The sequence below is a fragment of the Bidens hawaiensis genome, unplaced genomic scaffold, assembly GCF_021521415.1.
Source record: "Bidens hawaiensis isolate Kalapana, Puna unplaced genomic scaffold, B.hawaiensis_p1.1 tig00027074_1, whole genome shotgun sequence".
Taxonomy (NCBI): Eukaryota; Viridiplantae; Streptophyta; class Magnoliopsida; order Asterales; family Asteraceae; genus Bidens; species Bidens hawaiensis.
This window is the reverse complement of record NW_027494365.1, coordinates 232,080-293,398: the sequence shown is the minus strand read 5'-3', so window position 1 is coordinate 293,398 and position 61,319 is coordinate 232,080. Positions and strand designations below refer to the sequence as shown.

At 34.7% G+C, this 61,319-nt stretch overlaps 6 protein-coding genes across 7 annotated transcripts; 1 reads left to right on the top strand and 5 right to left on the bottom strand.

Annotated features, from left to right (window-relative positions):
* Positions 1-3,805: 3,805 nt before the first annotated feature.
* On the top strand, positions 3,806-5,100 carry LOC143574669 (uncharacterized). Its single transcript, XM_077059240.1, has one exon. It carries the CDS (start codon positions 3,959-3,961, stop codon positions 5,033-5,035), a length of 1,077 nt encoding a protein of 358 aa, XP_076915355.1. The 5' UTR covers positions 3,806-3,958; the 3' UTR covers positions 5,036-5,100.
* Positions 5,101-7,800: 2,700 nt separating this feature from the next.
* Positions 7,801-15,247, bottom strand: LOC143574660 (uncharacterized). Its single transcript, XM_077059232.1, has 4 exons — positions 15,220-15,247; positions 9,161-9,385; positions 7,915-9,076; positions 7,801-7,841 (listed from the first exon to the last, which is right to left on the bottom strand). The coding sequence occupies exons 2-4, from the start codon at positions 9,380-9,382 to the stop codon at positions 7,828-7,830; spliced, it is 1,398 nt and encodes a 465-aa protein (XP_076915347.1). The 5' UTR covers positions 9,383-9,385; positions 15,220-15,247; the 3' UTR covers positions 7,801-7,827.
* On the bottom strand, positions 13,182-15,295 carry LOC143574658 (uncharacterized). Of its 2 annotated transcripts, XM_077059231.1 has the most exons (4): positions 15,220-15,295; positions 14,724-14,948; positions 13,466-14,639; positions 13,182-13,283 (listed from the first exon to the last, which is right to left on the bottom strand). In XM_077059231.1, the coding sequence occupies exons 2-4, from the start codon at positions 14,943-14,945 to the stop codon at positions 13,270-13,272; spliced, it is 1,410 nt and encodes a 469-aa protein (XP_076915346.1). In that variant the 5' UTR covers positions 14,946-14,948; positions 15,220-15,295; the 3' UTR covers positions 13,182-13,269. The 2 variants fall into 2 exon arrangements, with proteins under 2 accessions (XP_076915346.1, XP_076915345.1); XM_077059230.1 differs by lacking the exon at positions 13,182-13,283 and having other exon boundaries at positions 13,449-14,639.
* A 6,426-nt stretch (positions 15,296-21,721) lies between these two features.
* LOC143574667 (putative serine/threonine-protein kinase WNK11) lies at positions 21,722-22,896 on the bottom strand. The gene is made up of 2 exons (XM_077059239.1): positions 22,393-22,896; positions 21,722-22,320 (listed from the first exon to the last, which is right to left on the bottom strand). The coding sequence occupies exons 1-2, from the start codon at positions 22,894-22,896 to the stop codon at positions 21,943-21,945; spliced, it is 882 nt and encodes a 293-aa protein (XP_076915354.1). The 3' UTR covers positions 21,722-21,942.
* Positions 22,897-24,272: 1,376 nt separating this feature from the next.
* LOC143574666 (uncharacterized) lies at positions 24,273-27,199 on the bottom strand. Its single transcript, XM_077059238.1, has 3 exons — positions 27,143-27,199; positions 25,644-25,836; positions 24,273-24,694 (listed from the first exon to the last, which is right to left on the bottom strand). The coding sequence occupies exons 1-3, from the start codon at positions 27,197-27,199 to the stop codon at positions 24,564-24,566; spliced, it is 381 nt and encodes a 126-aa protein (XP_076915353.1). The 3' UTR covers positions 24,273-24,563.
* An 8,190-nt stretch (positions 27,200-35,389) lies between these two features.
* Positions 35,390-39,933, bottom strand: LOC143574657 (vacuolar protein-sorting-associated protein 11 homolog). Its single transcript, XM_077059229.1, has 5 exons — positions 39,712-39,933; positions 39,006-39,179; positions 38,603-38,926; positions 36,818-38,527; positions 35,390-35,985 (listed from the first exon to the last, which is right to left on the bottom strand). The coding sequence occupies exons 1-5, from the start codon at positions 39,931-39,933 to the stop codon at positions 35,608-35,610; spliced, it is 2,808 nt and encodes a 935-aa protein (XP_076915344.1). The 3' UTR covers positions 35,390-35,607.
* Positions 39,934-61,319: the final 21,386 nt, after the last annotated feature.

The following is a 61,319-nucleotide window of genomic DNA, read 5'->3' as shown; positions in this document are numbered from 1 at the left end:
ACGACCATTATTTCCTGTGGCAGCCTTTTTCTCTGCCCACAATCATATGTTGAATAGGATCTAATATTTAAGGTTCCATATGATAAAAGACAAACTTTGTAAAACACAACGAAAAAAAAAGTGAAACACAAAACACAATGAAAATGGAAGAAACAACATAAAACACAATGAAAAAGTTATGATTTGTAAAACATAATGAAAAATTTAAAGTAAAAAAAATAATTTGTAAAACACAATGGAAAAACACAATTTGTTAAAGCACAGTGATCCGGGCTACACTTGGAAAAAAAACAATTTTATAAAACATAATGGTCATACCTATAACACAACGTATAAAAAAACCCCACTAACTTTTTTTTTAATTTTTATATAACAATGTGGTCTTCAAATTAAAGATAAAAAAACACTCGTTATTAAGGTGCTTTTTTATTAAAAAAAGATGTCGTATAAAAAAGTTATGAACGTTTTAAAATGATAGGGGAAATTGACATGTGTCTTGTATGTGAGGAGAGAAAGTCAACATTTATGTGTTCTTTCTTTTTTGCCCTTCCCCTTGTTTTATACCTAATTTTTCCCCAAATTAATCTCAACCCTTCTAGTTCAAAATTAATTATCTAGATTGCTTCTTAACCTTCCTACTTAATGATTTTTATTTTAACTTAACCCATAATAATAATCAAAATAAATACGTTTTGGAAAAAAAAGAAAGAAAAGTTGTGTATGCCACCGATTAGATTGGGCCGTGTTTGAGGCCCATAAAATGTAAAACATTGAGGCGATTGGCAAAGTGTGTACTCCACCTTTCTTTTGTTGAGTGGATGAAATATTTCGAAACTAATTGTACGGCTTTTCGCTCCGTGGCTCAGTGCTATTAACGAGTTAGATAAAACTTTGCTTTTCTAACGAGTTAGATAAGAGTTTGCTCTTTCAAAATGAGAGTTTAAGTTCTCATAAGAGAAATATGTAATTAGAAGTAGAGTAAAATTTACACGTGTTAATTATGTAAATAGTTAATTCTTAAAACTAATTACAAAATTTAAATATTATCTGTATATGTCTTTAGGAATGTTTTGATAACATTATCGCTTATTTGCATGTTTGATGAACTCGGAATAAAAGCATTTTTAACAACACGTCCTCATCTAGTTATAAATGTGTTAAATAAAAGAAATATTAAATAGTCGATAGTAAAATTTATGTTTTATAAAATGATGATTTGAAATATGACATGTAACAAAAAATACTAAACAATTACTGCATTTAATCTATTATGGTTTTATTAATATTGTTTTTTCAATTAACTTTTTCGAATTAAGAAATAAAATACGATTGAGTGAAATAAGAGAAGTCAGGAAAATAATCTTAGACTCCCATAAAGGTAACATGTGAGCAAGCACTTTGTTATTAGTATAGATCAAGATCAGGAAAGTGGAGTGGCTTCCTAACCTTCCTGGTCGCGCGTCGGTTTGCAGTGGGCCGATTTTAGGAGAGCATAGAGCTCTTGCGCATGTCGGACGAAGACATGTGGCTCCAAACGGTATCATAAGCCCAAAGAAGTAGTCAAGGGACAGAAGCGCTCTTTTTTCCCTTCCCAAAGGAAAAGGGGGGGGGGTATTCAGTTAACTTTTAACGCAAATAGTTATAATCATGTTCAATATATAGCATGCGGGCTTTCGATCATTTTGTTGTGGGATGTGGATGTTTATACTAGGAAGTTGGTGAACAAACAATAGAATAGTTTATAAAAAATGATCTAATGCTTATGGCAACTTCTGTCCATGCGCAGGGAGTGCAGAACTTGGCCAAGGTGGCTTACAACTTTCAACTTTATAATAAACTAAAGCGATATGTCGACACATATCGCAATGTGAAGATGTGATAAAACGTTATAAAGTCAATATAAACATTTACTATACTCGTAATATCAACGTCCTACCATGCGTGGTAAGGTCTCTTGGTGCAATCGGCAAATGGAACATCATCTCGCATGTCTACTGTGACTAACAAGTGGCAAAGTATAGTGAGGCCACCCCCCCCCCCCGGTTTTTTGCACAGCAATATAAATTTACCCGTTTTTCGCCTGTAAATTTTTATATGTAGTGTAAATTTACTCATTTTCGACCGAAAAGTTGAGCCCCCCCCCCGGGCGGGTTTGTGCATTTTTTTGTTACATTTTGAAACCAAGCCATATACCCCAACGTTTTCGTTCAAACTTTGCCACTAAGTAGCTAAACACATATGGGTAGAATCAGCCAACGATTCAGACTCCCACATGTGGTAACTTGTCGTTATTGATACTCTAGCATTAGTTTGACACAAACATTTATGTGTTGTGAACAATAAACAAACATATTGTCAAATATTTGTATTATTTAAATTAAGTTTATATAAACATATATCCTTTAAAGTTTAAACACCTACAACTACACAACAAATCAACGTTCGATTTCTCCCGAGCATTACACCCCAAAATTTCCTTGTACGCTCAAAACAAAATACGTGTACAATATGACAAAACGTAGCATCCTCGCAAAGGTTCCCATTAGAGTAAGAGTCCCCAACGCTTCGAGCCCAGCCTTTATCAGTTTATCATCCACGAATATTAATCATTGAGTTATGTTACAAGGATTCTGGAAGATGAAGCCAACATCCCCTTAATCTTGAATGTAGTAAAGGCATATGTGCCTCTTGTTTCCTCTTCTCAAATGTTTCCTCCTTAACACCACATGCTATGGACGGTGAAGCTCGCGTCCTACGAAATGGATAAAACTAATTATTCAAGATCCCATCTAATGGAGGAACCAAATTATCCAATAAAGATTAAAGATATCCATAATTCATCATAATCCTGATGTAAATGGTTGATATATTATTTTGACATTGATAGTTATCTCTTTCTTCTTTTAGCCACAGACGAAATAAAAGAAACAAAACCTTAATACGTATGAACTAGATACATGAATATATTACAAAGTTAATTAATGCATAAATACTGATTACATATAACATATTAATAAGTATAGAATGTTATAGCAATGTTAGAACCACTTGTCACATAACTGCAAGCAAAGACAATTATTCTTCAAAATAATTATAAAAACAACACACAAAAATAATACTTGCATAATTTACTTTTTAAATAAACTCAATTATCATAAAGGTAAAGTGAAGATTTGAATTGAAGACTGCAAGATCTCAATTTCAAATTTGATCTCAACTGAATTTTACTACAATGGGCTTCAGGCAATAAAAGATCATGTGCTTTGACTACTTTGCATTGTCTGTGATCGTGAGGATATAAGATTGCTTTTTACTATCGGGTTACCCTGAGTAGCCAGACTTTAATCATTTGTCATTAAAAATTATATATAATAATACTAAATAGAACTTAGTTCACCAACATTTAATATTATTTTAAATACTATTTCCATACATGTGACCAGCAAGTAGTAGCCTAGTATTGACATTTGACTTTGGTTGTGGAAAAGAACAAAACTCAATCCATATGAAAGTCACAAAACAGTTTCATTGTCCTTCTAGGTTCATCTCAAAAGTCTCAAAAGTCTCTGTACTCATACCAACATCCTCCATTTAATAATCTTGCTGGACGCGTGTCATACTTATGAACCCAAAAGTTTGTTACTTTCTGGAACCTCGTGATTGACTCTCTTGATTTATGCTCCAAGTCTTAGTCTTTTGTTCAAAGTTGAAACCTTTCCAAGATTTCTTGAACAAAAAGTTTCTTTTTTTGGGAATTTGTGATCATATAGTTTTGTTTTATCAAGATTTCATGAAGAAAAAGGTTTAAAGTCTTCATTTTTAACATGGGTATGTTGTAATTTAAGGTTTTCTTTAATTTGAGATATAAAGATCCTAACTTTTTCGCTATCTAGTGTTGATTTCTTGAGGGTTTTTGTTTCTTGATCTATTTTCTTGAATACCCATATCATTTTTCACTATGGGAACTCATCAAGATGTTATCTTGTCAAAGTCAAACCCCTCAGTTTTTGGTCAACAAGAGTTTAATTCTTTGGTTACAAATAATGGTTATAGAAAGAAGGATATGATGGAGAAGAAAGAGGGGTTTATTGGGGTTCTTGAGGTTTTTGTACACCAAGCTAGAGATTTACATAATATATGTATTTACCATAAACAAGATGTGTATGCCAAGATTTTCTTGACTAGTGATCCTGAGTCAACTGAGTCGACTCAGACGATTAACGGGGGCGGTCAGAATCCTGTTTTTAATGAAAAACTTAAGGTTAATGTCCGAACCGGTGATTGTTCGTTAAGATGTGAGATTTGGATGCTGAGTAGGATTAGGAATTATCTTGAAGATCAGCTTTTAGGGTTTGCATTAGTGCCACTATGTGAAATATTTGTTGAAGATGGAAAATTAGAAAAGGAATTTGAGCTTTCAGGTAGTGAACTTTTGCATACACCTTCCGGTTTTGTTAAATTAAGTATTATTTACACCGGATCGCCACCCGATGTGGTTGAAATCCCGAAAGCGTGTTTGGTTGAATCGAATCAAGTTCCTTGTGAACTTGAAAAGATTGAGTTTCCAGATCCGAAAGCAATGTGCGAAAACGAGGTCATGGTTTCTGAGTATTATGCTGCGCAGGGTGTGGTCAACGGTCGGTCAACCGAAACCGAGGATTTACTTGATTCAAGATTTCCACAAGAAAATCTTGAAAATAGTTCTCTAACAAGCATTGAAAGTAAACTCTCTCCAAGCATCAATGCAGAATCAATGGAAAAGAAGGATAAAAAAAGTCAAAGTTTTGTTGACTTGATTAAAGTTGAATCTGAGCAGAAAGTGCTGCAGCAAGATATTGTAGAGATGTATTTGAAAAGCATGAAGCAGTTTACTGAGGCTTTGGCAATGATGAAGCTTCCAATTGAGAAGGAAAGTGGAACACCTGATTCAGGGGGTCAAGATAGTACCGAGCCAAACGGTAAAAGGTCAAACAGGTCAAAGGGGGAGGAAGGTCCAAGCCCAAAAGTGTTCTATGGGAGCCGAGCGTTTTTCTGAACCGTGTTATTTGGTTGGTTTGGTAGACAATTATGAGGTATTTTTAAGTTTTCTGGTGCATTTGATGAGAAAAGTTAGATGCTTGAAACTTATTTCCTCTGTTTGTTTCAGAATTTTCATTATATATGTATGCTAATACGGTTAAATAGAGTTGGTTTCTTTTCAACAATATTTTGTATTATATTTAAACTTTCAAGAACTTTAATCAAAGTTAATCGGAACTGGTTTAGTTTAAATTGATTTGGGTCAGTTTTTCGGGTCAAACCAGCGAACAAGTTTTGCTAAATGGATTGTGTTAGAATGCCAAAATTCAAAAGATAAAAGAGAAATTAGAAGAGGTTTTATAGCTTACATTTAACTATTTCATATATAATTTAGTGTAAGTATGTCAAATAATAAAATAAAATATTTATATTGGGTTAAATGGGTTTTTATTATTATTATTATTATTATTATTATTATTATTATTATTATTATTATTTTGAAATCACAATAATTTATGTATACAACCTTTGAGTTCGACCTGCCAACCCGTAACAAGGCCCATTTAACACACCTAGGAAAACAAGCAACCTGCAAGCATGACTCAGTTAGCATACATAGAAAAAAACACGGTACCTGATAACAGACACATTCTATACCGAATGAGTGTGTGTGTGTGTGTGCCAACCGATCATGTTTGTGGTCACTCCTTGTTTAAGCAAAGGACCAACTACTTACCCAAAACAGCTTCTTGGCGAATGTTTGATTAGAGGTCATATGCAGGGATTATATGATGAATGGTAACAAGGTTTAGAAAGTAGGGTGACAAACATGAAGATATGTTTAGGATAAGGCATTACAACGCGACATACATGATCAAAACTCATGATTCACTTCCAAACACCGATCGAAATGATGGATGTTTTTCTGTTACCAAAAATATCAATGTCTGGACATAAACTTGCAAACAAGATTCAAGAACACCCTTTTGATGGGCAGTCATGATGTCAAAGATGCAAGTCCACTTTCATGTGCTTTCTTGTCTCTGACCTCCCACCATTTTTGCTATCTTTTTTTGGTCAAAAAAAGCAAAATCTTGAAAATCAAATCCTTTACATCCTGTCAAAAGATTGATTGTGGTCAAGAAAGCAGCTTTTTTCATAAAGGTGATGATGGGAATGTTGTTGTTAAGCCATTTTTTGTTTCCTTTTAAATGCTAAATAACATATATTGAGAATGTTTGAAGGCAAAGTGAGCATGTTAGGAGGTTTGGTCCCTCATTTAGGTATCCAAAACTGAATCATGCATGTTCCAATGCAACTGAAATAGTAAGATAGAATGGTTTTATGGACAAGGATTTTCACTTTTACTCCTTTTGCGAGTTTTTTAATGGCATGTGTTTCTTAGAAAGTAAAAGTTATAAATGCACAAAAGGCCCTGCTTTGTTTTTATTGTCTTACAAAATCAGTCTTATTTAAGAACTAACTCAAGTTTTGTTTCATAATTTAATCAAGTTTTTGTTTGAATTGGTTGATGGGTAATACTTAAATATAAGCAAGATTGGTTTGAGCTAGATATGGTGTATATGAGTTGGTTTAATTCGGGTTGAACTGATAGCTACAGTTTTAAAAAATATCAACCGGCTAGTTTTTTATAGTCAGCAACTTAAGACTTCATAGTCTTTAATCTTTGAGGGTATCCCATATTGATGTGGCTAGACTCTACAAATGTATAAGTTGAAGCTTGAGGTCCCCATATTTAAGGAGGGCCCGTTTTTTAAGGTTTGACTACGTTTGATTAACATTCAATTCTTGTTCTCTTATCACAACGACTAACTCTCAATATCTCAATTCTTTTGTTAAAATTGTGTGCCATTTGGAAATCGTATACAACAAATGTGTGTTATTATATTCTTACTTGTTAGGATCTTAAGGGGAAAAAAAAAATATATATATATATATATATATACACGAAAAGGACCCGAAAATGGTTGAATCAGACATGGTCCCGAATTCTAATCCCTTGATCATGAGGGTAACCCTAACAAGATTCTAGTTACTGGTTCATCACGTTAGGAACATTAGGATTTAGCCATTTAGGCATAATGTTGACTATTTGGTTGACAAAGCTTAATATTTCTAAATAATACATTAGCAAAGGGAAATTTGACCCACCTAATAATACTGCATAAATTTGCCCCCCTTTTTTATATTTATATAACTTTAGATTGATATTAAGTTTTATTTTATGTTTATATAATTTGGCCCACATTATTATATTTATGTAATTTGACCCACCTTTTTATATTTACTAACACCCTTTGTTAATTTGTTAAATTGATAATTATAGCCAACACCTTGTGTCATCAATGAAAAGAAATTACCATAACTAATTTCAAATTAAGCCAAATCTGATCCAACATGACGACTCAACAAAGAGACAAAATAGTTCAGGGCATCCTCCAAATGTGTAAACATAACAATAATCTTGATTCAATTCTGACAACTTAAATCTAAAAATGAATACATGAGACAGATGAACTACAAGTTTTTGCAGGTGTTTTTTTTTTTTTTTTAATCTAAAAAGAAACAAATCATCATCAATTGATCATCTATCCTGTTCTATGCATCATCAGCAGAGATACACATATCTTGACTACAAGCCTCAAAACTCATATTACATCTCACTCAAAAACCCAAAAATGTAAATCAAAATCAGTCCTTAAAAAACACAAATATAACTCACTTATAATCCTATTCTCTCTCTCTCTCTGAGGAATTAACCAATTGTATTCAACTTTCAACTCCAAACTATTCAAGAACTCCTGTAAAAAAACAAATGCACAAATCAGTAAACATTACAAGACACGTTAACACGCGTTTAAGAAACGATCATACCTCTGTTTGTTTGTCGTTTGGCTACACTATAACCGTCAACATAACCAGGAGGACTTTTAGAATGTCCACCATCACTGCCGCCACCTATCCCATACTCGCTAAACGAACCCGACCTATCTTGCTCGTTATTTCTTGACCGCCAAGTCAGGTCTCCACCATACACCAAGCTGCCACCACCACCGCCACTTCCACCAACATAAAAGTCTGAAAAAGGTTCTTCATAGCCACCATTAGCAGCAGCATACGGTGAGGCCCGGACCTCATTAGTAGCAGCATTTCTACCAAGCCCGTACCCGTTATCACCTCCATAACCAAGATTCCCACTTTGAGAAGAACCATTCCCGCCTTGATTTGTAATCGGATTAGAACCCCAACCGAGGCCTGAATTCCCGAATATACCCCCACCGATAGCAGTCGACCCGGTTGAATTCGACCCGTAGTTAAACCCGCCCGTACCCCATAAATTCCGAGGATTCGAACTGAAAAACGAAGCATTCCCTCCATTACCACCACCACTCCCACCATCAAACCCAACAGGACCCGCAAACCGATTCGTATTCCCGACAAAATAAGGACTCGGGCCTGGGCTCGGGCTCATTCCCCGTCCATAGCTCAAACTCCTATTATAGTTTGAACTTGTCATTCCCGGCTCAAAGTTTAAACCCATCCCAAACGGGCCGAACCCACCTCTACCAGCCATCCTAACACCATAACCACCAACCGGGCCAGGAGAGTACGGTCCTTGAGTATATCCATTAAGAAAGCCACCGGTTCGACCCAACCCATAAGGATAACCACCAACCATTGTTCTGCTAGGACTCGGTGAAAGCTCCTTTGGGACCGCGCGTTTCACCTCAACCATTTTACCATTTAATTCATGAAAAGTCTTTAACAATACTTTATCCACCGCATCCTCCGAATCATAAGTTATGAACCCAAACCCTCTCGGTCTTTGCGTGTTGTGATCATACATAACCACAGCATCTGTAACTGTACCAAACTGTTCAAAATACCTTTTAAAATCGTTCTCAGTAACCGTTGACGCTAAACCGCCTACAAATATCTTCCTAGTCCGGTTCAGACCCGGAGAACTCTGAACACTACCACTGTTTCTACTAACTGTACTCTGCTCTTCTCTAGGAACAGCCTTCTTTGCCTCAACCTTACATATTAATAATCCGAAAATCAATCTTTAATCCAATAATTTAAAAAACTCAACTCAATAACCTATAATCAACAAAAGTACCATTCTGCCATCAATATGATGCTTCTCCTTGATAACTCTTTCAGCTACAGCAGGATCTGCAAACACCACAAACCCGAACCCGCGGGCCCGGCCCGTGGTGTGATCCTTCATGATCACAGCCTCCAAAACCTCTCCAAAACTGCTAAAATATTCTTGTAACCTTTCTTCATTTGTGTCCCATGATATCCCACCAATAAATAACTTGCCAAGATCCGATTGCATATTCTGTAAACCAAAATTAACCCATTAGCAAACCCTAATTTGAAAGAAACTCACATGAAAGAAAATGCAGATCAAATTATTATTATTGTACCTAAGTTTTATTAATGAATAATTATTAATATTATTAAATGGGTATTATTGGATTGACTCAAGAAAACATCGGATCCTTCAAAGACGACCAATTTAACGACAATTGAGGTTTTCCTGAAAAGGGTTCGCAAGAATTAAGGAAATCAATCAATTAAAGAAATACCCAAATCATATAAATAGAAAAAGTTTAATAATTTATAAATTATCAATACCCAATTTATGAATCTTGAAAAACCCAGTTTGATTTCAATTTCAATTTGGAAAAAGATTGAATTTTTTTATATAATTAATTAATTGGAATTGGTAAGATGAATGTGAATGTATGTGTTAGTGTGTGAGAGAGAGAGAGAGAGAAAGAGAAATAATTTTGGGTGTTTGAACTGATTAATGGAAGCAATGTTTGTAGTCCAACAAGATCCTTATATAGTTATTGGGAAAATCTTAGGTTGTTGTACCATGAGTCCTGTGTATGTATGTATCTATGTACATGGAACCATGTATGAGGTATTAGGATTACAGCTGGTAGATGATGGATCAACGGTTGAGATTAGTTGTTTTATTGGATTTTAATCATTTATTGATTTATCACATATTCATATGTTCTTGCATCACACCGGATGTGTAGGCTTTATTACCACTTGTGTTGGGTCAACAATTTTTATTTTTTTATTTTTAATTTATAAGATAGATTAAAGTTGGTAATTATTGTGACTTGTAGAAATTGTCGATACAAAAAATGTAATTTATTTATTTTTAGTTAAGTTATTTGTTTAGGATATTTGTTTGTTAGAATAGTTTTAAATAGATATGTGTTGGAATCAAAGTCTATGGGGGGTAACGTGGGGCTCAAGAATAAAGCTTTGTGAAGTCCTAACTTGTTAGGCAGTCTTTGCATGTTTCTATGCACAAAGCTTCGATAATTTTGGTGTGGTTTTGTTTTGTTTTGATTTGTATTGTCATGCTATTGTGCTAAGTTATCAAATTGACATGGAGAGGTTTTTAACGTAACGTCAAGGTTTGGAAACCCTCCAATCGTCATATAAATTTTTTATATAAAATTTACGTTTTTAAAGAATATACATAATATGATATCCACCAAAAAGTTCTGGTTCCGTCCCTTTTTGAAAAATAGTCTTGATTAACATGTTAGGAAATTGGTATAGACAATGTCTGTATGTCATGATATCAGCCACATAGCAGGGTACCTAAAGTTAGTTGTAACAAAATGACATGATTTATAGTGTGGCCAAAAGGCCAAAAATACACCAAGTATGTTGTGCACAAGTTTGCTGTAACATGTTTATCTGATCAAGTTGGCAGTCACCAACCAACTCCATCCCTCCTCAATGTTGCCAACCACCACTGTCAACCGCGGCCTCTGTGGATATCTTACTCCACCTAACAGGCTAGCATAGCTGCACTTGGTATCTTAAGTTGAATCATGGTGATATACACAAATATATCACATCTTCAGCTAAATACATATCCTAGGTGTTTTTTGAAGTTGGTGTTTACCATTCTTAATTATAAAATTTATCTTATATTATTATTTGTGATTGTAACAATTAACCATTTAACTTTATAAGTTAGACGCATCCAAAAACTTCATTTTAAAAAGGGGAGGTCTTAGATTCAAATCCCACATGTGACAAAAAAGAATATGGGGTTTCAGGTTGGACAGTGGATTTTCTCACATATAATGGATTTCCTCATGAGGATGGAATAGAGATGATTGATGGGTTGGTGACCCGTAAATGTTCCAAATGGCCGTTCAATAATGAAAAACTGTTTTAAGTTGGAGGTATTAAATATGTAGAATAACAAATAGATAAGTGCAATACTAGACAAGGTATAAATAGGAGGACTTGAGATGTGGAGAAATCCATGGAGGCACAAAGAAACACAATGAGTAGAGAAATTATTTCAAGAAAATCACTCAAGAAGTTCTTTTGATTATAGAATTGGTCAAGAAGTGCATGAACTCTAGAACTTTGGTAAACCTCAATCTCAATCTTCCAGGATTTTTGCTTAGAAGTGGTATTTGATCCATTTTTTAATGATTAGCTTGCAATGATGTTATGATGTATAAATGTTGCTAACCATCTTTAATTGCTAAATGAAACAAGAAAACATGTTAGATGTTAGGATTATGGGGTGGATTCGGGGAAGAACATGTACAAATTCACATTATCGTCTAGCATATGTAGTATTTTATAAAAACATATAAAACCAAATCATCTTCGTCAGCGAAAAACAAGGTTAGCGCAAAACAATGTTTGATCGCATTTGAACGAATATATCTAGGATAGAATACTCACAGGTTTTCAAAAGGTTATATATATATATACACACACACATCCCGTAATCAATTAATCTATAGTATTCAACTTATTTCTACTTTAATCATCTACTAATATCATTCTAATATGGGAAGAACAACCTTTATCCCACACTTGTTCTTCTAACTATTACATGATCTCTCAAAAAACTTTTTTGATTGCTTCAAAACATTAATAATGGGATGTTTGGGTCAGTTTGAAGGTTTGTTTGTCCATAAAGGATACTGTCTTGACTTAAAATGGTCAAATTATTCATAGTTCAAATCAGACCCAAATAGGGGTGTTCATCGAATCGAATAACGAATTTTCAAGTAAAATCGAATCGAATAATCCGAATAACTGTTTTTTTCGCCAGTATTCGTATTCGATTAAGAGTTGAACTATTCGATTCGTATTCGTATTCGTATTCGTATTATATGTCCAATTCGAAATTCGATTCGAATCCGTATTTGAAACTCGAATTCGAATCGAATTCAAATAAGTTCGATTTTAATTCGAAGAAATACGACCTAATTCAAGTTAACCTATGCCAAAAATTTGAAAACCATAATCATAATTGCAAAACAAATATATAAATTTAAAGTAGTTACTATACTACATGATAATAAATTCAAAACTAGAGTACAAAAGTCTAAAATTCATAATATTCAAAACTAGAAGTAAATAACACCCATATTAGTATGGGCTAAAATACAATAATGTTGCCTACTAAGTTTAATTAATTTTTAATGGATATTTATTATTTATGCATTTGACACAAATAAAAATAAATAATTATATGTAATATATGTATATATAATTTGAATTCGAATTTCAAATCGAATCGAATAATAAATCATAAATTCGTATTCGATTAATATACTCGAATACGAATAGAATTCGAATTTTTTGAAACTGAATTCGAATCTTAATAATCGAATCGAATTTCGAATGTTTCAAATGCGAATCAAATTCTGACCCCCCTAGACCCAAACATGACCAGACACCACTCAAGTAACCAACTTTATAGTTCAGTTCAAGTAAGCTTACTAACCGGGAGCCCTAAATCAATACCCTTAAGAATGTTGCACAAAACCAACAAAAACGTCAATGCAATTCTAAAAACAATGCCCAATAACAGGATGAAAACAGAATCTAAAATATAAAAACAAGAGACAACGAACTACATGTTTTTGCCATCTAAAAGGTAACAGATAAAGAAAACCATCATCTATCATTTTGTATGCATCACCAATTCACCAGAGATGCACGATGACACATATTTTCACTATATGCCGCAGACTGATGTTACATCTCACTCAAAAACACCAAAACTCTAAGTCAAAATCAAACTGTCAATCCTTAAAAGACACAAATATAACTCACTTAAATCCTAATCATCTATAGGAAAGCACCTTACTTTATGTTTCTTCGCCTGATACACCAAGACTCATCTATTATAGCAATTTGAACTCCAAACTATTCAAGAACTCCTGCAACAAATAAAATGCACAAATTAGAAATTGGGATTGTTCTTTTTTACGAATCTGAGCAACGCATAGCTGATTCTCAGTGGGTCGTGGCACAAGGCCACTCTGCCACTTACTGCCACATACTTAAAGTCGTCTGCAAAGGTTTCAAGTTCATTTATAACGCGTTTAATGAGTAATCATACCTCTGCTTGTTTGTCGTTTGGCTACATTATAACCATCAGCATAACCAGGAGGACTTTTACTATGGCTACCATCACCGCCACCACCTATCCCATATCCGCCAAACGAGCCAGGCCCTTCTTGCTCACTATTTCCTGACCGCCAAGTCGAGTCTCCACCATATAAAGAGCCACCACTGCCACCGCCACCACTTCCACCACCATAAAAGTCTGAAAAAGGCCCGTCAAAGCCACCATTAGCAGCGGCATAAGATGATGTCTGGACCTCACTAGCAGCAACATTTCTACCAAACCCATAACCGTTATCACCTCCATAAACAAGATTCCCACTTTGAGAAGAAGCATTTGCGCCACCTTGATTTGTAATCGGATTAGAACCCCAACCGAGATCTGTATTTCCAAAAATACTCCCACCGATAGCACTCGACCCGGTTGAATTCGACCCATAGTTAAACCCGCCATTACCCCACAAGTTCCGAGGATTTGAACTAAAAAAAGAAGCACTCCCTCCATTCCCACCACCAATCACACCATCAAAACCAATAGGACCCGGAAACCGATTTGAATTCCCGACAAAATAAGGATTTGGGCCCGGGCCGGGACTCGGGCTCATTCCACGTCCATAGCTCAAATTCCTATTAAAGTTTGGGCTTGTCATTCCCGGGTCAAAGTTTAAACCCATCCCAAACGGGCCAAACCCACCTCTACCAGCCATCCTAACATCATAACCGCCAACCGGGCCAGGAGAATACGGGCCTTGAGTGTAGCCATTAAGAAAGCCACTGGCTCGACCCAAACCATAAGGATAAGCACCAACCATGGTTCGGCTAGGACTCGGTGATTGCTCTTTTGGGACCGCACGTTTCACCTCAACCATTTTCCCGTTCAGTTCATGAAAAGTTTTCAAAAGTACATTGTCTACCGCATCTTCCGAATCAAAAGTAATAAATCCAAATCCTCTTGGTCTTTGTGTGTTATGATCATACATAACCACAGCATCTGTAACTGTCCCAAATTGTTCAAAGTACCTTTTGAAATCAGTTTCAGTAACCGTTGATGCTAAACCGCCTACAAATATCTTTCTTGTTCGGTTTGGACCGGGTGAACTTTGAATGCTACCACTGTTTCTACTAATTGTACTCTGGTCTTCTCTAGGAACCGCTTTCTTCGCCTCAACCTAACATTTTAATAATCAAAAATTCAATCTTTAATTCAATTATTTCAAGAACTCAATTCAAAGACTTGTAATCAACAAACTTACCATCCTGCCATCGATATGATGCTTCTCCTTGATGACCCTCTCAGCTACAGCAGGATCTGCAAACACCACGAACCCGAACCCACGGGCCCGGCCCGTGGTGTGATCCTTCATGATCACAGCTTCCAAAACCTCACCAAAAGTGCTGAAATATTCTTGCAAGCGTTCTTCATTCGTGTCCCACGCAATCCCACCAACGAATAGCTTTCCAAGATCCGATTGCATTTTCTGCACACCAGATTCCCATTAATCAAAAACCTAAATTTTTCCCAATTTGCAAGATCACATAATATCTAAACACCCACAATTAACAAAACCCATCAAGTTCATAGCTTGAAAATGCAGATCAAATTAAAAAAAATAATAATATCAGATTCAAACAAGAAAGCATCGGATCCCACGATGATGATGACTTGGGATCTTGAATTGAATAAAGACACAAGCTTTTTATGAAATTGTGAATACCCAGATGAATTAAAGAGTTGAATGAATAATATACCCTAATTGTGAATCTTGAGAGAAAGATTTAAGATCTGAGAGGAGGAGATGCAATAAGAACTGAGGGCATGTTCATCTCATCCTCCTCGAAATAGCCCCCTTTCAATCGAATTGAATTGAATTGAATTGTGTTCAGATTTCAATTTGGATTTTGATTAGGATTTGGGAACAATAATAATATCTTGATGTGAATGTGAATGTGAATGTAAATGTAAAGAGGGGTGTCGAAAAAGATTGAATTTTTATAATCAATTGGAATGATGGATGGATGAATATATACGATTGTGTGTGTGAGAGAGAGAGAGAGAGAGAATGATGTGATAAATGGATGCAATCTTATATAGTTATTGGCAAAATGTTTGGCATTAGCATGTTTATGTATATGTATGGTCATGACTCATGAAGTCATGTTTGCGACGTTGTGGTTCTTTCGTGATTGATCAAGGATCCTAATCGTGTTCGTAGAGTGTTTGTCATAACATACGGATCGTATAAAGTTTTACGGGTTGTATGATTTGGTATATATATGTTAGAGATTGTTATATCATGTGTGTCAATGTATCTTATGGTAAAACAAAAATGGTCATATGGGTCATATGACTTTATCACTGGTCACATAGATCATATTTTTGTTAGTAAATATCATCATACGACCAGTATGATACATGAGTGATGTGTATAGTGTGTTGACGGTATTTCCATAACGACAACCTTAATGAACAGTTGTGACCACTTTTTGTGGGATCGTATAAGTCATGGCACGCCAAATGCATAGGATTTGTCATTAACGACTCGCCTGTTGTATACTTTTGTAATTTGTATACTAACATATTATTATTTTTTATTCGATATGTGCTTAGATGATATAAGTAGGTAACTTGTTATTTTTTTTTACGTATGGAATTGCTTGCTTGTGCGTTTTTCAATAATATATGTGACACATCATAATGAGTTAAACATATTATTGTAATATGTTAGATATATCATCGTAATGAAGGGATGATATGCATATGCAAAACTCATAACAATAGTGAATCGTACACGTAAATATGAGCACAACTGCAATGGGTTTGATATACCATTTTAATTAAGAGTTCACCAAAACTCAATATAATATACATCAACATTGAAAAGTCAAACAGCTACTGAGATAGGTTAACACATTATCAAGCCATCGAACCCATTATCAACACTCCTGAGTCAAACATCGCTCCATGAGTCATAAGAGGAGTGAACATTGAAAATTTAAACACACTATAGTCATGACTCATGAAGCGATGCTTGCGACGTTGTGGCTCTTTCATGATTGATGAAGGGTCCTATAAGAAAACTAGCTCTAATAGTGTACACGTTTATTAACGTCTCATATTATACATGCTATATAATGACATATGAGTTATATGATATCAAATCAACTACATCTGGGTCTGGTATATCATACGGGTCGTATGATAGAGCAAAAATTGGTCACAGGGACCATTTGACTTTGTCGGTGGTCACATCAATCATTAATTCGTTAATCAATTACATCATATAGGTTGAACAGGTCACACGACGTGCGTGGCACGTGAGTGGTGTTTGAATAACATGTATGCGATGTATCTATAGTGGCAACCTTAATGAACGGGTATGATCAGGTGCCAATGATCCCATTGTAAGTCAAGGTAGGCCAAATGTATGTGTTTATCATTGGGCTGTGAGTTGTATTTAGTCTAAAAATTGTATATTTAACTTAGTATTTAAAAAAAAAAATTGGAAAGGTATTTAGCTCATACAGTGCACGTAATTGGTTACTTGTGCGGTTACACTTATCATAGTAATGAAGGAATGATATATGCAAATATGAGCATAAAAGTAATGAGTTTGATATACCATTTCAACTAAGAGCTCATCAAGACTCATTACAAATCACATCAAAATTGAAAAATATTGTAATAGGTTTACATAACAAGGTCAATCCATTGAATGTATGTGATAGTTAGCTATAGAGTAATGAAAACCTTCTATAAGATATTATTTATTATTATTACTAGGTTAAGTACCCGTATACAACACGGGTTTAACAAATTTAATTTCATATGTCCAAAATATCAATAACAAAAAGCCATGATAAATAATTTTGCTTATTAGACTATATGGTATGGATGCATCCTTGCTTCCCATTTCAAAAAGTCATTTCATCATTATATCCACTCCACTCCACTCCACTCACTTTCACAATACGAAGAAAATGATCATTAATTCACCACTTCTCTCTCGTTTCAAATAAAATATTATTATTTATGTAACTAAAATTAAATTAAAATTTAGCATAACTAAACTAATACCACATAAAATATTACCGATTAATTAAAATTTGCATTGATTTATGTAAACATTTAATTAATAAAAAAAGGTGAATTGGCTTCAAATATTACCGGTTATTCTTCTTATTACTACTACTACTATGATTTGTAATTAATGACAACTCATTGTTCCCGTCAGTTGGTTAAAAGACACATCAGGGGCCACATCACTAAAAACGAACGGCTTGTTAAATTTTCGTTAACCTTGCACCCACATGCGTAGTTAGGATTATTTTTTGTCATTTCAATAGCTGAGACATATCTTTGCCAATCGAACATAGTTTGGATTATTTGAAACCAATTATAAAAAAAAGTTACAATTAACCTAGAAGTTCCAACACACAAAAAGAAAATAAAAATCATAGAGTATTGAAATTAAATGTTTTTTCCGTATGAGCATATAGGCTACCCAGTAACAGATTACCACTCAAAATAAATAAATATCTAAACATAGTATTTCATGTCTTACAATACCTTTCGAATATGGTATTCAGTTCAACATTAAGGGATGGCAATTTAAATAAAAACATTGATTATAATATAAGAGAAATTTAAATAAATAACATGTATATCAAAAAGATTAAGAAAATAATAATCAAATTTAAAAAAGCAAGAAAGTTGATTGAAATAGATTACTTGAATCTAGTCTCCATTATCCACGAATAATTTAGGTGTTGCAATAACATCTTCATATTCATCAATTGGAAGTGGATAAGGGACTAACACCTGCATATAATTTTTCATCTACTCATTAAAACCAACACCACATATTGAATCACAAAGATATAAATAGGCCAGTTTGTTTCTCATTATTTCCGAACTCCTTTTGTAAAGAAGAATCAAGAAGCTATCATGGCGAATCAATAAAACGCATTACAAATATTTGTTAATTTCATCTAAGAAATTAGGGAAATTACAATCTGTTTTACGTTCAGATTGATAAAAACTGAACAATATTATGAAACCACAGAAAATATTACTCAAATTTAAGCAATTTATTGATCATGTAAGAAAATCAATCAGAGGCATGGGCACGAACAGATTCATGGTTTATCATAATACAAATAATATTCAAATTTAAAATTAATAATCTTCCAGAATCTACATCTCTTCAGGGTATATAAACCAAGATATTCAAGTTTAAAATTATAACTATGGCTTATTAATTTAAAATTTTGAACTGATTTCACTCAAATCACAATCAAACGCCGTAAAACATACACTTAGGGTTCCACAACCCAAATTTCCAACTAATTTATTCTCCAATCATGAGTTATCACACACATCTCATAGTCATAATTCCAGAATCCGGATGTAACATCGATATTAAAAAACTAATTATTATTAGTAATGAAACTTGGGAGTGATGTTTTGGTTAAACAGTATGTTGAAATGGGTTGCAGTTTGACATTATGATATATGGTATGTTTTCTGAATCCTAATTATACTTTAATAACAATATATGTAATTTTACAATAACAGTCAATCTAGAAGTTGAACACAATAACTAATGAATTTGATAATTTCCTGTAAGCTTCAGAATATCAATTGTTTAGATTAGCAATTGCGTCATCAAGTTGAGCATCAATATTTAACTTCAAGAAACAAAAGTATATAAAACATCACTTCAAATTAAACCAGTACAATGATGTTTAGAAACAAAAATCACTAAAGCATGTACGATTACTAATGAATTTAATAATTTACCTGAACAATTTGACTTTTGAGGATACCAATTGTTTCATCAAGTTGACCTGCAATAATCATTTTCAACAAATAAAAATAATCAATCAAGAGCATAGAGATGAGAAAAATAACAAAAAACTTGACTGTTATGATTCAAGCACTATTCTATATAAAAAAATACATATTTGTATACACAGCTAAACCAATAATGATCATTACACAGTCCTTTAAGGTTTATACAATAGATTAAATTAACTAATTCAGAAATACAACGAATCAAATGATTTTTAGTTATAATGGTAGAAAAAAGGTCAAACGTGATCCAAAACACCATCCCGATGTCACCGCATAATCGTAAGTCCGTGCTTAGTAATTAAGTACCTCAATGTAGAACTGAGATTTACAAATTAGCAAGAGTAGTAAACAGATACTTATATTGCATAATTTTTTTAAATGATCAATAATTTTACAATTTGAGAATATGTTCCAAATACAATGCCAGATCACTACCCTTTCTCTAATTTCGTCCTTAACATCACAAGCCAAGCAATAAACCAAAAAAGAAACACTCAAAACATAATTTTCAGGAAGGTATTTAAAAGAATATTACCAATAAATCTGATGAGTATAAAGACTGATTGAATTTACTTAACTACACATAACACCAAACATCAATTCAATCTCCATCGAACAACTTCAAAACACAAAATCACTAAGCAAAATATCCAAAATTAATAACAAACTAACAAAAATTGAAAACACATATGTAAACAACCTTAGAACATAGAGGTAAATAACAAAAAAATTGATTGTTATAATTCAAGTACTATTATATATTGAAAAATACATATTGTGAACATACAGTAATCAAAATTGGCTAAACCAATAATGATTGTTACACAATCGTTTTAAGAGTTTATACAATGAATTAAATTATACAATTCAGAATTAATCGAAGACTCTGATTAGCAACATACCGTCTGAAATAAAAGATTTCGATTGAATAGTCACCGATGGCGAGGAGCATGTACTTCGACGGAGACGGAGATGAAACTGAAAAACTTGGTCGCCCGTGATTTTAGAGTTTAGGAATGAGGTTTGACAGATCTGAAACATTAGGAAAGAGGCACAATTGATTTAGGGTTTTGCAAACATTGATGAATCTAATTGTTTGGATAAGGGATCCGAACCGGCGCTGTGAAAGGAGAATTTTGGGAGGCGGGAATTAGAGAGCGAGGATAGGCTAGATACAGGACACGTGGCAAAAGCAAACTTTTATTTATTTAATAGTATAGATTACCAACTATTTATTAATCAAAACATCTTTTACTTTTGAAAAAAAATATAAATACAATGTCATGTCTAGTACTCTAACACAATTACAGCGAAAGGATCAAACATTCATACAGTCCTAGTGTGAGAACAATGAAGACATTGACCTAAAAGGAGTGAACAATTTGAAAAATTAAGACCCTACAATAACTTTGAGAAAACTCAACTATGGGAATTTGGAAAAGGTCCATAGATATGAAAGATATGCAATGGCAAGCGACACAACGGCCGTGCTACGACTACAAAAGTCACAATTGCAATGACAAGAGTTACGACTATGTTGATTGGCACCCAAACTATTCAATCTTTTCTTTCGGTCTCAATTCAAAAGGCATTAGAAGCAAGGCTTTTTATTACCATCGTGAATGGGTAACTAATTTTGATTCATGCTTTCTGTTTGGGTATGGGATTTTGACAATATTCAATTCATGTTTTCTTTATTATCGAAACTAAACGTTTTTAATTAATTGGTACCAATTCTGTTGGGCGTTAGGTTGTTCATAGAATATGATTCATATTAATGGTTTAATGATACATCCATAGTCAACCCACAAGCTCATGTGAAAGTGTTTCCAATATTTATCTAGAAATTGCTAACGCTTAGATTGTTGTTATTTTATTTATCAAGAAATTATTAACCCTTAGATTTTTTTTTCTTTTATTTTTTATTGTGGTTTAATACAATTCAAATGTTTGGCACGTTTTAAGTAATTCGTTCTTTGTTCCACTGACAAAAAGTCCTGGATCCATCACTATCTAGTGACAAAATAAGAGTTAAAAGAGTGGAGAGAAAATGATATTGCAATAGATCTTAATTAAACAATAAACTCTTCCGTATATATTTTAGATTTTTTTTTCCTAGAACGATTACCATTTAAATTCGCTCTTAAATCTACATTAACGTCCGCCAAAGAATTAGAGCCCTCAACCACTAACCTTTACTTACACACTTTGCTAGTTTGATACCTCTATAAGCTCTTTGATATGTATATATTTTATATAATAACTATATAATATAATTATATCTAGACCAATAATAACTTGGGCCTAAAAAGAGAAAATGCTTTGTTGGACTATGTTAATGTTTTGATGAGATCCATCATCCAAGACTCCAAGTATCAACAACTCACCCTAAAAACCAAAAGCCATTTCATAGCCTGCCTTACAATTCATTGCTTCAATGTCAACAAAACAATACCCGAGTAAACCTTCACCGTTCAATAAAACACTAAAAACCACTAATCGTTTGATCTATCCAAGTCAACGAACGAAAAAACAATTATATACGCAAAGGATAAAGAAAATGTTATAATAAAAAAGAGACCTCCATATGGGACCTCTTCATCTGCTAGCTACTAGCATCACACAGTTTCGTCATCATCAACCTCCAAAAGAAACGGATCCTTGAGAAGATCAGAAGCAGAAGGCCTTGCTCGTTTCTGACCGATACATCGTTCAATAAACGCTTTTAACTCGGGCTCTGCTACTTTATTTAAAGCTAGAGGCATCACGCCACTTGTAACCTTCTTATATATTTGAGCAACACAGTCACATTCAGTGTATGGTATCTCCATTGTAGTCATTTCTAGCAAACACATTCCAAACGAGTATATATCAACCAACTCGTTGTAATCCTCCTCGTACAGCTCTGGTGCCATGTATTCTGGTGTTCCCAACAATGAATGAGCCACGTGGCTCTTTCCTACCACTGCTGCTAAACCCAAGTCACCAATCTTCACCTGTCACATGTACATTGGACATTAGTACCAACCTGTTAGATAAAACAAAACGATAAGTATCAAATGATTTACCTTTCCAATATTGCCATTTATGAAGATGTTGCTACAATTGAGATCTCTATGAATGACACATGGCTCGTGCGTGTGTAAATACTCCAAGCCTTTAAGGATTTGTTTCGACCACTTCTTTAAGGCTTTGGTTGACACGCGCTTATGTTTCTTCCTGTAATCCCTCAAATTTCCTGATGCACATGCTTCGGTTATGAAGTTCAAGGTATTGTGTTCGGTGTCCCTCCAGAAACCATAAAGAACTATGAGGTTTTCGTTCTTTAAGGTTTTTAGAAGTTTCACTTCTGAGAATAACCTCTTTAGCACGGACGGATCACCACTGAAATTCCTTAGTTTGACTTGGTTCCAAGCCACGTCTCTGCCTTCGGCTTGGTCAAAACCCCTGTAGACCTTCTTAACCGCACCAGCACCCAACAGGTCGCTGTACCTACCAAATCTTCCTGACGGGTCAACCTCAACGAATGGCTCTCTGTCGTGCTCTGCTGGATCAGGACTTCTTACGTGCATCCTATGGATTTCTTCAGTAAATTGGTGATTATCCAACAGATTTGCCTGGTTACAGAAAGAAGATAAAATAATACATTAGACAAACATATCACACAACTAGACAAGGTTACATGATTCCACCTACTCTATAATCACTGCAACCAGTTAAGCTGATAATTCTAGCTAGGCCTCTAAACGAACCGAACGTTCATAAACTTTCGCTTATTTAATAAACGAACGAACGGACATTAACAAAACTTTTACTTCATTTAATTAAATGAACGAACATGAGCACATGTCTTGTTCGTTCATTTATGTTCAATTATGTCTGTTCGTCTTCAATTACGTTCGTGAACTATTCGTCCAGGTTTTAAACGAATGAACACAAACACGCCCATATTCTTAATTAACGAACACGAACAAAAAAATTTGTTCGGCCAATGTTAGTGTTCGTGTCCGGTTAAAGTTAAATGAATGAACACGAACAAGCCCCTTTTTCATGTTCGTTTACATGGCTAATACTAGCTATCCACTAAGAAACAAACGATGCACCTAGGGTTCATTCAAGATTTATAAATCTATTCATTAAAAAATATGATTTTAATACTGCTAAAAGCAAACTCATGGTTAATAATATGAACTAATAGACAAGGAATAAATTTCAGCTGCTCAAACTATTTACAGTACACATAATCGGAAATAAACAAATCCTGTTAATGCACAATAACCAAAATATAATCGTTCTAACCTAGCTTTTATGCTATTATTATTATTCTACCAATTTCAGTCTCTAATTAACAAATGTCCAGCAAAATCATCGAATTCGAAAACGATTCGATCTATTACGGCATTGAGCATTAGAAACCAGAACTGAAGCAAAAATTCCGATAGAAATATTAAAACTAGAGTTACGAAAGCATCGAATTACAGTTATCATTACACAAATTACTACAGTTATTAAGGCATTAAAAGGAAATTGATTGGTGGTGTTACCTCAGGCGAGAATTCGTTGTCTGCTACTTGTGGATGCCAGACCAAAGGCTAATGCTTGAGGAGTCGTGGGGTGGGTATATATAGGACGAGAATGGTTCCGTACTCCAAAATGCTATTAATTATGATTTAATAGCATTTTAGGGCTTTGACTTTTTGCTTTTTTATTTTTATTTTGACTTTAACGTGGTGTTCAAGTATTAAATACTTAGTCAGCAAGGTGCTGCCAACTTGTCATGACAACTCAGTTTAGCATGATAACATTGACAATTTATTTTATTTTGTTTTATTTGGTTAAATGTAAAATCACATTTTTTAATATAAAACCTTTTATTTATTTATTTATTTATTTATTTATTAATTTATTCATCAAAAGATGGTATAAAGAAACATATCTACACAATACACAATACAAACTTTAGCTTCGTATTATGCAAACTTTACACAAAAGCAAATAAATAAAATAAAATCGACACGTAACATACAATATGGCTTTTGCGAATCCTCGATCACACTGTTCACACACCCGTTTCGAAACACGTAAAGGTACTCTTTGCTAGTTTGATTTCTAAGAAGAGAAATGAAACAAAACAACATTCTGCAGATGGATACATTGGGTGGATTACACGGGATGCATCAAATATGATAAAAACAGGGGCTTAAACACGTTTGATACATCTTACACCTTCCATGTTCGGTCAAGGTTCTAGTTTCATGGAAACGACTCGTGATTGCCTGTTACGCTTCGCAACCCTTACAAAGACTATTGATAGGCAAGACGGGGCCCACCATGGCCGCCGAACCTTTTGCTCCCCCTTCAAGCAAGCAACTGTAAAACACAAATATATTAAGCAAAAAAGACTTAAAACAAACATACCTATTAAAATCTCACATATAACAAGCTACTAATAGTATCTAGGGAGGGTAAGATGGGAAAAGCATTTCATCTATCCCTGAAGATAGAGAGGTTGCTCCCACTAACTCGCCCGACTATCAAGATATTACAAAGTTTGGCGTAGGGAATCACAAACAACAAACTATAAAGTACAGAAAACAATAGCAGTAAACTAGTAATAGCACAAAATGATGAGAAAACTATATTTATAACTAGATAAAAGAGTAGGGAGACATGATTATTGCAACTCAACTACTTGTTCTTGCTAATTAACTAATGGTGTTGGGACACTAGTTGGAGCATCAAATGTAAGAAAAACAGCTGTTTAGGAGACAATCAAGAATTACTACACAGGAATAAAGAAAATACAGTTTTCGTAAAGAGTTTAGTAGAAGTCATCTGAGTTTCAAAATTAGATGATGATTGAACTTTTCACTTGTCATACCATATTCTATCATGCTTTCTCATGTAAATCAAATGAATACTTATCCATATTCCATAGATCAAAAATGCTTTGTAATCCACAAAAGCCGTAGACGTTCTTGCTAGGAAAAGAAGGGAACAGAGGGAAGGCAAGGGATTTGGCGTTATTTTATTAATCAAAAGGGCAAAACGGACATTTGACATTGACTTAACATACACTTCTAATGTCCATAAGTGTTAGGTATCAAACATGTTACAGTGTGGCAAAAGGTTGGGACAAAATCCCATTAACAACAATAATAAAGCAAAATGATAAGAGAAATATCCGTCCTAACACCATAAAAAATGGACATTATGCCCAATCATATGGCATAACCACTAACATAGGAGTTTGTAAGAGACAAAGATTAACTACCAATATATAAAAATTAAAATCACATCAGAGTTTGAGAGACACTACCTTTAATCCTTCTAAGTTCCTTGCATAATGTTATGAAATCCCCCCACTTCATGTGACAACGCCGAATAAACCGAAGAATTTGTTCAGTTGTAAACATGGACATACCTTCTAGATACTCCCCATTAACACCATTTTCTTTAAAGGTTTGGCGATACCCGCCCAAATTTATTTCCTCCAACCAAAGGCCAACATCCTGGAAAACAATATTTGACCAAACATGGTCAAACCACGCTGCAATATTCTTCCATATACATAAAGACTGCAAATAAAACGAAATAATGGTTCACACATAAACGCACATCCTGATGTGCCATTTGCTCTTCGTTCTTCTATAGAAGTCATCATGGTATGCTCATTGCAGCTAACTGATGCTACAAGCATCCATGATTTATTGGTTTATTACTTCGTTTCTGCTCTATTATTTTAACATTTTCAATCAGACAACCCTATTTCTTTGTATAGCAGGGCCGATCAAAATACAATATCTATAGATATGTAGGCTGTAAACGAACCGGACTGGATGAGACCTTGTTCATGTTTGTTCGTTAAGCTTTTATCGGACCAACAGACAGTTCATGAACACTTTACCTAACGAAATTTCGTGTCCGTGTTCGTTCGTTAAGGCATTGAGTACGTTCGTGTTCTCCGTGTCCGTTCATTAAATTCGTGAACGGATGCAAACGATCACTAATGGACACTAACAAACACAAATGAACGTAACCAGACACTAAAGGACACAAATGAACATAAACGAGAGTATATTAATTTGAGAATAACAAACACTATCACCCAAAAAACCGGAGGTACACCACATAATATCCAATAAAAGCTTAGCATAGTAATCATAAACATAACCTTATCAAAATAGTAATAGTAAAAAAGTTAATTAATTAATTAAAATAGTAAAAGTAAAATTTTTATAAATGAACATATATATAAGTAAATGAGCGTAACCTGGCGAACGTAAACAGACGTATAAATGAACGTTCACGAACACAATTGGATGAATGCGACCTATGCTCGTGTTCGTTTGTTAAGCTTACCGAACAAAATTCTTTGTTCATGTTTACATAAATGACTTCCCACCGAACAAAGGGTTCGTTTACAGCCCTAAGCCAAAGATTCTAGATTCAACCGATAAAATATCTGTCTTTCTACTGTAAATGATCCTGATGACGCCCGAGACACATGTTGCGCATGAAAAGAATGCATTGATCACAAACGAATGGGTAAAAGTAGAAATTGAGTCCAAATGGAAGCACAAGAATAGTGATTGATACATGTACTAAAATTGGGATAATCAAGTAATCATAAGATTAAGAGATAATTTGGTTGGTTTGTTATGAAAATGAAGCTAAATCTGAGAGAAAACTAGAAACAAATATCATCAGTAGTGCTGCAATTGTGTCGTGTAAATTAAAAGACTTTGTATCCCTAAAATAGAAGATGAAAACCCCCAATTGTAAATGGAAAGAGAATTGAGGCAAGAGATGTAATACCTCAACGGTCCAGATGAAGAAATCAAGCGGCTCCGGTGGCCGTTGTAATTTGGTCATCTCACAAAAGAAAGAAACCCTAGAAAGAAAAAGCCCAATTCAATCAAACAAGAATTAATTAGAGTAGAGTTAGTTACTTGCCAACCGGAAGAGATTAGATTATATTAGATTAGTCAGGATATTATTGATTGATTCAGTGCATATGAAAGCGAGAGAGAGAGAGAGAGAGAGCCTTTTTTTTATTTATTTATTTATTTTTAAGTGTGTGTTTGTATGTGAGAGAGAGAGAGAGTTGTTTTGTTTGGTTTGATTTGATTTGCAGTTGGTTGGAGTGTGTGTTAATGTGTGTGAGGAAGAGTGTTGTAGTGTTTGTCACCATTGACATGTGGACCTTCCATCCCATCCCATCCCATCCCATCCCATCCCATCCCATCCCATCCTTCACTTTGCTTTTAGTATTTTCCATATTTGTCCCTCCTATTTGTCTCTCTTTCTGTGTAGTAACATAAAATGATGTCACTTTAGTGAAAATCAAGTAAGTAAATACTTTATTCTCGTTAGCGTGGACGCGCTCTTGTTCCAACTTGGGAAGCGTTGGTCAAAAGAAACATTCAAGGTGTGAGTAGAAGGTTATGCCCCTTGTGTGAAGAAGGGCTGGATATGATCGATCATATTAAGACAGGATGTTTGGTGGCGGCAGTAGTGTGGGAAGTCATTGGTGTAACGTCCCGGTTATCTTTGGGTTCTCAGTTAGGGATGTTTTGAAGCTGCATAAGACTGTGGGGCTTCCGGATAAGAAAAAGGAAGTTTTTTATGGGATTATGATTATAGCATGTTGGAGCTTTTGGAAAGCGAGGAACGAAAGAGTTTTCGAAATGAGAGATATCAAGATAGATTCAATTATAGGCGAGATTAAAGCGTTAGGATTACTTTGGTACAATTATAGATCCAAAAAAGGTCCTATAAATTGGACAAATTGGCGTAAGTTTAGTCTCATGTTATATGTTATAGTTGGTTTGTGATGTTTTGGTTGTCCTCCGGCTTGTGGAGGGAGCTTGTTTCGGCTTTTTTGCCGATTGTTTATAAAAGTTTACGTTTCGGAAAAAAAAAGGTGGACGCACTCATTTACTCGGTTGGTCTGAGTAGTGGAACCGATTATCCTGGGGAAACCGCCACCCTCTTATTGAGTAGTTTGGGTTGGGTACATGAACTCGGTCTGAGTAGTGGATTATAGTTGGGATGGTTTTAATTGACTTCAGTTGTCTTAAGGTGACATTATTGTATATTTATATTAGTTAATTGTTGAGTGAGTACTTAGTAGGGGTGGCAAATGGGTTGGGTTGGGTCGAAATGGGTTTGGGTCGGAATGGGTCAACTAAAAAAGGGTTGTTTTGGTTCGGGTCGGAACGGGTTAGGGTCAAAAGGTTCGGGTCGAAATGGGTCAAGGTTGGAACGGGTCAAAACGGGTTTCAGGTCGGTTTTTTTTTTCCAATAACGAGGCCATATGCGGAAACATTTTAGTTTTTTTGCATTTTTCGTTTTTGATTTATATTTTGAGTTATGATTTTTTTATTAACTTTTTTGAATTTTTTTGGAGGGGTAAAAATTCAAAAAAATTAATAAAAATATCATAACTCAAAATATAAATCAAAAACGAAAAATGCAAAAAAACTAAAATGTTTCCGCATATGCCCTCTTTCTTCAAAAAAAAATCGAGAAATGAACTGAAACCGTAAGTCGACGAAAATGGAACATAAACCAAAACTGAACTGAATTGATCGAAACCGAAAAAATCAATCAAAAACGAAACTAAAAAACTAAAACCGGACAGAAATGAAACTAAAAAAACCAACCACAACGAAACAAAAGGCCGAAAACGAATCCGAAACAGACCAAAAACAAACAAAAGAAACCGAAACCAAACCCGTCCAGTGCTCCGAAACCGACCAAGAAGAAATAAAGGAAACCAAAACCCAACTCGTCCGGTGCAAAAACTCGTGTCGGTTCGAAACCTAAACCGAACTCGTTCCAATCCAAAACCAGTTTCAACTCGAGCTTGCCACTTTTCCTTAAGACACTAACCCACATCGACCCATTTTTTTAAATTTGTCGACTCATTTTGACCCAAAAATAAGAAGGTAGAATTTCAAGTGACCCATTTTAACTCATCTTATTAAAATCTATGACCCAAACCAACCCATATGATTTTTAAAACAACCCAAATTGACCCATTTGAAATGGTTTGGGTCAAGTGCCACCTCTAGTACTTAGACTACTTTTATTCATAACCCAAGCCAACTCAACTTTTTAATAAAAAAATTAATTTATCCCTCTTCCACCTACACAACCCAACCTAACCCAGCTTTTCACTTTTATTCATAACCCAACTTAACCCAAACCAATTAGTTTAATACATATATTTTATTAGCTTTTTAATTTATTCTGTAAAATTTAGTAAAATTAATAAAAATATTTATTTTTTAAACAATATTATTTGAAGTATAAAAATTATTAAAAAAGATAATATCGTAATTCTATTAAAAAAACCTTGAATTTTTACAACTATTAAAAAAACACAATTTTATATATAATAATATTAAAAAAATACATATTTTTAAAAGTCATCCGTTTCTAATAAAATTGATATCGAAATATTTATAAAAATAAACTAAACACGACTATGTTTTTAGATTTATGAAATAAAATAATATAAATTATTAAATAAAACTCAAATTATATAAACAACAAATTGTATGAAAGAAAAAAAAACAAAAGAATACCTAATTAAAAAGTGGGTTGTGACCTAGGTTGGGGTTGCAACCCGGGTTGTAGTGTGAAAAGGATTTAATCTTTTTATTTATTTTTTAAATAGTGTCATGACCTCCTAAGAGGTCACCAATAAAAGTAGTCTTAGGTACGTCATCTCTTTGAATTTTATAGTTTTCGTTATTTTGAGCTGACATAACCCTATTAATTGGTTAACTAAGGGGGCGTTTGTTTTTTCACATAAGATTTTCTTGACCTATTTTGTCTGCGCCACGCAGACATTGCCCTTTGCAGACTTTTTTTTTTTAAGACGTTTTATTAAAAAAAGCGTCTGTGTGCCCTCTTCTTGGTGCAGACTTGGACCTTCCACTTCTCACTTTTTCTAACATCTTCTCAACATACCCAACATATCAGTATTATCTCCCACATCCACTCTTCTTTTCTCTTCAAACCCTAACATTTCCCACCTCCACTCTTCCCTCTCCTTCAGCCACACCTCCTCCACCACCTCCCCATAGCCGCCACAACTATTTCTCTACAGCCGCGCTGCCGCCGCCGGTGCCCTAGCCACCATCTCCAGCCCTTTCGCCACTGCCTCTACCGCCATCTACCTTGTTATGTCCATTTCTTCCAGATTTGATTTTTTTTTTCATTTTTTTTTCAAGCTTTTTTTTCAATAGAGTGTAATTTTCAGAGTTGATAATTTTTTTTAACTTACATCCAACCTTATTATTAGTTTAGGTATATGATTAATTCACCATTCTTGTCATTGTTCAATTATTATTACTTTTTTTGTTGAAGAAAGTTTGTAGAAAAGTTAAGGTATAATGAAAGTTTGTAGTAATGATTGATATAACGAATGTTATTGTTGCTTGTTTATTGTTCTATGTGCTTGATTATTATTAATTTTTGGTTGAATAAAGTTTGTAGAAAAGTTAGGTATAATGAATCGGTTTATTTAAATTTATGTTTATTATAGCATTCTGCAGACGTTAAAAAACAAAAAGTCTTCTTCTTGCATACCATAGATGTTTGGTCCACCTTTTCTTCCACAGATGTCCGCAGATGTGATTAACAGACTACAAATATTTTACCTATTAAAAACAAGCAGCACCTAAGTAGTTTTGGTCCCAAAAAATATACCCTTGGTAAGTTAGCGAATGCGTCATGTTGTACTAAGTAACTAATATTCAATAGACATACTTAGAGCATTCTCATTCAACCCCTCATATTATGTGAGGGATGTTTTTATAATTTAGAGAGTGATTTAAGGTGTTGTGAGTGAAAATTTTTTATATTTTAGAAAAAGTAGTGATTTTTCTGTATATTTGAAAAGTTACTGTTCATCCTTTATAATTTTTTAATATATTTTGAAAGTGGTTGTGAGTGAAAGAAAGAGAAAAAGGTAATGATAAAAGGTATAAAAAGTATTATTTAATTGAAATGGAGAGAGAACATAAAGTAAGTTTTAATGTAATTTTTTGTTTGAAGATAGAGATGGGATGAGAATGCTCTTACATTTTGAATTAGTTATCTTGTATCAACTTACTTTTCAAGCCTTCCATGTTAAATAATTATTTATGTGCTAGAATGATGTTAGCTCGTATTTTTAAATTCTGGCACGTTATTCCCATGATGGATCTTAAAAAATCAGCCATAAGAATAACGATTAATCTTATGATCTAAAAGAACTTTGTTGTACTTGGACTACATTCATCGATAACATACCATATAGTAGTGACACTCATTGGCTAAACACTTAAGACATTGAATAGAAAAACTCTTATGCATTAAATAACCAAATACAAGAATAAAATGGAAATGCGGTTAGTGTCGCCTATATATTAAATTTTATTACAAACATGTATTTAGTTCATAAAACGTGAACAAAAAGATGATATGCGAGTGTACAATATTATTTTAGAAACAAAATAAACTAAATAAGGATTAAATAATCATAAAGTGGATCTAAACTTTATCAAACAACACTTTTACATGTAAGGGTAAAGTATCGACTATGAAGAGAAATGGAGAAACTTTTAATCATACAGTTTAGACTTTAACATGTGGATAGTGAAATGGCTTCCACGATCAATCGATAGCGATAGAGGTTACCTTAACATCTAGACGCTACAAACATATGAGATATTACAATGGCTATTTTGTCGTTATGGAATCTTTATGCCAATATTGATAATTACATGAAATCTATGTTTTCATATATTGCTTTAGAAAAGTGATTTTTAGATATTTTTTCTTGCCCCACTTATGAGATCGAAAGAAATGCCATCGTTTTCAACACAAAGTTAATATTACAACTATATATATATAATTTCCCAAACTTAAAACTAAAAATGTTTAAATTAGTTGTTATAAATATTAAATAAATAAATAAAGTGTAGATTAATATAAACGTGTGCTATTAGATCCACATGTTGCATCCTCGTGAATTTAGTCAGAATCAGTTTGATTCGTTATTTTACGGTAGGGATAAGTATTTGGTACCAAATACTGATACTTTTACTGTACCGATAAATTTGCTTATTTTTTCATAAAGTAGGTATCAGTATTTTCAGTACTGATACTATAAAATATCGTATTGTTGTAAGGAGTACTGGCACCCATATCACGCTAGTACTGTATCAATAAATTCAGCATGGTATTCGGTATCCACTTTTTTAGACATTTGGTACCGGTGCTAGTAACAACTTGATACCAGTACATTACTAATCTCATCCCTATTGTACGGTCAGTTACGTCAGTACGTAATAGCAATCACCAAAAGAAAGGAACAAGAAGAAGAAAAACTCAAAAAAAAAAACGTTTTAGTATGTGACATTCGTCAATTTTCAAACCCGAAATCCGGCCCGTTTTAAAATTTTGATATAATTCGATCCACATTTATTATTGAAAGTATTGAATTTCATGTCATTTACAATTCATGTTTATGATTTAATTGTTATGATTTTTTTTATGTTTGCGATGTTATGGACCCGATCGCAAACTTTTTTATCATGTATTCTCAAAACTTATTTTATCAAAGTTCATGGATTTAAACTTGTCAAAAATCAAACTTTCTTGTCATTTGACTCATTTTGAAGATATTTCATAAACCTAGATATCTCTTATTGAGTAGTTTGGGTTGGGTACTAATTTTCGACCTTTTATTTTCATATTGTATATTGTATAATTTATTCTATCATATATTATATCTTTAGATGTGTTAAATATATATATTTTTATTTTACGTTGTGTTATTATTTAAATAAATTTATTTATTCTAACCCGTGTTCTATATGGGTACCTAACCTAGTATTAAAATATAGTATTCATTTTAAAGATTTTATTTGAAAGAATTTGTCACATGAAAACATGGCCAACCACTACATGATGTCTGAAATTAGTACTAGTGTAGGTATGGATTCGGGCCTACACCTATTATTAGTGTTCTCTTTTTCTTGATAAACATCTCAAATGGTTGGTTACTTGACACTCGCATTTCATAAATTTCATTGGTTAATAATAATTTAAAACATCTCAAATGGTTAGTTGCCACTCACATTTCAATATTTCATACGAGTGTCTGTGTCTATAATTTACTACACTGTTACTAGATTTTAGATCTTGATAAACACCTCTTTTTTAATATACATACATAAAAGCTTTAATGTTTCTAAAATAATACTCCATCCGTCCTATTAAAAGTGTCAATAATTCCATTTTTAATTGTCCCATTGCAAATGTCTACTTTCAAAATTTATTAATCAATTTCCAAGTTTACCCTTAAACAAATATAACTAACATTAATAATTAATGTTGATTGACCCAATTTTCAAAGGCATTATTGTCATTTTGTAATTAAAAAAGGTAATTATTTAATCTTCCTTGAACTTTGTGTTTTTCAAACCATGACACTTTTAATGGGACGGAGGGAGTATTAGATTAATACGTTTTATGTTGCTTATAAGTCCATCATACTAACTAAAAATATTTTTCTGGAACTAGCAAATTAGAAGGCAAATACAAGCACTAATACCGAATAATTAATCAACATGTATAACTTATTGAGCATTTAAAGTAATGAACATGTAGGCATAGAGTGGGTGTTAAATGCATAGCCAACTATGCTAAGTCACAAGTAAACAAGCCAAGACCAATACTGAAAGGCTAATGGTTAAAGGAGTAGGGATGGTGAGTAACATGCTCATTATCGATGCATAGTTTAATCTTATTATGTATAGAAAGTCGATATAGCCAACTTTCTTTCCTCGAGTACGTCAACATCTAGAATGATCATCCTTGAACATATAGACATAGAGAGGACGTTCGATGCATAGCTAACCATGCATGGCATGCTAGCTCTAGACAAGTAAATAAGCCAAGACCAATACTGAAAGATCATAGGTCAAAAAGGAGTAAGAACGGTGCATAACATGTGCATGTCAATGCACAATTCGATATTGTCTTGCATAGAAAGGCAAACGTGACGTTTTTTATCCACAAGTTTTCATCAAGAATGATCGTCCTTAATACATTCAGGATCAATCAACAAAATGTATCTGGACTTTTCGATGATAAAACTTATTTTTAAGTTACACACATACCAACACAAGTTTAATTTTTATAAACTAAATAGACAATTGAAAATTTTGGATTTTATCAAGATAAGGAGAAAAAAAAATCTTCCTTAGGCTGTGTTGTGAGAAAAAAAATCTTCCTTATATGAAGATTATGTAAATATGATTGTGTTATAAAATAAAACTAAACCAATGAAAAATAAAACGTCTTCAGTTAATCAAGTTAACCACTAACGTGTCTCGTATATCATTTATCTTTTAGCAATACGAAAGAAACTCCACTTTTGTAGGGTTAAGAATTTAATAATCCATCTTTGTTAGGTTTCTTAAACAAACGTGTTAATAGATAAAATATGTTTTAAGATGTAGTTTGGATAAAGGTGCAAGAACTCTAATCTTTCTGTAACCAAACAAAATGCTTCATAAAGAATGATCATAGACAAGTGTACCATGTTGGGTTGCTCCTTGATTTTTCTTTCAGCTTTATAGAGACTCTTAGCGGGTTTAGTGCCCAAAAAGGTTTACATAACGTATAAGCATAGAAGCTAGCTTGGTTCACAGAATTTAGGGTGCGTTTGGTTCATGGATTGTATTGAAATTGGAATTGGAATTTGCATGAGAAATGGAATTGGAATTAATGAATTCCATTGAAAGCCCATATGGTTATTGGTTATACATTTGGAAATTTGAAGCCATAGACCACCACCGCCGGTCACAACCACCACTGTCCTCTCTTACCACCGCCTGTCAGAACCGGTTGTCCCAAACTTGACTCAAACTTGTAGGCTAGTAACTCAAATCTACCTTTTCACAAAAAACTACATCGTTTCGTTAAAAAATATAATAAATAATCCGGCTTCACCATTTCAGGCTGGGCTGAGAACCAGACCATACATAACCATCCTACTAAGTTTCACAAGCACAGTATGTAATATAGCCTCATAAAATTCATGTAAAAACAACTCAAAAACTTTTCAAATACCACAAACACAAACTCTTCAGAATCTGCAAAAGTAAAAATAAATAAATAAAAAACAAAAGCAGTGTATCACCTCATGGAATTACTCCTTTTTGGCCACTCTTCTTGTTTATAAAATAAAAGATATGAAATAAACAAATGAAAGCTCAGAAACCAGTAGTAGTTGAATCTGGTGATCCAGCTGCTCCTTTACTAGTTTTGCTAATAATCCCCTTTCCAAAATATTCAGCAATTACTGAAAATCCATCTTTCGAACTTTTAACTTGATTAAAAAACTGATCTTGATTCTTCGAGTTTTGTTCCAAGGTTCTTTTCATTTCTAGAACGGATCTGTACTCGGGGGCACATTCAGGGCATTCTTTCTCATTGTCACCGACACAACGTTGATGGAAGGAGTGCATACACATAAAGTGGACAGCTGGCAGGTCAAGTGTGAAAGTGCAAGCAGTGCACTTGCTTAGTTGGAAGATTCTGGCATTTGTCCTCAAATCCTGGATTTCTTTTCTCATTGTAGATGTTTCTTCCTGTCAAATTAAAAAAATATTTTATTTATATGTAGTGTTTAAACTCATGTTTTGATAAAAAAATTTTTTTTTAAAGATATGATGTGTAATCAAAAGTCAAAACCACATAAAAAGGCATTTGTTCTGAAATTTTTACAGCAGGTAATTAGTAAATCAAAACCGCATAGAAAGTCAGCATTCAAACGTACTGACACATCATCTGCCATGTCACCATTTTGATGGTTTGACCTGGTAACTTGATTCCACCAATGGCTAAATTTCAGCTCATTCACGTTCGCGATTATTTTATCTCAAACGGGTCAAATCAAGAATTTAACTACCGGTAGAAAGCAGCCCAAAGTCTTTCTAAATGCATGCAAGCTCCTATATTGTTTTCATTCTTAAAGGCAAATTATTTATTGTAATAATATTGTATTTGTAACCATAATTAAAACATTACTTGTTTATGTCAAATTAGAAAACTTAGAAAAATATTTGCGGGTTAACCTGATTCTTCCTTGATAGAAAACAACACATTTTAACAAGAATCTATCTTGACCTTTTAACAAGAATCTATTTTGACCCTTTTAACAAGAATGTATTTTGACCCACTAACCAAACCACCCGAGCCCACTCATGTTGCCACTTCTAGAATCAACCATATCAGGTCTCTACTTATTTTTGCAGGTAGGATAGCATCCTAAACTTGAAACAACTCATTTTCAAACCCAACAAGTATAAATATAAGCTTTTTTAAAGAAAGCCTCAGTTCACATAAACAAAATAAGCAAACAATAAAACCAATATAAAATTAGGTAGCATATTGAAATCTTCAGAGAACTTAAAAGCTAACCTGGTACTTATCAATCATCCGGCGATCCTCTTCGATAAGCTTTGACTCATGTTCCAGTTTTCTAGATATATAATCTTTAATAACAGAAAGACTTAAAAACGGATTTGAGGAAAGTGTTTGTAACACCATAATAGGCGGCAAAATATCATCTCTCTCAATAAAAGTCAAAACTTCCCTCACTTCTTTAGAGCAATCTTCACCAAGTTCACCAAAATACTTCAACAAATCTGCCCAAAGAGTCGGGTCGCCACCTGTCCCCGAGTTCCCTAACCTCTTACAACAAGCAATCAGCCCAACATGATCATGTGCACGCATGTAACAAGCAATCACTTCTTTGTAAAGTTTCAGTTTTTCATAAAGATATAAAAGCCCTCCTTTAAAAGCATTCATCTCACATAATATTATAGCCAGATCAACGTCATACAACGGTTGTTCTTGATCCGACGGCCACGCACGTTTCAGCAACTCGAGCCCCTTTTCAAGTCTGTCTTGATGATCATTCACGGTTTTTGAATCTTTATGTTCTTGGGGTAATTTCCCATTAGAGGTACCATTAGAAGTACCATTATTAGCTGGTGATTGTGACATTAATGGGAAGGTCAAGTCAGTTGACAAATATAGCTCCAGTAACGTGTTATGAATTTCCACTTGAGCGGGTGAGTCTTTGACTTTATTAATATACTTTTCGAGAAAAATCATAAGTGATCTCGGATGATGAATGAAAATATTGAGAAAGTCAACAGGAGATGGTAGCACATATGCGTTTGAACCTTCCTCAGTGCAAAGTTTCATTAAAATTTCAATTGTTTCAGTCGGTTTATGCTCGATTAACAATTTACCATACTCTTTTACCGTCACACCAGCTTGACCTTGGTCAAGACTAGAAATATACTGCAAAGCCTCATCATAATTTCCCAAATCTTCAAGCAAAATCTTTAAATACCACTCGTGTCTACCGGCTTTTTTAGCAACATACATTGCATGTTCATGATAATTAGCAGCTCGACAAACCCTAATTGCGGTTTCCACATCAAACTTATGCTCACCAACACCATCTTCACTTTTGATAAAAACATTCAACTTGTCTACATCTTTCAGTTTGGTATAACAGTTTAACAGAAGGGTAGTATGGTCTTTTGAACCGAGACCTTTCTCGTGTAGATTCTCCAAGTAGTTTGTAAGATTGTAGATCCTTTGTGTATCTAGAAACTTCTGGATCACATATGAAGGTTCTAGATGGCCAATCGTGTGAATGTATTGAGCCATTGCCTCATCAAAATCTTGTTTGCTGTATAAATGATCACCATATTTTCTTAAAACTTCAGCAGTTGCAGCTGCGTCAGCTTGTTGACTTTGAACAAGATTAATGGCTACGGTATAAAGATTCTTCTTAAAAAGCATATCCAATTTGCTTTCCATATCTTTCTCACCAATACATATAGCTGATTTATCCTTCATTATAAGCAGTATGCTTCCCCATTCACATAACATGTGAGAAACCTCTTTAACCACTATTGAATGTGCAATTAAACGGTTTTTCAAATCATAGATATTGAATGTGTTGTTTCCATTTCTTTGGTCCGCCATAACACATAATAAATATCCACGAAACCAACCAAGAAACTTTTTTTCTCCTTCAAAAGCCCAACATGGACCTCTACCATCAACTTCATAGAAATAAACAGCCTCGGGTCGACCAATAATAAGCTCCTGATTACAAAAAAACAATAAATAAAAAAATGTAAAACAATTTGAAAATAAAGAATTAAGGGAAGATGGTGATACCAAGCGGTCATTCATGGCAACACTATTGACATCAGATCCTATTTGATCCAGTGTTTGTCGGCTAGCTGGCTGAGTTTGCAAGTTAAACAAGGTTACAGAAGCTGGAGTGACTGCAAATAACTGAAAAGCTTTGCCATCAACACGAAAACCCATTCCTGTTATCGAACATTGTGTCTTATCTTGACGGTTTTCCACTTGAAGCATGAACCTTTTGATGCGTTCACGCGCAATATCCCCTTGAATGCAATAAATGCAACCATTGTCTAGTCCAATGGCTATTAGTAATATTGGTGGAGCTTCTTCGAGAACTAGAAATGATGTTATCTGCAGAGTTATAAATATTAAAACTTAAAACATGTATAATAAACATTTACAATAAAAAACTGAAAGTTTAAAAGAAAACCGTTGCTTCTGGAAACTGGTTTGTGAATATTCGTAATATCTGGATACAATCCGGAATAGATGTGCTTGGACCCTCCGGTTGAGTTTTATCAAGGTCAAAAACCTTGAGGCAAACAGAAGATAACTGTGGAGATATTTGTTCATCTTCTCCAACGGTCAGTAAAAAGTTTCTTTGCTGTTTATACATAAAACAGAAACTGAATCAAATCATACTCAAAACTCTCAGGAAAATTTAAAAAAAAAAACTTCATAACCTGCACAGAACAAAATTTCTAACTCTAACTACTCTACAGATTACTATTTCATACCTACGGCTGTAAACAGACCGAACGTTCAGAGTGAAGTTCGTTTATGTTCATTCGTTTAATAAATGAAAGAACATGAACAAGGAATATTGTTCGATTAACTAAATAAACAACCTGACCCGTTGACACCGACCATTCTCGGTTAGCCAAATCAAATAAAAAAACATTGTTTGCGTTAGAACGATTCACGAACAAGTTCATTCTCGTAATGAACGAACATGAACAAGGCCGTGTTGGGTTCATTTACAGCCCTATTAAATCATACCTACTGAATCAAATTACACTCAAAACAATCAAGAAACTTAAAAAAACTAGCCAGAACATAATAATAATAATAATAATAATAATAATAATAATAATAATTGGTAAATGGGTATACAAATTTGATAAAAAAAATGAAACCTTTAACTGTTGAAGAAAGAGAACAGAGGAAGTGTGAGCTTGAAAGCCGTAGCTGAACTTAAAGCCTCGATCCAGTAAGCTAACAGTTCCGTCTTCGCATCCAATGGCGATTTTACCCCTGCCGCTCGAACAACACTCGATTCGTCCGGCCACTTCGTCCGGAACCACACCTTTTCCGGCGTATTTCTCCTCGAAGAACTCGAATTTCCGCCATTGGTACATCTTCTAGGTTGTTGTCTATGCGATTGTTGTCATGTGGGTCGATACAGATATGCAATGATTGGAATTTATGTGATCGATCGATAAAGAGGACGGGTTTGTTTTGTTGGGTTGTTCTTGGACGTGGTTGATATCCGTTTTCAACTCCAGGACCGAATATCCCTAAATATATCGGGTATTTTAAGGATATGGGTCGGGGCATCCCTTTATTGGATCTTAAATTGTGGATGTTCAAAATGCTCGTTCGATAGAAGCTCGAATCCAAAAGAGCCGAGCTTGGCTCATTTAGATTAAATCACTCAATTTTAATATATAGTAGTAATAATAGCCTACTAAAGTAAGAAAAAATATATAAAAATTATACATACACAATGCCACTCAAGCTCTAAAACATTATAAAAAAAACAAAATAATAAAACATATAACGTTATGAGTTCTTATGAGTTCGCTAGTTATAAATTTTATATAAATCGTTGTTAAAAATTATATTTTGTCGTTTGTATGTTAATATATGTAAAAAAACTACTGTATAAAAATAAAATAAAAAAGCTAACGAGCTCGAGCTTGTTTTTTCGTCTCGATAAAGTTAACGAGACAAGCTCGAGTCCTAGCTCACCCTGGCTCGGCTCGGCTCAACTCAATTACAGCCTTATCTTGAATGTTCGTTGGTAACCCGATTTGCTGCTTGTATGCTGCTTTAGATCTTGCTTAAATCGTAATTACTGGATCAAACTTTCGTTAAAGATTATTAATCAAGTAACTATGAACCCTAATTGGATGTCAATTTGGGGATTTCATCGTGATAAATTTTGATTAATTATGCCAAACACATAATAACATTTATATTGGACAAATGTATTTCATTCTCACGAAGTAACAAAAAGAAAACAACAATCAAGAATATATAAAAGCACAAAAGCTCAAAGGAAAAAAATGAAATTAACTATTTGTAAGTTTATAAAATGTATACTTTTTGAAAACTTAAATAGTAAATAAAGTTTAAAGGAGATAGAAACTAAAAAAATTGAATTTATGTATTAAACTTCACTATAGATTGACAAAAGAGAATTAGTTATGGGACTAGAGTACTAACTACTAAGCATGGGTGTTGCATTATTTACGCTGGTGATTACAGTGTATCCAAACCCGTTGGAAACACCCAAAGCTTGACACATTGTGATTCATTTTTATTTAATAGTGTACAATCGGTAGAGACAAGGTGGCATGAAAATATATACTTTCTGGCCGGGTATACTAGACGAGCATTTTTAATAAACTAACGGGTTTGGATGGGATGTACTAATTGGGTATGGGTTTGGGAATGCCTATCCCGACCCCTTGCCAAATCAAGCATAAGGTCGTATCAAATCTCACATTCAGCATTGGATTCAACTTTGACCAAAGAAAGAGTTAATAGTTTTAAAACTCAACGCAGATTCGATGTGGTTTTAAACTGAATGGAGCACATGGAACTCAATTCCTTCACTAGCCAACCCAATAAACACAATTGCCAAGTAGCCTTATCACACACTGGACCTGTCACTCGCTCAGAAACTGCTCGGAAAATACTCGCTCGTTTTTTGTTGATTGTAAGCGAGCCGCTTTGCCCAGTTTAGTTTGTAAACGAGCCAATCAACGAGCAAAGGTCTGCTCGTATACACTTTAAACACTTTAAACTTTGCTCGGAAAACACAATAGAACATCAGTTTAAAGTGTTTTCTGTGTTCATCATTGATAGTGCACCTACTTCAAAACGAAATTACTCAACAAACCAATTCGTTTCAACTGCATAATTGTTAATTCAATCATGGTTGAGTTAAATCGATCCTGACAAAAAATGGAGGAAAGTAAGGTGAGCGGTACGTTCTTGGTGCTTCTGACTTCTTGTTTGCAAATTCGTGACAAGTGGTTAGTTATTTTAGTTGAAGACGCTTTTTTTACCTGTTCATTTAATTTTACTAACATTTTATTTTGTCTACAGGTTGTAAATTATAAAATTCGGCGGAAAGTCGGTTTCCTGCTTTGCACGGTCCAAAAGTGATTCGTAGGTGATGACAGTATTAAGAGGAAAGTTTTCTTTATTCAACTTGTTAGATTCCATCATCATTAATATTATATTAAAAGTCGGTTTTAATATGTTGATCAACTGTAACTTATCAATTAAATGTTATTAGGGACGTCCAAACCGCTCGCTGCTCGCTCGGAAATTGCTCGGAAAATGCTCTCTCGTTTTTTCTTTTGCTCGATTGTAAATGAGCTACTTTGCTCGGTTGGTTTGTAAGCGAGCCAAGCAACGAGCAAAGCTCTCCTCGTATACACTTTCAACACTTTATACTCTGCTCGGAAAACACTTTAAACTTATACTCATATATACAATAGAGCATAAGTTTAAAGTGTTTTATGTGTTCATTATTGTTAGTGCGCCCACTCAAAAACTAAATTACTCAACAAACCAATTCGTTTCAACTGCATAATTGTTAATTCAGTCATGATTGAGTTAAATCGATCCTGCCAACAAATGGAGGAAAGTAAGGTGGGGGGCACGTTCTTGGTGCTTCTGACTTCTTGTTTGCAAATTCGTTACAAGTAGTTAGTTATATTAGTTGAAGACGCTTTTTTTACCTGTTCATTGTAATTTTATTAAAATTTTATATTGTCTACAGGTTGTAAATTATAAATTTCGACGGAAACGCGGTTTTCTGCTTTGCACTGTCCAAAAGTGATTCGTAGGTGATGATAGGATTAGGGGGGAAGGTTTCTTTATTCAACATGCTAGATTGTATCATATCATTAATATTATATTAAAAGGCCGATTTTAAGATGTTGATCAACTGTAAATTATCAACTGAATGTTATTAGCTAAGTAGCACGGGAACGGGTACGGGGACGTTACGGGTACGGGAAATGGCAAAAATCAAAAATCCAAGATACAGGTACGGCTAGGGTACGACAAAAAAATATAAAAAAATACAAATATATTAAACAAAGTTCAAAATAGATTTATACTAATGTAAAGTGCAAACTACAAAAAAAACACTATATCAACCATAGGTAATTAACTATCAATAAAAATAAATAAATGTATAATTTTTATGTATATATATAGTCAATTTTAAACATTTTATGTATAAAATTATAAGTAGAGGACCAAATGTAAACTAGTCTAGATAGAGAGGGTTAAATTTTAAAATGCATAATCTAGTTTAACATTTTATGTAAAAGTTAATAAGTTTTAGGGGCTAAATGTAAACAAGTGAAAGATCAAGGGTTAATATTAAAACTAAATTTATTTAACCCTAAAAGAAACTAACGCAGCCGCCTACTTTCTTTCTTCTTCTTCCTTCTTCTTCATCGATTTTCCGGCGACAAAATTTTTCACCGGAATAGACCATATGGCCGCTCCGCATGCTATTGGCTATAAAAACGTCTTGGAATCGTTTGTTGACCGTCCCCATTTAACAGGTTTGTTTAGGAAATGTTTCCGACGCGTTTTCGTTGCGTTTCCGTCCCCATGCCATCCTTGGGACCGGTTCTCTACCCTCCAAGCCGTCCCCGTGCATCAGAGGTTATTAGGGCCGTCCAAACCGCTTGCCGCTCAAACTCGCTCTCGCTCACTCGAAAACTGCTCTCTTGTTTTTTTTGCTCGATTGTAAACGAGTCGATTTGCTCGGTTTGGTTTGTAAATGAGCCAAGCAACAGGAAAAGTGTCACACCCCAACCTAAGGCGGAAATGCAGGGGCGTGATCCGATTGCTCACAGCTCGAAGATACTATCATTGAATATAAGTGATAATATCTAATTAATTATTTTATTCAAATATACACACATTACTCAAATACAATAAACAATTTAAAATACACGAATATAAGTTCAAATAAAGTTTAACTTGATAATATCCTAAAGTCTTGTCTACATGTCCAACTTTAATCTCCAATACTAACAACCTGCATATGCGTAGAAAATAGAGTTTGTCAACAACAAATGTTGAGTGAGATGATCACCAATTATGAAACAACAAATAATACTATATATATATATATATATATATAGATAATTAAGAAATGATAAATGATAAATGTGCAAACCAATATCTATGGTAATAATCAATCAAACCTTAACAAACCAAAATCAAGTATATCCGTGTGCCAATGAATCGTTGCCAAGCGAATCGGGCATTGATTACAATGACTAAATTGTCGGTTTACCTTCGCCAAGCGAATCGGGTTCCGGTTAATAAGACGGTCGTATGATCATACTAATGAGAACCCTATACAAAAGGAGATATGTTGGACCTCTCCGAAACGTTATCAAATAAACAATTAAGCATATAGCAATTAGCAAATAGCATTCAACTGATATTCACACAATAATTATGTTTGCGATTTTGAGTATATATATAGAATAGAAAATATGAGTAAGTACGCATATGTCCCCAAAACATTAGAAAACAGTGTATAAAAAGGGGAATGATCAAACTCATCTTAGACGGAAGGCAAGTGATTAATAAATTCGACAAACGAACTAATGATTTAAGCGAGTCGTCCAATACACGTCCAACGAGATTAATGATCAGAATTTGAAACTTTGTGATATAAAACTATAAATAAAAACAAACTTAATGCCGCTGGAATCAATCCAAACGGATGAGTAGAACTCTAGTTATGTTGATTTTAATGTTTAAACGAGTCGAGTCTTACCAAAATCTGAACTTCGATCGGGAGTCGGGTTTTGGTCAGAACCCTTAAAATTTAATTACAAGAAGAAAAGTCTTCTGGACCGAACATTGAATCCGACCAGAAGTATGAGAAAACGAGAAGTCAAAATTGTTGATTGTTTTACCCTTTATCGGGTTTTAAAGCAATTGACCAGTCAATACCCTTCAATCTCAGAAATTAGGTTATTGACTAGGGAATATGTATGAATGATTTTACAGTTTACAACTTACCCGGAAAGTGAAAGGAATGATGAGAAACGGAAGTCAAAGGTCCTTGAGTTTGCAAAGTCAACGAACAAGTCTTGAATCTTTAACGAATATGCAAAACCGAAGGGTTGGAGGATGAACAGAGGTAAGGGACGGCTGGAGGATGTGTAGTAGGGTTAGGTTAAGGTTTACATCAGGGAATTATGATGTGTTTAGATAAGAATAGCCAAAATGAACCAAATTATGGGCTTTTGGCCCGTTTAGGTAAGTAAATCATACTTTTATGAATAAATCACTGAATATAATCAAAAAATTTGATCTTGGATGATAAGAAACGAGATTATACTTATGTTTCAGATATAGGATTGTTTCTTGACCCTTAATTCTCTCTAATATGCCTAAAATAAACGATTTTATACCTTAAACGAGTTAGAAAACGAACTAGAGCATAAACGATCTGTGCAGGTACCCCGTCGCGCCGCGGGGACACCTAGGGTGGTTCCCGTCACGCAACGCCCCAGGCCACAAAGGGGAAAGTTTCATTTTTTACATATTATTCCCTGTAGTTTGATATTTGGTCCATTATTGAGCTTTTTTATGTTTTAAATAAGGATTTAAACGTTATTTAAAGTACGAGGGCCTAAAGTGAACATTAGGAAACTTAAATATTTGATTCTTGACTACTTATAATGATCTAAAATATTTCATGTCGGGTTAAACTTAAACGAATGCAGTTTTGAAAAGTCCGAAATGTTACACAAAGGTTTCCTCGTATACAAATTAAACACTTTAAACTCTTCTCGGAAAACACTTTAAACTTATGCTCATATAATAGAGCATAGGTTTAAAGTGCTTTATGTGTTCATTATTGATAGTGCACCTACTAAAAAACTAAATTACTCAACAAACCAATTCATTTCAACTGCATAATTGTTAATTCAGTCATGGTTGAGCTAAATCGATCCTGACGAAAAATGGAGGAAAGTAAGGTGAGCGGCATGTTCTTGGTGCTTCTGACTTCCTATTTGCAAATTCGTTATAAGTAGTTAGTTATTGTAGCTGAAGACGCTTTTTTATGTGTTCATTGCAATTTTATTTTGTCTACAGGTTGTAAATTATAAAATTCGGCGGAAAGTCGGTTTCCTGCTTGCACTGTCCAGAAGTGATTCGTAGGTGATGACAGCATCAGGAGGAAAGTTTTCTTTATTCAAAATGTTAGATTGCATCATGTCATTAATGATATATTAAAACATGATTTTAAGATGCTGATCAACTGTAACTTATCAATTGAATGTTATTATGGCCGTCTAAACCGCTTGTCGCTCGCTCGGAAACTACTCGCTCGTTTTTTTGCTAGATTGTAAACGAGCCACTTTGCTCGATTTCGTTTGTAAACGAGCCAAGCAACGTGCAAAGGTCGGCTCGTATACACTTTCAACAGTTTAAACTTTGCTCAGAAAACAATTTAAACTTATGCTCATATACAATAGAGCATAAGTTTAAAGTGTTTTCTGTGTTCATAATTGATAGTGCACCTACTCAAAAACTAAATTAGTCAACAAAACCAATTCGTTTCAACTGCATGATTGTTAATTCAGTCATGGTTGACTTAAATCGATCTTGACAAAAGAAAATGGAGGAAAGTAAGGTGAGCGGTACGTTCTTGGTGCTTCTGACTTCTTGTTTGCAAATTCGTTACAAGTAGTTTGTTATTTTAGTTGAAGACGCTTTTTTTACCGGTTCGTTGTATTTTATTAACATTTTATTTTGTCTATGGTTGTAAATTATAAATTTCGGCGGAAATTCTGTTTCCTGCTTTGCACTGTCCAAAAGTGATTCATAGGTGACGACAGCATCAAGAGGAAAGTTTTCTTTATTCAACATGTTAGATTGCATCATATCATTAATATTATATTAAAAGTCGATTTTAAGATGTTGATCAACTGTAACTTATCAATTGAATTTTATTAGGGTCGTCCAAATTGCTCACCGCTCGAACTCGCTCGTTGCTCGCTCGGAAACTGCTCGCTCATTTTTTGCTGATTGTAGCGAGCCGCATTGCTGGTTTGGTTTGTAAACGAGCCAAGTAACGTGCAAAGGTCTGCTTGTATATAGTTTAAACACTTTAAACTTTGCTCGGAAAACACAATAGAGCATAAGTTTAAAGCGTTTTCCGTGTTCATTATTGATAGTGCACCTACTTAAAAATTAAATTACTCAACAAACCAATTCGTTTCAACTGCATAATTGTTAATTCAATCATGGTTGAGTTAAATTGATCCTGATAAAAATGGAGGAAAGTAAGGTGAGCGGCACGTTCTTGGTGCTTTTGACTTCTTGTTTGCAAATTTGTTACAAGTAGTTAGTTATTTTAGTTGAAGACGCTTTTTTTACCTCTTCATTTAATTTTATTAACATTTTATATTGTCTGCAGGTTGTAAATTATAAATTTTGGCAGAAAGTCGGTTTCCTGCTTTGCACGGTCCAAAAGTAATTCACAGGTGATGACAACATCAGGAGTAAAGTTTTGTTCGTTCAACATGTTAGATTGCATCATGTGATTAATATTATATTAAAACATGATTTTAAGATGTTGATCAACTGTAACTTATCAATTGAATGTTATTAGGGCCATCCAAATCGCTCGCCGCTCGCTCAGAATCTGCTCCAAAAATGCTCGCTCGTTTTTTTGCTCGATTGTTAACGATCCGCTTTGCTTGGTTTGCTTTGTAAACGAGCCAAGCAACGAGCAAAGGTCTGCTCGTACACACTTTAAACACTTTAAACTTTGCTTGGAAAACACAATAGAGCATAAGTTTAAAGTGTTTTATGTGTTCATTATTGTTAGTGCACCTACTCAAAAACTAAATTACTCAACAAACCAATTCGTTTCAACTGCATAATTGTTAATTCAGTCATGACTGAGTTAAATCGATCCTGACAAAAAATGGAGGAAAGTAAGGTGGACGGCACGTTCTTGGTGCTTCTGACTTCTTGTTTGCAAATTCGTTAAGTAGTTAGTTATTTTAGTTGAAGATGCTTTTTTTACCTGTTCATTCTAATTTTATTAACATTTTATTTTGTCTACAGGTTTTAAATTATAAATTTTGGCGGAAAGTCGATTTTCTGCTTTGCACTGTCCAAAAATGATTCGTAGATGATGACAACATCAGGTGGAAAGTTTTGTTTATTCAATATGTTAGATTGCATCATATCATTTATATTAAAACTGATTTTAAGAAGTTGATCAAATGTAACTTATCAATTGAATCTTATTAGGGCCGTCTAAACCACTCGTCGCTCGAACTCGCTTGGAAACTCCTCGGAAAATGCTCGCTCGTTTGTTTGCTCGATTGTAAACCAACCGCTTTGCTCCGTTTGGTTTGTAAACGAGCTAAGCAATGAGCAAAGGTCTACTCGGTTTGGTTCGGCTCGAATATTTTTAATTTATTTTATATATAATTATATATGAATAAGGGGTGGAGTTATAATAAGAAGTGGAATGTGTCTAAAAAGTGTGTGTAGTAATCTGGTGCGTTAGATTTGGTGATCTGATGGTATAGATGGAAAGTGAGTTTTATAAACTGTGTTTTATTTTAAGACTTGTTCTATAACACTTCAAGGGCATAATCGTCAAATGTGTTATATTACATATGGAAACATTTTCAATATATAATTATCAATTTTTTAATCCAAATTTAAAACATAACACCAAGAACATCACAAGATATATTATAGTGTGTTTTAAAACACAACACTAAATTTTATTCCATATTTAAACATAATATCAAGAACACCAAAAACAAAACACACTTACTTTTTAATGACAACTTTCATTAACAAAAACACACTGTTTTACAGTGTGTTTTAAAACACAATAAACTTAACCAAAATTTGTGAACAAAAACACAATACATTGATTTAGAACCCTAACCATAAACCCCACCTCCTTTACCACCCCGACTTCCGGCGCCACAACCACCGACAAAGACACTACCGCCGCCGACTCTTAGCTATTTTTTGTCGGCACTGGTGTCTGATTAGCCGGAGAAGAAATACAAGCTTCACCGGAACATCAAGCGGCTGAGCATCAGCGCTGATGAAGAAATACAAGCGGTGGAATCGCATCAGTTATTAGCCATAGAAGAAATACAAGCGGCGGAATCGCAGTAGTGAAGAAGCGGTTGAGCGTCAATCTGGAAGACGATTCACAACATCAACAAATGAGTAATATGAATTATTGTGTATATTTGCATCAGCTTCAATATTGATGAATTCAATGTACAATATTAATGATTTTTTGGTAAATTATTGAAGAATATATTGTTTAGTTTTATAAAATGGTTTCAAAAATTAACCAGATCATGTAAAGCACGAAAATTGGGATGCAAATTAATTTAGATCTTATTTCCATAATAAAAATATTTGGTTGTTAGACTATCATATTCCTAAGTGTTATATTTAATCCAATGGTTCTAATCACTTCCTACACTTCTTAGGAAATATTAACATTTTGTTGTAACCTTACTCTATATAGCTCTATGAACAAGTATATAAATATATAGATAACACACATAAAATATAAGTATACAAATTTTTTTAACCCTTTTAATTTTTTCATATTCCATCAATTTTATAGTTTTATTAGTTTGATTCAAGTTTTTAACATACTAAAAGTTTGTTTACGTGTTCATTATATCTCCATTCAAACTTTTTTCTCCTAAAAATTTACAACATATTATACGTTTGTCTAAAAACTACTAATTTGTTTACAAAATATATTATTTACAACCTTCAAACTTGTTTTTTATTGAAAATTTTAAAGTGAAAAAGAAATAAATAATGCTCAAAATCGCTCAATGTTCGATCAAAAAATGCTCGATTCGATTTTGTCTCGTTTCATTTTTCGCTCTGTTCGAATTTCAGCTATTCGATTTGGTTCGGTTGTAAACGAGTCAAGAAACGAGCAAGCCTTCGCTTGGTTCGGCTCGGCTCATGAACAACCCTAAATGTTATTAACAACCTCCCATCACACATCAATGTACAATCAAATGCTGCAATAAACCAATAGACCGTTATTAATTATGGTACAATAAAACCCCGCAATTCATCTCCAGGTTCCAATCAATTGAATGTTATTGATCACCCTATCAAGATTATTAACTGCCATAACAAGCCGTTGCAACCTTTTTCCTATAATAACTATGACCAAAGTTTGCAGTAATAGGTTCCAACACCACAAAAGCAAGTATCTTTTCATTCCATCCGTTTTTCTCTACGCATACTCAGTTACATCAAAAGGGTGTTTTTGGAATTTTGCTACGGTTTAACAGTTATCAAGGCCCGTAGGTAATTTAACTTTTTATCACGCTTAAACATAACCAATGTTATCGGCATCGGTTCATTATTATTTTTTTACTTTGAGATGATAATAAATTACCAGCAAATGCTTGCCAAAGCTTTAGCTCATTGTTTTAAAGCAAAGTTGTTGTTGCTAGATGTCACTGATTTCTCGCTCAAGGTGATCTTGCCAATTAGTAGTCTTTCTATTGTCATAATTTACTAATTCTTGGTATTTGATTATTGTCAGGTTTAAAGCAAATATGGATTATCCTTTAAAGACATTAGAATCATTTCTTTATTTTGTGTGATTGTTTTGTGTTCATGAACGTGCTTTGTAATCATTGCAATAATTTAAAACATTTTGACGGGCTTGACTGATTGAACTGGTCCTATGGATATACCATGAAAAAATATACTCTTACTGAACAAAGGTTAAGCCTAGGTTAATTTGTTGAATTTTAAGTCCTTGCTCACTGCATTCATCGTGTTAGCTTACTAGGTTAATTTGTTGAATTTTAAGTCCTTGCTCACTGCATTCATCGTGTTAGCTTATTTGGAATGTTATGTTAGCTTATTTAATAATATGTTATTAAACGGTTGTTTTCTTTATGTATAGACTTTATGTAATACATAAAATTGATTACATCATCGTTATGATATCAAAAATAAACATTGCCTCCGCATATTTGTATTAGCCTCTGAAAAAACACTAATCGCTCCCGGGCAGATTACGGATAATCTGGGGATTAAGTAATGTTTCCCACTAGGGTTAGGTACGGCAAAGAAGGATGTTCTTCAGATGACCTGCAAAACAGACACCGTGAGCTCGTCACTGAGAAGGGGGGGGGGGGTTCCTCCTTGTGACCACCCTCCGGCGTGAGAATCGGACTAGATTACTCTGAATATAAGTGTATATTGAGAGAAATAGCTAGTGAAGGTAAAATACCAGATGATCCTACCGTTCCAAGGTGTTGGAGTATTTATGGCCGAAGGTAGGTTTCCAAGCAGGTACAGCCAACTGTATAATATTCCTGTTCTACCAACTACGGGCCACGCACGTGCCATGCTGGTTGGTGGGTAGGCAGCGGCTGATAGTGACCAGGCCGGCTGTGTACTATTCCTTTTCCACCAACTGCAGGCTATGTGCGTGCCACGACAAGGGTTGGTGAGTAGGCAGCGGCTAATAGTGACAAACAGTACTAGAGCATGCTCCTCGTACTGTTTGTCGGTGAGCTGTCACCCTGTGATTGGTTCATGGGCTGCTTTGGTCAGATTGTTGGAATACCGTATGCCCGAGACACATAATTAGGTTAATGTGGCTAGCCGTGTTTGATCCAAGTCGGGTCATACCCAATAACGAGTTAGACACACACCAATTATGTATTTGTTAAGATAAGATCTATAAGACAAATACAGAACACGACACATTCAGAAAATTGGGTTTCTGAATACTTACTTGAAAGTGTTAAATAAATTAATTGGTTAATTTATTTATTCAAATAATTATTATTGGAATGATTATTTAACTATATGTTCTTTTGTAAAATGGTTTATAAAAGATGGGGTGTTTATATATTTTATAAAGTATAAAATAAATAAAATAAAAAAAAAATAATTTTATTTGGGGCTGGTTTTGGGTGGGCCCCACACCCCAAAAGTTTTGGTCAAAAATCTTGTCATGGATATGGTATAGATTGAGTAAACTTCACTTGACCAAAATACCTAACATATGATGTGAGAAAGGTTTTGTTTTATATCTTTGAAACAAGTAACAAAACAAAAACTTTTCAAGTAAGCAAAAACCAACTCTTTCTTTCTTTCTTGATTTTGGTTTTCGGCCAAGAACAAAAGAAGAGGCTCGGGTCTCGGTTTCTCGTGTTCAAGCTTCCTAACATAGCTCGGTGTGTGTTGGAGGCTCGGGGTATATTCTGTTTGAGGATTTTCCTTTGAAAGTCTAGCTTCAACATCATCATCTTCTTCAACATCAACTACACTCTTAAAGGGTTAAGAATGTAAGTGTTTATAGCTTTGATAGTTTAGTTTTTCCGTATCATTTGATCCTTGCTTCGGGTTTCTAATAAATAGATTATTGGTAATCTTATGACATGAATAAACTAGGTTGTTCATGAACATATTTTATATAAACTTGTAATATATACATATATAAACACATGGATACATATGTTAAGTTTGTAAATATCACGCTTCCGCCTTAATTGTGACTAGTTAAATGGTTAACTAAGTTTATAAATTCCATAGAAACCCAACAAATGGCATCAAGAGCCGGGATACGGGAAACTAAGCTTCGGGTTTTCGGTTTTATATTTTCCCCTTGAAAGATTTTATACAAAAAATTAACATGCATATTTTTGTATTTAATCTTGTTATATTTTTGGCTTTGTTCAAAAAAAAAATAAATAAATAAATATAAAACCGAGTAAATGGGCCGAAGCCCAATTCGGATGACATTGGGCCGAAGCCCACTTGTTTTGGTTATTGGGCTAACCGAAAAAAAAAAGGGGAGAAAGTGAAATGGGCCGAAGCCCATTTTGGTTGAATGGGCCGAAGCCCATGAGACCTTTCATTGGGCCGAAGCCCATGTGTTTTGGATATGTGGGCCGAAGCCCATAATCAAGTTATTGGGCTAGGCCCGATAAAGTCAAGGGGTTTTGGAACGGGTTCCTAAAACATAACGGGTTATGTTTGTTAAAACTAGACCGAGCCGTAGACCAAATGGATGTTTGTTGTGATTGTTATTAATTATTCAAAGTTTCGGTTTGTAATAATTAATTAGGGGCAGTTTTGTAATTATTTATTCATATGGGTATGTAATAAATAGTTTATTTGTAATATCTTTATTTTATAGAAAAAATGTATTAGGACATTTGTTTTGTAAATTTAAAGAAGATTGCAAAATTGGAAGTTTGGGCCTTATTGGGCCGGGTATGGTGATAATGGGTCTCACAAGCCCATTAAGGGGATTCAAGCCCAAAAGGACCTAAGCCCACCCATTGAGCCCAAATGGAAGCTTATGGAAGCTAAGGCCCAAGTTCAAGCCCAATGGATCACAACGGGGTTGAAGAAGATGCTCGAAGCATTTGGATGCGGGATCGAGTGGGAGCTACAACATCCATGTGTCATGTGTCCCTTAGGATCGGACCTAAGACACACACTTGTTTCGGCTAACAAGTGTGGTCTAACTTAGTGGCTCGTGTCTAGTATAATTGTGTATGCTTGTTAATTGATTGTTTGATTGTGTGGTTGTTAGATATTAGGATATCAACTTCGTCACATAGAATTAATTAACAAAGCATAAAACGGGTTCTAATAATTATCGGTAATTACGCGACACGTAGTTTAATAAAATGGATTTATTAACTAGCCGTCTCACGCCCATAATAAAATGGTTTTATTATAAATTAGAATTTTGAAAATGGTTTCAAAATAATTATGTTACTAAATGCATGTTAGAACATGATTTAAAGTTTTACAACTAGAATTATTAAAACTAAAAAAATCCCTTTTAAAATTAAGGATAACAAGTTAAACACCATCCTTTTGTATAACGCTTAACATATTAGTAAGCTCTTAGTGGGAAAAAGGTCACCTAACCGCGTAGAGTAAATTAATATGTTGAGGTAATATTGGCATATAAATGGGAAAAAGGTCACCTAACCGTTTGTATGTTAATATTACAAGTTGATACAAGTAGGACGACTTAAATTAGAACCATGTGAAGAGGGTCACCCAAACATGGGGTCTAATAGGTGTTGATGGGATTAACATGCCGACACGAAATATGATTTCGAACCGGTCCCATAAACTCTAGAAGTTGCAAAAGGGTTTTGCAATTGTTATGAATAACTACCTTGATAAACCGACAATGGGAAAAAGGTCACCTAACCGGAGTCGTGTTTATCGTTGGATTCTAGATTTTAATTATTAATTATATTTGGTATATATAAAAGGGTATTAATAATTAAAAAGGTAAAACACTAAAATGAACTTAATTAAAATTCTGCAGATGGCCGCACACGTCGACGACAACATAATCCCTAACGTCCAAAATGTATCTCTCCGATCTATTCTCGCTAAAGACCGTCTTAACCACAATAACTTTTCGGATTGGTTCCGAAATTTAAGGATTGTTCTAAAACAAGAAAAAAAATATCATGTTTTGGAAACACCTATCCCCAATGAACCGGAAGAGGGAAGTGAGGTCGAATATATGAATTGGGTCCAACATACGGAAGATTCCATTCAAGTGTCATGCCTCATGTTGGCGACTATGGTTCCCGAAATCCAAAAGGATTTCGAAAACCATAATGCGTACGACATGATTACTCAACTTAAGGAAATGTTCCTTAAGCAATCAAGAGTTGAAAGGTTCGAAACGGTTCGAGCCTTGCATGCATGTAGAATGGATGATAATCAACCAGTTTCAACTTATGTACTTAAGATGAAAAGTTACATTGATCGCCTCGCCAAGCTCAATTGTCCCATCTCAAAAGAGTTAGCAACGGATTTGATCCTTAACTCCCTGTCGAAAAGGTTCGACACTTTCGTGTTAAATTATAACATGAATGGGTGGGACAAAAACATTGGAGAACTTCACTCAATGCTTAAAACAGCCGAGGCGAGCATGGGTAAAAGGGTTTTACCCGTGTTTGCGATCAATGAAGGTAGATCCAAGAATCGATCTCAACCCAATCCTAAGGCTAAGGTAGCAAAAAGAAAGGGTCCTCCTATGCATCTTAAGGGTAAGGGCAAATCACCGGTTATGGCAAAGAAACAAAAGGTTGTGGAACCGAGGGGTCATAAGGATGATCCTTGTTTTGGTTGTGGGGAGACCGGACATTGGAAACGCAATTGCCCGGTCTACCTAAAAGAGCTAAGAGACAAGAGGAATGCGGGGCATGCCTCGGGTAATGTCTTTATGATTAATATTGAGCTAAATCTTATTTCTTCTAACACATGGGTATTGGATACCGGATGTGGAACTCATATTTGCAATTGGTTGCAGGGGTTCAAAAGGAATGAAGACTTAAAGAAGGGCGAAGTGAGTCTTTTCATGGGCAACGGTGCAAGGGTGCACGTGGTCGCTAGAGGAGACTTCACTTTATCGCTTCCAAGTGGTTTGGAAGTTGTTTTGAGAAATGTTTTGTATGCTCCTAGTTTGACTAGGAACATTATTTCCGTGCACCTTCTTAGACAATGTAACTTTGACTTTAAATTTGTAAAATCAGAAATGCATGTATCATCTAATGGTATCTTTTATTTTAAAGCTGTACCAAACAACGGTATTTATGAATTGGTTCATGGCAATACCTCAAATAGCTCATTATATCAAACTTCCACTAAAAGACTCAAAAAGGATTTGAGTGATTCCTACATTTGGCATTGTCGTCTTGGACACATAAACAAGAATCGTGTAAATACTCTCCAAAAGAATGGTCTTTTGAAAACAAATGAGTTAGGTTCGTTTGATGAGTGTGAATCTTGTATTCAAGGCAAGATGACCAAAGAACCTTTTAAAGGTACAAATGAAAGGGCTAAGGACTTGTTAGGTATCATACATACGGATGTATGCGGACCTCTCAAGCCCACTAGTAGGAATAGTGAAAGGTACTTCATTACATTTACCGACGATTATAGTCGATATGGGTATGTGTATCTAATGAAACACAAACATGAAGCCTTTGAAATGTTCAAGGAATTTCAAAATGAAGTACAAAATCAGCTCGACCGAACAATCAAGGTACTCCGCTCCGATAGAGGAGGCGAATACCTAAGTGATGTTTTTCAAAGTCATCTTAGAGATTGTGGAATTGTTTCACAGCTCACTCCTCCTGGTACTCCTCAACATAACGGAGTATCCGAGAGGAGGAATCGAACACTGTTGGACATGGTTCGATCAATGATGGCACGAAGCTCGCTACCACCATCTTTTTGGGGATATGCGCTACTTACAGCGGCTCGTATTTTGAATATGGCCCCGACCAAAAAGGTGGATCGAATACCTTATGAAGTGTGGCATGGAAAGGTTCCATCCTTTTCATATTTAAGGGTATGGGGATGCTTAGTTTATGTTAAACGTGACACCCCAAATAAGCTTGAGGCTCGATCCATCAGGTGTATTTTCGTAGGATACCCAAAGGATGATATAGGATATATATTCTATGATCCTAGTGAACAAAAAGTGTTTATTTCACCCAAAGGATACTTCTTAGAAACTAGGTTCCTTATGGAAGGACCTAGTGAAAAAAGAGTGGAACTTGAAGAGGTTCAAGAATCACTGGATGATACACAGTTGGTCGATACTAGTTTTCAACACGAGGATGTTGAAGGTGATCAAATGGTTGATCATACACACGTTGCTCGCAGATCTAATAGGATTAGTCAACCTCCCGAGAGATATGGATTTCTCGTGGATGGTTGCTACTTGGTCGATTCGGATGAACCGATCTCCTACAAAGATGCTATGTCACAACCTGATTGTGAAAAATGGCTTGAAGCCATGAGCGCCGAGATGCAATCCATGCACGATAACCAAGTTTGGGAATTGGTTGATCGTCCACTTAACTCCAAACTGGTTGGATGTAAGTGGGTCTTCAAGAAGAAGACCGATATGCATGGAAATCTAGATACTTACAAAGCACGACTTGTAGCAAAAGGTTTCACACAAACTCAAGGGATTGATTATGATGAAACCTTCTCGCCGGTCGCGATGCTTAAGTCGATCAGGATATTATTTGCCATTGCAGCTCATTTTGATTATGAGATATGGCAAATGGATGTCAAGACCGCTTTTCTTAATGGATATCTTGAGGAAGATGTCCATATGGTTCAGCCTGAAGGTTTTGTCGATCCATCTAATCCTGATAAAGTATGTAAGTTAACGAAATCAATCTACGGGTTGAAACAAGCATCACGGATGTGGAATCATCGTTTCAATGAAGAAATCAAAGCGTTTGGTTTCGTCCAAAACGGTGATGAGGCGTGTGTGTATAAATGGGCTAGTGGGAGTATAGTCATGTTCCTTATTTTGTATGTCGATGATATACTTTTATTTGGAAATGATATACCAAGTATGGAAAGCGTTAAAGCGTGGTTAAATAGTCGTTTCTCAATTAAGGATCTTGGAGAAGCGACATATATCTTGGGAATAAAGGTCTATAGGGATAGACAAAGGAAATTGATCGGACTCAATCAAAGTGCATACATTGATAAAATCCTGAAAAGGTTCAGGATGGAAAACTCTAAGAAAGGTTTGGTACCTATTCCTAGAGGAACCGTGTTAAGCTCATCCCAAAGTCCTAGCTCTAAGGAAGAGCAGGATAGGATGAAGCATGTTCCTTATGCTTCGGCAATAGGATCTATTATGTATGCAATGATGTGCACTAGACCGGACGTCTCGTATGCTTTAAGCATAACGAGTAGATACCAGCACAACCCAGGTGACAGTCATTGGATGGCTGTCAAGAATATATTAAAATACCTTAGAAGGACTAAGGATATGTTTTTAATATATGGGTCTGGTGAGGAGGAACTCGTCGTAAAGGGTTACGTGGATGCGAGTTTCCAAACTGACCGAGATGATTCTCGGTCACAGTCGGGATATGTCTTCATTTTGAATGGAGGCGCTGTCTCTTGGAAGAGTTCGAAGCAGGATGTTGTCGCGTTATCCACTACAGAATCTGAGTACATCGCCGCTTCAATGGCAGCCCAAGAGGCTGCATGGATGAAAAAGTTCATCATGGATCTAGGGATTATCTCTACCATTCAGGAGCCCCTAGAGATATTCTGTGACAATGAGGGTGCTATTGCACAGATCAAGGAGCCTCGTGCTCATCAGAAAACGAGGCACATTGAGCGCAGATTCAACTACATAAGGGATGAAGTTGAAAAGAGAAAGATATGTATTCATAAAGTTCATACCGATCAAAATATTGCGGACCCACTCACGAAGCTCCTCGATAGGCCAAAGCATGAGGGTCATGTTTGTGCATTAGGACTTCGGTATTCTAGTGAGTGGATTTAATCTGTATTTAGTGTTTTTATAAGAACGAATGTAATGGGTATCTCATGAAAATTAATTATGTTTTAATTATTCAATGAGTTATGTTCTATATTTGCATGTTTAATCCATGAATGACTTATGTTGTTCTAAACGTCCGTAGTCGATCATACTTGTGGGAACAAGTATGAAGGTAAGACTATTATGAACCCGGATTGGTTGATATTTATGTGATGAATATAGGGCATAGGTTTGCCACCAAGGTTCATAGATATTTGTGGGATACAAATATTGGACATGATCCGCTCTCAAGGATCACTGCATGGAGTTAGTGCAACTGATCATAAGTAATCCTTGAGTAAAGGCGAGTATCATTGTGTCTTTTGACCTGAGATGCATATTGGATCTGGTTTCTCATCAAGTCTGATAACTTGACTCTCTTCTTTGTTATTTCGGTAACACGATGACGTGTAAGAAAGAGCTCAGATATCATATGAGATGTCAACGAGGATGTATGCAGTCAAGATGGGATTTGTTCCTCTTATGTGTTGAGAGTTTAGATGTCTAAGGCCTGTTAAGTTAAATCATTGAGAGAATGATCACTCTGTGTCTCTTCGATTTGACAGGACATCTAGTAACAAAGGGATGTAATGATAAGACTTACCTATATCATATCAAGTATGGACTTGAAGGGGATGATGTTATTGAATGGCACTTAGTCAAACACACTAGGGGTGGTGACCTGTTGTTAGGCGGTATTCACCATTAGCATTAACTTCCTATGAGTCTCGTGCAAGTGGGAGATTGTTGGAATACCGTATGCCCGAGACACATAATTAGGTTAATGTGGCTAGCCGTGTTTGATCCAAGTCGGGTCATACCCAATAACGAGTTAGACACACACCAATTATGTATTTGTTAAGATAAGATCTATAAGACAAATACAGAACACGACACATTCAGAAAATTGGGTTTCTGAATACTTACTTGAAAGTGTTAAATAAATTAATTGGTTAATTTATTTATTCAAATAATTATTATTGGAATGATTATTTAACTATATGTTCTTTTGTAAAATGGTTTATAAAAGATGGGGTGTTTATATATTTTATAAAGTATAAAATAAATAAAATAAAAAAAAATAATTTTATTTGGGGCTGGTTTTGGGTGGGCCCCACACCCCAAAAGTTTTGGTCAAAAATCTTGTCATGGATATGGTATAGATTGAGTAAACTTCACTTGACCAAAATACCTAACATATGATGTGAGAAAGGTTTTGTTTTATATCTTTGAAACAAGTAACAAAACAAAAACTTTTCAAGTAAGCAAAAACCAACTCTTTCTTTCTTTCTTGATTTTGGTTTTCGGCCAAAAACAAAAGAAGAGGCTCGGGTCTCGGTTTCTCGTGTTCAAGCTTCCTAACATAGCTCGGTGTGTGTTGGTGGCTCGGGGTATATTCTGTTTGAGGATTTTCCTTTGAAAGTCTAGCTTCAACATCATCATCTTCTTCAACATCAACTACACTCTTAAAGGGTTAAGAATGTAAGTGTTTATAGCTTTGATAGTTTAGTTTTTCCGTATCATTTGATCCTTGCTTCGGGTTTCTAATAAATAGATTATTGGTAATCTTATGACATGAATAAACTAGGTTGTTCATGAACATATTTTATATAAACTTGTAATATATACATATATAAACACATGGATACATATGTTAAGTTTGTAAATATCACGCTTCCGCCTTAATTGTGACTAGTTAAATGGTTAACTAAGTTTATAAATTCCATAGAAACCCAACACAGATCTTGTCTATTTTGTCCATACCTTGGCAGGTATAGTACAAAAGATCTTCCAGAAGCATACGGACTGGCTCATTTGGGCGGGAGTATTCCCGCCTTGCTCATTCCTTCAGGTGACACTGAATTATTGAGTTAGTGCCTTGTGCGTGTAGCCTTGCTATTAGTGCGGGTAGCCTTCCCTGATGGCTTGTATCCGCAGCTGCGGGGACAGGCGGGGTACTTCACCATTGGGAGGCTTTCCCTGCGGTAACAGCTGGTGTACTGCGCGTAAGGTCTTCTCTGAGCATGGTGGGTCCTGCGGAACCAGTTGGTCCTTGCGCAGACGTCCCTCTTCAAGGTGAGTCTTGCGGGTCCAACTGGGCTCTGCTGGGACCTACCTCTTCAGCCTCTGCATATTTTGTAACACCCCGGTCTGGAAGGGGCTGACGTGTTACAATACATATAGTTTATGAACAAAAGTCATAATTTTTATTTATTTACTTGCCAAAGTCATAATACATTAGACAAGACAAACTTAAGTCTAATTTACAAACTAACATATTTAAAAGATATTTTATTAGGATCCTGATGCTTTATTCTTCTTTCTTAACCCCGCCCAAAGCAACCTGTGTACCTGTATAAAAATAAATAACAACGGAATAAGCCGAATGCTCAGTACGGAATAACAAGCTCAAACAATTAAGGATTTAATGGGACGCCATTTAGATTGAACGTATAATAAATGATACGATGCAAAGTAATCTTATCAAATAAATTTAATCGTATCATACGGATGTACCCATGACTGAAACATAAAACATGATAATATACAGGTAGCTACTCCTGCATGTTTGTCACACGAGATGGCGAGTTGGCATACCCGCTATCAATCTCCTTAATATTAATCCTAGGACCGATCCATACGCTTTCTAATAGTCATATGTACCACTTGTACTTAGAAGACACCGTGAACTGATCTCACCATCACGGGTGGTGCACATGTTGTCGATGCCGCAACAACATGCTCGTGGGACACTCCACGAGAAGCGAAACTCAGGGTGCCAGAGTACAAATTACTTATTCATACAATAATCATAACACATATTGGAACATGCGATAATGAGTACAACTAACATAATTCTGTCGCATGACGTCAAACAATATCATAGTCATAATAGGAATTCAACGGAAAGTCAACTGAATCGATATTTTAAAGATGCGGGGGATTTTCCAATATATATGAAACTAATGGGCTTATAACAATTGAATATGAATGCAATGAAGAGTGGGGGTAAGGATCTGTACCTTTAAGTCTTAAAGCAAACCCAAA

What these genes read in the sequence shown, in the direction of transcription:
- LOC143574658 (XM_077059230.1), bottom strand. Translation starts at nt 14,945, where the DNA reads ATGCAATCGGATCTTGGAAAGCTATTCGTTGGTGGGATTGCGTGGGAC. An exon ending in ATCATATCGATGGCAGGATG is followed by an intron (nt 14,640 to 14,723) that starts GTAAGTTTGTTG and finishes TTAAAATGTTAG; the next exon opens with GTTGAGGCGAAGAAAGCGGT.
- LOC143574660 (XM_077059232.1), bottom strand. Translation starts at nt 9,382, where the DNA reads ATGCAATCGGATCTTGGCAAGTTATTTATTGGTGGGATATCATGGGAC. An exon ending in ATCATATTGATGGCAGAATG is followed by an intron (nt 9,077 to 9,160) that starts GTACTTTTGTTG and finishes TTAATATGTAAG; the next exon opens with GTTGAGGCAAAGAAGGCTGT.
- LOC143574667 (XM_077059239.1), bottom strand. Translation starts at nt 22,896, where the DNA reads ATGCACGTAAGAAGTCCTGATCCAGCAGAGCACGACAGAGAGCCATTC. An exon ending in TAAATGGCAATATTGGAAAG is followed by an intron (nt 22,321 to 22,392) that starts GTAAATCATTTG and finishes TACATGTGACAG; the next exon opens with GTGAAGATTGGTGACTTGGG.
- LOC143574666 (XM_077059238.1), bottom strand. Translation starts at nt 27,199, where the DNA reads ATGACCAAATTACAACGGCCACCGGAGCCGCTTGATTTCTTCATCTGG. An exon ending in TCTTCATCTGGACCGTTGAG is followed by an intron (nt 25,837 to 27,142) that starts GTATTACATCTC and finishes ATTGTTTTCCAG; the next exon opens with GATGTTGGCCTTTGGTTGGA. An exon ending in GGAACTTAGAAGGATTAAAG is followed by an intron (nt 24,695 to 25,643) that starts GTAGTGTCTCTC and finishes TGTGTTTTACAG; the next exon opens with TTGCTTGCTTGAAGGGGGAG.
- LOC143574669 (XM_077059240.1), top strand. Translation starts at nt 3,959, where the DNA reads ATGGGAACTCATCAAGATGTTATCTTGTCAAAGTCAAACCCCTCAGTT.
- LOC143574657 (XM_077059229.1), bottom strand. Translation starts at nt 39,933, where the DNA reads ATGTACCAATGGCGGAAATTCGAGTTCTTCGAGGAGAAATACGCCGGA. An exon ending in ACCAGTTTCCAGAAGCAACG is followed by an intron (nt 38,927 to 39,005) that starts GTTTTCTTTTAA and finishes ATAACTCTGCAG; the next exon opens with ATAACATCATTTCTAGTTCT. An exon ending in GGATGATTGATAAGTACCAG is followed by an intron (nt 35,986 to 36,817) that starts GTTAGCTTTTAA and finishes TTAATTTGACAG; the next exon opens with GAAGAAACATCTACAATGAG.